This window comes from Schistocerca piceifrons, chromosome X, assembly GCF_021461385.2.
Source record: "Schistocerca piceifrons isolate TAMUIC-IGC-003096 chromosome X, iqSchPice1.1, whole genome shotgun sequence".
Lineage (NCBI taxonomy): Eukaryota > Metazoa > Arthropoda > Insecta > Orthoptera > Acrididae > Schistocerca > Schistocerca piceifrons.
In genome coordinates this window covers 984,191,093-984,263,181 of record NC_060149.1, presented here as the reverse complement: position 1 = coordinate 984,263,181, position 72,089 = coordinate 984,191,093, and positions in this window count along the sequence as shown.

The following is a 72,089-nucleotide window of genomic DNA, read 5'->3' as shown; positions in this document are numbered from 1 at the left end:
CGTACATGAAGACCGACACTTCCTACTGACTATGATTTGAACCATTCCTGTGACACTAGTTATAGATTCCGATGCGTCACTTCAGGTTAACTGCATCCCTCTGACCTTCTTATTGACGATGAAACACAGAAATTGCATCGGAATTAAATGCAAAAGGCACAATGCCGACTTAAGTACAAAAAGACTGACCCATCTTACTGTCTATGTTCTGAACCATTCCTGTGACGCTAGCTATAGATTCCGATGCTTCACTTGAGTTTTACTGTATCCCTTGGACCTTTTTATTGACGATGAAACACAGAAATTGCATCGGAATTAAATGCAAAAGCACAATGCCGACTTAAGTACAAGAAGACTGACTCATCTTACTGTCTATGTTCTGAACCATTCGTGTGACACTAGTTATAGATTCCGACGCTTCACTCCAGGTTTACTGTATCCCTTGGACCTTCTTATTGACGATGAAGCACAGAAATTGCATCGGAATTAAATACAAAAGGCACCATGCCGACTTAAGTACATGAAGACCGACTCTTCCTACTGACTATGTTTTGAACCATTCCTGTGACACTAGTTATAAATTCCGATGCTTCACTTGAGGTTTACTGTATCCCTTGGACCTTCTTATTGACGATGAAACACAGAAATTGCATCGGAATTAAATACAAAAGGCACAATGCCGACTTAAGTACAAGAAGACTGACTCATCTTACTGTCTATGTTCTGAACCATTCCTGTGACACTAGTTATAGATTCCGATGCTTCACTTCAGGTTTACTGTATACCTTGGACCTTCTTATTGACGATGAAATACAGTAATCGCATCGGAATTAACACAATAGGAACACTGCCGACTTAAGTACAAAAAGACTGACTCCTCTTACTGACTATGTTATGAACCATTCCTGTGACACTAGTTATAGATTTCGATGCTTCACTTCAGCTTTACTGTGCCCCTCTGACCTACTTTTTGAAGATGAAACACAGAAACTGCATCGGAATTTAATAGAAAAGGCACAATGCCGACTTAAGTACAAGAAGACTGACTCTTCCTACTGTCTATGTTTTGAACCATTCCTGTGACACTAGTTATAAATTACGATGCCTCACTTCAGGTTAACTGTACCCCTTGGACGTTCTTATTGACGATGACACACAGAAATTGCATCGGAATTAAATACAAAAGGCACAATGCCGATTTAAGTACATGAAGACTAACTCGTCCTACTGACTATGTTTGAACCGCTCCTGTGACACTAGTTATAGATTCCGATGCTTCACTTGAGGTTTACTGTATCCCTTGGACCTTCTTATGGACAATGAAACACAGAAATTGCACTGGAATTAATACCAAGGGCACAATGCCGATTTAAGTACTAGGAAGACTGACTCTTCTTACTGTCTATGTTTTAACCATTCCTGTGACACTAGTTATAGATTCCGACGCTTCACTCCAGGTTTACTGTTTCCCTTGGACCTTCTTATTGACGATGAAACACAGAAATTGCATCGGAATTAAATACAAAAGGCACAATGCCGACTTAAGTACATGAAGACCGACACTTCCTACTGACTATGATTTGAACCATTCCTGTGAAACTAGTTATAGATTCCGATGCTTCACTTGAGGTTTACTGTATCCCTTGGACCTTCTTATTGACGATGAAACACAGAAATTGCATCGGGATTAAATGCAAAAGGCACAATGCCGACATAAGTACAAGAAGACTGACTCATCTTACTGTCTATGTTCTGAACCATTCCTGTGACACTATTTATAGATTCCGACGCTTCACTCCAGGTTTACTGTATCCCTTGGACCTTCTTATTGACGATGAAGCACAGAGATTGCATCGGAATTAAATACAAAAGGCACAATGCCGACTTAGGTACATGAAGACCGACTCATCCTACTGACTGTGTTTTGTACCATTCCTGTGACACTAGTTATAGATTCCGATGCTTCACTTGAGGTTTACTGTATCCCTTGGACCTTCTTATTGACGATGAAACACAGAAATTGCATCGAAATTTAATACAAAATGCACAATGCCGACTTAAGTACAAGAAGACTGACTCTTCCTACTGTCTATGTTTTGAACCATTCCTGTGACACTAGTTATAGATTCCGATGCTTCACTTGAGGTTTACTGTATCGCTTGGACCTTCTTATAGACGATGAAACACAGAAATTGCCTCGGAATAAAATAAAAAAGGCACAATGACGACTTAGGTACAAGAAGGCTGACTCGTTTTACTGACTATGTTTTGAACCATTCCTGTGAGACTAGTTATAGATTGCGATGCTTCACTTCGGGTTTACTGTATCCCTCTGACCTTCTTATTGACGATGAAGCTCAGAAATTGCATCGGAATTAAATACAAAAGGCACAATGCCGACATAAGTACATGAAGACCGACTCTTCCTACTGACTATGTTTTGAACCATTCCTGTGACACTAGTTATAGATTCCGATGCTTCACTTGAGGTTTACTCTATCCCTTGGACCTTCTTATTGACGATGAAACACAGAAATTGCATCGGGATTAAATACAAGAGGCACAATGCCGACTTAAGTTCAAGAAGACTGACTCATCTTACTGTCTATGTTCTGAACCATACTTGTGACACTAGTTATAGATTCCGATGCTTCAGTTCAGGTTTACTGTATCCCTTGGGCCGTCTTATTGACGATGAAATACAGAAATCGCATAGGAATTAACACAATAGGAACACTGCCGACTTAAGTACAAGAAGACTGACTCCTCTTACTGACTATGTTTTGAACCATTCCTGTGACAGTAGTTATAGATTCCGATGCTTCACTTCAGGTTTACTGTATCCCTTGGACCTCCTTATTGACGATGAAATACAGAAATCACATCGGAATTAACACAATAGGCACACTGCCGACTTAAGTACAAAAAGACTGACTCCTCTTACTGACTATGTTTTGAACCATTCCTGTGACACTAGTTATAGATTCCGATGCTTCACTTCAGCTTTACTGTACCCCTCTGACCTACTTTTTGACGATGAAACACAGACATTGCATCGGAATTAAATAGAAAAGGCACAATGCCGACTTAAGTACAAGAAGACTGACCCTTCCTACTGTCTATGTTTTGAACCATTTCTGTGACACTAGTTATAGATTCCGATGCTTCACTTCAGGTTTACTGTATCCCTTGGACTGTCTTATTGACGATGAAACACAGAAATTGCCTCGGAATTAAATACAATAGGCACAATGCCGACTTAAGTACAAGAAGACTGACTCCTTTTACTGACTATGCTTTGAACCATTCCTGTGACACTAGTTATAGATTCCGATGCTTCACTTCAGCTTTACTGTACCCCTCTGACCTACTTTTTGACGATGAAACACAGAAATTGCATCGGAATTAAATGGAAAAGGCACAATGCCGACTTAAGTACAAGAAGACTGACTCTTCCTACTCTCTATGATTTGAACCATTCCTGTGACACTAGTTATAGATTCCGATGCGTCACTTCAGGTTTACTGTATCACTCTGACCTTCTTATTGACGATGAAACACAGAAATTGCATCGGAATTCAATACAAGAGGCACAATGCCGACTTTAGTACAAGAAGACTGACTCTTCTTACTGACTATGATTTGAACCATTCCTGTGAGACTAGTTATAGATTGCGATGCTTCCCTTCAGGTTTACTGTATCCCTCTGACCTTCTTATTGACGATGAAACACAGAAATTACATCGGAATTAAATACAAAAGGCACAATGCCGACTTAAGTACATGAAGAGCGACACTTCCTACTGACTATGATTTGAACCATTCCTGTGACACTAGTTATAGATTCCGATGCTTCACTTGAGGTTTACTGTATCCCTTGGACCTTCTTATTGACGATGAAACACAGAAATTGCCTCGGAATTAAATACAAAAGGCACAATGCCGACTTAAGTACAAGAAGACTGACTCCTTTTACTGACTATGTTTTGAACCATTCCTGTGAGACTACTTATAGATTGCGATGCTTCACTTCAGGTTAACTATATCCCTCTGACCTTCTTATTGACGACGAAACACAGAAATTGCATCGGAATTAAATACAAAAGGCACAATGCCGACTTACGTACATGAAGACCGACACTTCCTACTGACTATGATTTGAACCATTCCTGTGACACTAGTTATAGATTCCGATGCGTCACTTCAGGTTAACTGCATCCCTCTGACCTTCTTATTGACGATGAAACACAGAAATTGCATCGGAATTAAATGCAAAAGGCACAATGCCGACTTAAGTACAAAAAGACTGACCCATCTTACTGTCTATGTTCTGAACCATTCCTGTGACGCTAGCTATAGATTCCGATGCTTCACTTGAGTTTTACTGTATCCCTTGGACCTTTTTATTGACGATGAAACACAGAAATTGCATCGGAATTAAATGCAAAAGCACAATGCCGACTTAAGTACAAGAAGACTGACTCATCTTACTGTCTATGTTCTGAACCATTCGTGTGACACTAGTTATAGATTCCGACGCTTCACTCCAGGTTTACTGTATCCCTTGGACCTTCTTATTGACGATGAAGCACAGAAATTGCATCGGAATTAAATACAAAAGGCACCATGCCGACTTAAGTACATGAAGACCGACTCTTCCTACTGACTATGTTTTGAACCATTCCTGTGACACTAGTTATAAATTCCGATGCTTCACTTGAGGTTTACTGTATCCCTTGGACCTTCTTATTGACGATGAAACACAGAAATTGCATCGGAATTAAATACAAAAGGCACAATGCCGACTTAAGTACAAGAAGACTGACTCATCTTACTGTCTATGTTCTGAACCATTCCTGTGACACTAGTTATAGATTCCGATGCTTCACTTCAGGTTTACTGTATACCTTGGACCTTCTTATTGACGATGAAATACAGTAATCGCATCGGAATTAACACAATAGGAACACTGCCGACTTAAGTACAAAAAGACTGACTCCTCTTACTGACTATGTTATGAACCATTCCTGTGACACTAGTTATAGATTTCGATGCTTCACTTCGTCTTTACTGTGCCCCTCTGACCTACTTTTTGAAGATGAAACACAGAAACTGCATCGGAATTTAATAGAAAAGGCACAATGCCGACTTAAGTACAAGAAGACTGACTCTTCCTACTGTCTATGTTTTGAACCATTCCTGTGACACTAGTTATAGATTCCGATGCTTCACTTCAGGTTTACTGTATCCCTTGGACCTTCTTATTGACGATGAAACACAGAAATTGCCTCGGAATTAAATACAAAAGGCACAATGCCGACTTAAGTACAAGAAGACTGACTCCTTTTACTGACTATGTTTTGAACCATTCATGTGACATTAGTTATAGATTCGGATGCTTCACTTCAGGTTTACTGTATCCCTCTGAGCTTCTTATTGACGATGAAACACAGTAATTGCATCGGAATTAAATGGGAAAAGCATAATGCCGACTTAAGTACAAGACGACTGACTTTTCTTACTGTCTATGTTTTGAACCATTCCTGTGACACTAGTTATAGATTCCGATGTTTCACTTCAGGTTTACTGTATCCCTTGGACCTTCTTATTGACGATGAAACACAGAAATTGCATTGGAATTAAATACAAAAGGCACAATGCCGACATAAGTGCAAGAAGACTGACCCTTCTTACTGTCTATGCTTTGAACCATTCCTGTGACTCTAGTTATAGATACCGATGCCTCACTTAAGGTTTACTGTATCCCTCTGACCTTCTTATTGACGATGAAACACAGAAATTGCATCGGAATTAAATACAAGAGTCACAATGCCGACTTAAGTACAAGAAGACTGACTCTTCTTACTGTCTATGTTTGAACCATTCCTGTAACACTAGTTATAGATTCCGATGCTTCGCTTCAGGTTCACTGTATCCCTTGGACCTTGTTATTGACGATGAAACACAGAAATTGCTTCGGAATTAAATACAAAAGGCACAATGCTAACTGAAGTACAAGAAGACTGACTCTTCCTACTGTCTAAGTTTTGAACCATTCTTGTGACACTAGTTTTAGATTCCGATGCTTCACTTCAGGTTTACTGTATCCGTTGGACCTTCATATTGACGATGAAACACAGAAATTGCATCGGAATTAAATACAAAAGGCACAATGCCGACTTAAGTACATGAAGACCGGATCTTCCTACTGACTATGTTTGAACCATTCCTGTGACACCAGTTATAGATTCCGATGCTTCACTTGAGGTTTACTGTATCCCTTGGACCTTCTTATTGACGATGAAACACAGAAATTGCATCGGAATTAAATACAAAAGGCACAATGCCGACTTAAGTGCAAGAAGACTGACACTTCTTCATGTCTATACTTTGAACCATTCCTGTGACACTAGTTATAGATTCCGATGCTTCACTCCAGGTTAACTGTATTACTTGGACCTTCTTATTGACGATGAAACACAGAAATTGCATCGGAATTAAATACAAATGGCACAATGCCGACTTAAGGACAAGAAGACTGACTCTTCTTACTGACTATGTTTTGAACCATTCCTGTGACACTAGCTACAGATTCCGATGCTTCACTTAAGGTTTAGTGTATCCCTCTGACCTCCTTTTTGACGATGAAACACAGAAATGCATCGGAATTAAATACAAAAGGCACAATGCCGACTTAAGTACAAGAAGACTGACTCTTCTTACAGTCTATGTTTTGAACCATCCATTGACACTAGTTACAGATTCCGATGCTTCGATCCAGGTTTACTGTATCCCTTGGACCTTCTTATTGACGATTAAACACAGAAATTGCATCGGAACTAAATAGAAATGGCACAAAGAAGACTTAAGTACAAGAAGACTGACTTTTCTTACTGACTATGTTTTGAACCATTCCTGTGGCACTAGTTATAGATTCCGATGCTTCACTTCAGGTTTACTGTATCCCTTGGACCTTCATATTGACGATGAAACACAGAAATTGCTTCGGAATTAAATACAAAAAGCACAATGCCGACTTAAGGACAAGGAGACTGACTGTTCTTACTGACTATGTTTTGAACCATTCCTGTGACACTAGTTATAGATTCCGATGCTACACTTCAGGTTTATTGTATCCCTCTGACGTTCTTATTGACGATGAAACACAGAAATTGCATCGAAATTAAATAGAAAATGCACAATGTCGACTTAAGTACAAGATGACTGCCTCTTCTTACTGTCTATGTTTTGAACCATTCCTGTGACACTAGTTATTGATTCCGATGCTTCCCTCCAGGTTTACTATATACCTTGGACATTCTTATTGACGATGAAACACAGAAATTGCATCGGAATTAAATACAAAGGGCACAATCCGACTTAAGTACAAGAAGACTGGCCCCTCCTACTGTCCATGATTTGCACCATTCCTGTGACACTAGTTTTGGAATCCGATGCTTCACGTCAGGTTTACTGTACCCCTCTGACCTTCTTATTGACGATGAAACACAGCAATTGCATCGGAATTAAATACAAAAGGCACAATGCCGACTTAAGTACAAGAAGACTGACTCTTACTACTGTCTATGTTTTGTACCATTACTGTGACACTGGTTATAGTTTCCGATGCTTCACTCCAGGTTTACTGTATCCCTTGGACCTTCTCATTGACAATGAAACACAGCAATTGCATCGGAATTAAATACAAGAGGCACAATGCCGACTTAAGGACAAGAAGACTGACTCTTCTTACTGACTATGTTTTGAACCATTCCTATGACACTAGTTATAGATTCCGATGCTTCACTTCAGGTTTACTGTATGCCTCTGACCTTGTTATAGCAGGTGAAATACAGAAATTGCATCGGAATTAAATACGAAAGGCACAATGGCAACTTAAGTACAAGAAGACTGACTCTTCTTACTGACTATGTTTGAACCATTCCTGTGACACTAGTTATAGATTCCGATGCTTCACTTCAGGTTTACTGTATCCCTCTGACCTTCTTATTGACGATGAACACAGAAATTGCATCGGAATTAAATAGAAAAATGCACAATGCTGACTTAAGTACAAGAAGACTGACTCTTCTTACTGTCTATGTTTTGATCCATTCCTGTGACACTAGTTGTAGATTCCGATGCTTCTCTTCAGGTATACTGTATCCCTTGGACCTTCTTATTGACGATCAAACAAAGAAATTGAATTGCAATTAAATACAAAAGACACAATGCCCAGTTAAATACAAGAAGACTGACTCTTCCAACAGTCTACGTTTTGAGCCATGCCGGTGACACTAGTTATGTATTCCGATGCTTAACTTCTGGATTACTGTATCCCTCTGACCTTTTTAGAGACGATGAAACACAGATATTGCATCGGAAATATATACAAAAAGCACAATGCCGACTTAAGTACAAGAATTCTGACTCATCTTATTGTCTATGTTTTGAACTGTCCCTGTGACACTAGTTATAGATTCCGATGCTTCACTCCAGGTTTACTGTATCCCTTGGACCTTCTTATTGACGATGAAACACAGAATTTGCATCGGAATTAAATACAAAAGGCACAATGCCGACAAAAGTACAAGAAAACTGACTCTTCTTACTGACTATGTTTGAACTATTTCTGTGACACTAGTTATGGATTCCGATGCTTCACTTCAGGTTTACTGTATCCCTCTGACCTCCATATTGACGATGAAACACAGAAATTGCATCGGAATTAAATACAAAAGGCGCAATGCCGAATTAAGTACAAGAAGACTGACTCTTCTTACTGTCTATTTTTGAACCAGTCCTGTGGCACCACTTATTGACTCCGATGCTTCACTCTAAGTTTACTGTATCCCTTGGACCTTCTTATTGACGATGAAACACAGAAATTGCATCGGAATTAAATACAAAACACAATGTCGACATAAGTAAAAGAAGTCTGTCTCTTCCTTCTGTCTATGATTTGTACCATTCCTGTGACACTAGTTATAGACTCCGATGCTTCAATCGAGGTTTACTATATCCCTTGGACCTTCTTATTGACGATGAAATACAGAAATTGCATCAGAATTAAATAGAAAATGCACAAGGATGACTTAAGTACAAGAAGACTGACTATTCTTACTGACTATGCTTTGAACCATTCCTGTGACACTAGTTATAGTTTCCGATGCTTCACTTCAGGATACCTGCATCCCTCTGACCTTCTTATTGACGATGAAACACAGAAATTGCATCGGAATTAAATACAAGAGGCACAATGCCGTCTTAAGTACAAGAAGACTGACTCTTCTTACTGACAATGATATGAAACATTCCTGTGACACTAGCTATAGATTCCGATGCTTCACTTCAGGTTTACTGTATCCCTCTGAGCATCTTACTGACGATAAAACACAGATATTGTATCGGAATTAAATACAAAAGGCACAATGCCGACATAAGTTCAATAAGACTGACCCTTCTTACTGTCTGTGATTTGAACCATTCCTGTGACACTAGTTATAGATTCCGATGCTGCACTTCAGGTTTACTGTATACCTAGGACCTTCTTAATGACGAAGAAACACAGAAATTGCATCGGAATTAATTACAAAAGGCACAATGCCGACTTAAGTACAAGAAGACTGACTCTTCCTACTGTCTATGTTTTAAACCTTTCCTGTGACACTAGTTATAGATTCCGATGCTTCACTTCCGGTTTACTGTATCCCTTGGACCTCCGTATTGACGATGAAACACAGAAATTGTATCGGAATTATATACAAAAGGCACAATGCCGACTTCATTACATGAAGACTGACTCTTCCTACTGACTATGATTTGAACCATTCCTGTGACACTACTTATAGATTCCGATGCATCACTTGAGGTTTACTGTATCCCTTGGACCTTTATATTGACGATGAAACCCAGAAATTGCATCGGAATTAAACACAAAAGGCACAATGCCTACTTAAGTACAAGAAGACTGACTCTTCTTACTGTCTATGATTTGAACCATTCCTGTGACACTAGTTATAGATTCCGATGCTTCACTCCACGTTTACTGTATCCCCTGGACCTTCTTATTGACGATGAAACACAGAAATTGCATCGGAATAAAATACAAAATGCACAATGCCGACTTAAGTACAAGAAGACTGACTCTTCCTACTGTCTATGGTTTGAACCATTCGTGTGACACTAGTCATAGATTCCGATGCTTCACTTCAGGTTTACTGTATCCCTTGGACCTTCTTATTGACGATGAAACACAGAAATTGCATCGGAATTAAACACAAAAGGCACAATGCAGACTTAGGTACATAAAGACTGACTCTTCATACTGACTATGTTTTGACCCATTCCTGTGACACTACTTATAGATTCCGATGCTTCACTTCAGGTTTACTGTATCCCTCTTACCTTCTTATTGACGATGAAACACAGAAATTGCATCGGAATTAAATACAAAAGACACAATGCCGGCTGAAGTACAAGAAGACTGATTCTATTTACTAACTATGTATTGAGCCATTCCTGTGACACTAGTTATGGATTCGGATGCTTCACTTCAGGTTTACTGTATCCCCCTGACCTTCTTATTGTCGATGAAACACAGAAATTGCATCGGAATTAAATAGAAAAGTCACAATGCCGACTTAAGTACAAGACGACTGACTTTTCATACTGTCTATGTTTTGAACCATTCCTGTGACACTAGTTATTGATTCCGATGCCTCACTTCAGGTTTACTGTATCCCTTGGAACTTCTTATAGCCGGTGAAATACAGGAATTGCATCGGAATTAAATACGAAAGGCACAATGCCAACTTAAGTGCAAGAAGACTGACTCTTCTTACTGACTATGTTTGAACCATTCCTGTGACACTAGTTATAGATTCCGATGCTTCACTTCAGGTTTACTGTATCCCTCTGACCTTCTTATTGACGATGAACACAGAAATTGCATCGGAATTAAATAGAAAAGGCACAATGCTGACTTAAGTACAAGAAGACTGACTCTTCTTACTGTCTATGTTTTGATCCATTCCTGTGACACTAGTTGTAGATTCCGATGCTTCTCTTCAGGTATACTGTATCCCTTGGACCTTCTTATTGACGATGAACCAAAGAAATTGAATCGGAATTACATACAAAAGAGACAATGCCCACTTAAGTACAAGAAGACTGACTCTTCCAACTGTCTACGTTTTGAGCCATGCCGGTGACACTTGTTATAGGTTCCGATGCTTTACTTCAGGTTTACTGTATCCCTCTGACCGTCTTGTTGACGATGAAAAACAGGAATTGCAGCGGAATTAAATAGAAAAGGCACAATGCCGACTTAAGTACTAGAAGACTGACTCTTCCTACTGCCTATGTTTTGAACCATTCCTGTGTCACTAGTCACAGATTCCGATGCTTCATTTCAGATTTACTGTATCCCTTGGACCTTCTTATTGACGATGAAACACCGAAATTGCATCGGAATTCAATGCAAAAGGCACAATGCCGACTTAACTACATGAAGACTGACTCTTCCAACTGACTATGGTTTGAAATACTTCTGTGACACTAGTTATTGATTCCGATGCTTAACTTCTGGATTACTGTATCCCTCTGACCTTTTTCGAGACGATGAAACACAGATATTGCATCGGAAATAAATACAAAAAGCACAATGCCGACTTAAGTACCAGAATACTGACTCATCTTATTGTCTATGTTTTGAACTGTCCCTGTGACACTAGTTATAGATTCCGATGCTTCACTCCAGGTTTACTGTATCCCTTGGACCTTTTTATTGACGATGAAACACAGAAATTGCATCGGAATTAAATACAAAAGGCACAATGCCGACATAAGTACAAGAAAACTGACTCTTCTTACTGACAATGTTTTGAACCATTTCTGTGACACTAGTTATGGATTCCGATGCTTCACTTCAGGTTTACTGTATCCCTCTGACCTCCATATTGACGATGAAACACAGAAATTGCATCGGAATTAAATACAAAAGGCACAATGCCGAATTGAGTACAAAAAGACTGACTCTTCTTACTGTCTATTTTTGAACCAGTCCTGTGACAATACTTATTGACTCCGATGCTTCACTCTAAGTTTACTGTATCCCTTGGACCTTCTTATTGACGATGAAACACAGATATTGCATCGGAATTAAATACAAAACCCAATGTCGACTTAAGTAAAAGAAGTCTGTCTCTTCTTTCTGTCTATGATTTGTACCATTCCTGTGACACTAGTTATAGATTCCGATGCTTCAATTCAGGATAACTGTATCCCTCTGACCTTCTTATTGACGATGAAACACAGAAATATCATCGGAATTAAATACAAAAGGCACAATGCCGACTTAAGAACGAGAAGACTGACTATTCTTACTGACTATGTTTTGTACCATTCCTGTGACACTAGTTATAGATTCAGATGCTTCACTTCAGGATAACTGTATCCCTCTGACCTTCTTATTGACGATGAAACACAGAAATATCATCGGAATTAAATACAAAAGGCACAATGCCGACTTAAGAACGAGAAGACTGACTCTTCTTACTGTCTATGTTTTGAACCATCCCTGTAACACTAGTTATAGATTCCGATGCTTCACTCCAGGTTTACTGTATCCCTTGGTCCTTCTTATTGACGATGAAACACAGAAATTGTATCGGAATTCAATACAAAAGGCACAATGCCGACTTAAGTACATAAGACTGACTCTTCTTACTGACTGTATTTTGAACCATTCCTGTGACACTAGTTATAAATTCCGATGCTTCACTTCAGGATTACTGTATCCCTTGGACCTTCTTATTAACGATGTAACACAGAAATTGCATCGGAATTAAATACTAAAGGCACAATGCAGAATTAAGTACAAGAAGACTGACTCTTCTTACTGTCAATGATTTGAAACATTCCTGTGACACTAGTTAAAGATTACGATGCTTCACTCCAGGTTTACTGTATCCCTTGGACTTTCTTATTGACGATGAAACACAGAAATTGCATCAGAATTAAATACAAAAGGCACAACGCCGACTTAAGGACAAGAAGACTGACTCTTCTTACTGTCTATTTTTTAACCAGTCCTGTGACACCACTTATTGACTCCGATGCTTCACTCTAAGTTTACTGTATCCATTGGACCTTCTTATTGACGATGAAACACAGATATTGCATCGGAATTAAATACAAAACACAATGTCGACTTAAGTAAAAGAAGTCTGTCTCTTCCTTCTGTCTATGATTTGTACCATTCCTGTGACACTAGTTATAGACTCCGATGCTTCAATCGAGGTTTACTGTATCCCTTGGACCTTCTTATTGACGATGAAACACAGAAATTGCATCAGAATTAAATAGAAAATGCACAAGGATGACTTAAGTACAAGAAGACTGACTATTCTTACTGACTATGCTTTGAACCATTCCTGTGACACTAGTTATAGATTCCGATGCTTCACTCCTGGTTTACTGTATCCCTAGGTCCTTCTTATTGACGATGAAACACAGAAATTGCATCGGAATTCAATACAAAAGGCACAATGCCGACTTAAGTACAAGAAGACTGACTCTTCTTACTGACTGTATTTTGAACCATTCCTGTGACACTAGTTATAAATTCCGATGCTTCACTTCAGGTTTACTGTATACCTAGGACCTTCTTAATGACGAAGAAACACAGAAATTGCATCGGAATTCAATACAAAAGGCACAATGCCGACTTAAGTACAAGAAGACTGACTCTTCTTACTGACTGTATTTTGAACCATTCCTGTGACACTAGTTATAAATTCCGATGCTTCACTTCAGGTTTACCGTATACCTAGGACCTTCTTAATGACGAAGAAACACAGAAATTGCATCGGAATTAAATACAAAAGGCACAATGCCGACTTAAGGACAGGAAGACTGACTCTTCTTACTGACAATGATATGAAACATTCCTGTGACACTAGCTATAGATTCCGATGCTTCACTTCAGGTTTACTGTATCCCTCTGAGCATCTTACTGACGATAAAACACAGATATTGTATCGGAATTAAATACAAAAGGCACAATGCCGACATAAGTTCAATAAGACTGACTCTTCTTACTGTCTGTGATTTGAACCATTCCTGTGACACTAGTTATAGATTCCGATGCTACACTTCAGGTTTACTGTATACCTAGGACCTTCTTAATGACGAAGAAACACAGAAATTGCATCGGAATTAAATACAAAAGGCACAATGCCGACTTAAGTACAAGAAGACTGACTCTTCCTACTGTCTATGTTTTAAACCTTTCCTGTGACACTAGTTATAGATTCCGATGCTTCACTCCACGTTTACTGTATCCCCTGGACCTTCTTATTGACGATGAAACACAGAAATTGCATCGGAATAAAATACAAAATGCACAATGCCGACTTAAGTACAAGAAGACTGACTCTTCCTACTGTCTATGGTTTGAACCATTCCTGTGACACTAGTTATAGATTCCGATGCTTCACTTCAGGTTTACTGTATCCCTTGGACCTTCTTATTGACGATGAAACACAGAAATTGCATCGGAATTAAACACAAAAGACACAATGCAGACTTAGGTACATAAAGACTGACTCTTCATACTGACTATGTTTTGACCCATTCCTGTGACACTACTTATAGATTCCGATGCTTCACTTCAGGTTTACTGTATCCCTCTTACCTTCTTATTGACGATGAAACACAGAAATTGCATCGGAATTAAATACAAAAGACACAATGCCGGCTGAAGTACAAGAAGACTGATTCTATTTACTAACTATGTATTGAACCATTCCTGTGACACTAGTTATAGATTCCGATGCTTCACTTCAGGTTTACTGTATCCCTCTGACCTTCTTATTGACGATGAACACAGAAATTGCATCGGAATTAAATAGAAAAGGCACAATGCTGACTTAAGTACAAGAAGACTGACTCTTCTTACTGTCTTTGTTTTGATCCATTCCTGTGACACTAGTTGTAGATTCCGATGCTTCTCTTCAGGTATACTGTATCCTTTGGACCTTCTTATTGACGATGAAACAAAGAAATTGAATCGGAATTAAATACAAAAGAGACAATGCCCACTTAAGTACGAGAAGACTGACTCTTCCAACTGTCTACGTTTTGAGCCATGCCGGTGACACTTGTTATAGATTCCGATGCTTTACTTCAGGTTTACTGTATCCCTCTGACCGTCTTATTGACGATGAAAAACAGGAATTGCAGCGGAATTAAATAAAAAGGCACAATGCCGACTTAAGTACTAGAAGACTGACTCTTCCTACTGCCTATGTTTTGAACCATTCCTGTGTCACTAGTCACAGATTCCGATGCTTCATTTCAGATTTACTGTATCCCTTGGACCTTCTTATTGACGATGAAACACAGAAATTGCATCGGAATTCAATACAAAAGGCACAATGCCGACTTAACTACATGAAGACTGACTCTTCCAACTGACTATGGTTTGAAATAGTTCTGTGACACTAGTTATTGATTCCGATGCTTAACTTCTGGATTACTGTATCCCTCTGACCTTTTTGGAGACGATGAAACACAGATATTGCATCGGAAATAAATACAAAAAGCACAATGCCAACTTAAGTACCAGAATACTGACTCATCTTATTGTCTATGTTTTGAACTGTCCCTGTGACACTAGTTATAGATTCCGATGCTTCACTCCAGGTTTACTGTATCCCTTGGACCTTCTTATTGACGATGAAACACAGAAATTGCATCGGAATTAAATACAAAAGGCACTATGCCGACATAAGTACAAGAAAACTGACTCTTCTTACTGACAATGTTTTGAACCATTTCTGTGACACTAGTTATGGATTCCGATGCTTCACTTCAGGTTTACTGTATCCCTCTGACCTCCATATTGACGATGAAACACAGAAATTGCATCGGAATTAAATACAAAAGGCACAATGCCGAATTGAGTACAAAAAGACTGACTCTTCTTACTGTCTATTTTTGAACCAGTCCAGTGACAATACTTATTGACTCCGATGCTTCACTCTAAGTTTACTGTATCCCTTGGACCTTCTTATTGACGATGAAACACAGATATTGCATCGGAATTAAATACAAAACACAATGTCGACTTAAGTAAAAGAAGTCTGTCTCTTCTTTCTGTCTATGATTTGTACCATTCCTGTGACACTAGTTATAGATTCCGATGCTTCAATTCAGGATAACTGTATCCCTCTGACCTTCTTATTGACGATGAAACACAGAAATATCATCGGAATTAAATACAAAAGGCACAATGCCGACTTAAGAACGAGAAGACTGACTCTTCTTACTGTCTATGTTTTGAACCATCCCTGTAACACTAGTTATAGATTCCGATGCTTCACTCCAGGTTTACTGTATCCCTTGGTCCTTCTTATTGACGATGAAACACAGAAATTGCATCGGAATTCAATACAAAAGGCACAATGCCGACTTAAGTACATAAGACTGACTCTTCTTACTGACTGTATTTTGAACCATTCCTGTGACACTAGTTATAAATTTCGATGCTTCACTTCAGGATTACTGTATCCCTTGGACCTTCTTATTAACGATGTAACACAGAAATTGCATAGGAATTAAATACTAAAGGCACAATGCAGAATTAAGTACAAGAAGACTGACTCTTCTTACTGTCAATGATTTGAAACATTCCTGTGACACTAGTTAAAGATTACGATGCTTCACTCCAGGTTTACTGTATCCCTTGGACTTTCGTATTGACGATGAAACACAGAAATTGCGTCAGAATTAAATACAAAAGGCACAACGCCGACTTAAGGACAAGAAGACTGACTCTTCTTACTGACAATGATTTGAAACATTCCTGTGACACTAGCTGTAGATTCCGATGCTTCACTTCAGGTTTACTGTATCCCTCTGAGCATCTTACTGACGATGAAACACAGATATTGTATCGGAATTAAATACAAAAGGCACAATGCCGACATAAGTACAATAAGACTGACTCTTCTTACTGTCTATGATTTGAACCATTCCTGTGACACTAGTTATAGATTCTGATGCTGCACTTCAGGTTTACTGTATACCTAGGACCTTCATAATGACGAAGAAACACAGAAATTGAATCGGAATTAAATACAAAAGGCACAATGCCGACTTAAGTACAAGAAGACTGACTCTTCCTACTGTCTATGTTTTAAACCTTTCCTCTGACAATAGTTATAGATTACGATGCTTCACTTCCGGTTTACTGTATCCCTTGGACCTTCGTATTGACGATGAAACACAGAAATTGCATCGGAATTATATACAAAAGGCACAATGCCGACTTCATTACATGAAGACCGACTCTTCCTACTGACTATGTTTTGAACCATTCCTGTGACACTAGCTATAGATTCCGATGCTTCACTTCAGGTTTACTGTATCCCTTGGACCTTCTTATTGACGATGAAACACAGAAATTGCATCGGAATTAAACACAAAAGGCACAATGCAGACTTAGGTACATAAAGACTGACTCTTCATACAGACTATGTTTTGACCCATTCCTGTGACACTACTTATAGATTCCGATGCTTCACTTCAGGTTTACTGTATCCCTCTTACCTTCTTATTGACGATGAAACACAGAAATTGCATCGGAATTAAATACAAAATGCACAATGCCGGCTGAAGTACAAGAAGACTGATTCTATTTACTAACTATGTTTTGAACCATTCCTGTGACACTAGTTATAGACTCCGATGCTTCACTCGAGGTTTACAGTATCCCTTGGACCTTCTTATTGACGATGAAACACAGAAATTGCATCAGAATTAAATAGAAAATGCACAATGATGACTTAAGTACAAGAAGACTGACTATTCTTACTGACTATGTTTTGAACCATTCCTGTGACACTAGTTCTTGATTCCGATGCTTCATTTCAGGATAACTGTATCCCTCTGACCTTCTTATTGACGATGAAACACAGAAATATCATCGGATTTAAATACAAAAGGCACAATGCCGACTTAAGAACGAGAAGACTGACTCTTTTTACTGTCTATGTTTTGAACCATCCCTGTGACACTAGTTATAGATTCCGATGCTTCACTCCAGGTTTACTGTATCCCTTGGTCCTTCTTATTGATGATGAAACGCAGAAATTGCATCGGAATTCAATACAAAAGGCACAATGCCAACTTAACTACAAGTAGACTGACTCTTCATACTGACTGTATTTTGAACCATTTCTGTGACACTAGTTATAAATTCCGATGCATCACTTCAGGATTACTGCATCCCTTGGACCTTCTTATTAACGATGTAACACAGAAATTGCATCGGAATTAAATACTACAGGCACAATGCAGAATTAAGTACAAGAAGACTGACTCTTCTTACTGCCAATGCTTTGAAACATCCATGTGACACTAGTTATAGATTACGATGCTTCACTCCAGGTTTACTGTATCCCTTGGACCTTCTTATTGACGATGAAACACAGAAATTGCATCAGAATTAAATACAAAAGGCACAATGCCGACTTAAGGACAAGAAGACTGACTCTTCTTACTGACAATGATTTGAACCATTCCTGTGACACTAGCTATAGATTCCGATGCTTCACTTCAGGTTTACTGTATCCCTCTGAGCATCTTACTGACGATGAAAAGCAGATATTGTATCGGAATTGAATACAAAAGGCACAATGCCGACATAAGTACAATAAGACTGACTCTTCTTACTGTCTATGATTTGACCCTTCCTGTGTCACTAGTTATAGATTCCGATGCTGCCCTTCAGGTTTACTGTATACCTAGGACCTTCTTAATGACGAAGAAACACAGAAATTGCATCGGAATTAAATACAAAAGGCACAATGCCGACTTAAGTACAAGAAGACTGACTCTTCCTACTGTCTATGTTTTAAACCTTTCCTGTGACACTAGTTATAGATTCCAATGCTTCACTTCCGGTTTACTGTATCCCTTGGACCTTCGTATTGACGATGAAACACAGAAATTGCATCGGAATTATATACAAAAGGCACAATGCCGACTTCATTACATGAAGACCGACTCTTCCTACTGATTATGTTTTGAACTATTCCTGTGACACTAGTTATAGATTCCGATGCATCACTTGAGGTTTACTGTATCCCTTGGACCTTCTTATTGACGATGAAACACAGAAATTGCATCGGAATTAAATACAAAAGGCACAATGCCGAATTAAGTACAAGAAGACTGACTCTTCTTACTGTCTATTTTTGAACCAGTCCTGTGACACTACTTATTGACTCCGATGCTTCACTCCAAGTTTTTCTGTATCCCTTGGACCTTCTTAATGACGATGAAACACAGAAATTGCATCGGAATTAAATACAAAACACAATGTTGACTTAAGAAAAAGAAGTCTGTCTCTTCTTACTGTCTATGATTTGTACCATTCCTGTGACACTAGTTATAGACTCCGATGCTTCGCTCGAGGTTTACTGTATCCCTTGGACTTCTTATTGACGATGAAACACAGAAATTGCATCAGAATTAAATAGAAAATGCACAATGATGACTTAAGTATAAGAACACTGACTATTCTTACTGACTATGTTTTGAACCATTCCCGTGACACTAGTTATAGATTCCGATGTTTCACTTCAAGATAACTGTATCCCTCTGACCTTCTTATTCACGATGAAACACAGAAATTGCATCTTAATTAAATACAAAAGGCACAATGCCGACTTAAGGACAAGAAGACTGACTCTTCTTACTGACAATGATTTGAACCATTCCTGTGACACTAGCTATAGATTCCGATGCTTCACTTCAGGTTTACTGTATCCCTCTGAGCTTCTTATTGACGATGAAACACAGATATTGTATCGGAATTAAATACAAAAGGCACAATGCCGACATAAGTACAATATGACTGACACTTCTTACTGTCTATGATTTGAACCATTCGTGTGACACTAGTTACAGATTCCGATACTGCACTTCAGGTTTACTGTATACCTAGGACCTTCTTAATGACGAAGAAACACAGAAATTGCATCGGAATTAAATACAAAAGGCACAATGCCGACTTAAGTACATGAAGACTGACTCTTCCTACTGTCTATGTTTTAACCTTTCCTGTGACACTAGTTAAAGATTCCGATGCTTCACTTCCGGTTTACTGTATCCCTTGGACCTTCATATTGACGATGAAACCCAGAAATTGCATCGGAATGAAACACAAAAGGCACAATGCCGACTTAAGTACAAGAAGACTGACTCTTCTTACTGTCTATGATTTGAACCATTCCTGTGACACTAGTTATAGATTCCGATGCTTCACTCCAGGTTTTCTGTATCCCTTGGACCTTCTTATTGACGATGAAACACAGAAATTGCATTGGAATTAAATACAAAAGGCACAATGCCGACATAAGTGCAAGAAGACTGACCCTTCTTACTGTCTATGTTTGAACCATTCCTGTGACACTAGTTATAGATTCCGATGCTTCACTTCAGGTTCACTGTATCCCTTGGACCTTGTTATTGACGATGAAACACAGACATTGCTTCGGAATTAAATACAAAAGGCACAATGCTAACTGAAGTACAAGAAGACTGACTCTTCCTACTGTCTAAGTTTTGTGACCAATATTGTGACACTAGTTTTAGATTCCGATGCTTCACTTCAGGTTTACTGTATCCGTTGGACCTTCATATTGACGATGAAACACAGAAATTGCATCGGAATTAAATACAAAAGGCACAATGCCGACTTAAGTACATGAAGACTGGATCTTCCTACTGACTATGTTTGAACCATTCCTGTGACACCAGTTATAGATTCCGATGCTTCACTTGAGGTTTACTGTATCCCTTGGACCTTCTTATTGACGATGAAACACAGAAATTGCATCGGAATTAAATACAAAAGGCACAATGCCGACTTAAGTGCAAGAAGACTGACACTTCTTAATGTCTATGCTTTGAACCATTCCTGTGACACTAGTTATAGATTCCGATGCTTCACTCCAGGTTAACTGTATCCCTTGGACCTTCTTATTGACGATGAAACACAGAAATTGCATCGGAATTAAATACAAAAGGCACAATGCCGACTTAAGGACAAGAAGACTGACTCTTCTTACTGACTATGTTTTGAACCATTCCTGTGACACTAGCTACAGATTCCGATGCTTCACTTAAGGTTTAGTGTATCCCTCTGACCTCCTTTTTGACGATGAAACACAGAAATGCATCGGAATTAAATACAAAAGGCACAATGCCGACTTAAGTACAAGAAGACTGACTCTTCTTACAGTCTATGTTTTGAACCATTCCATTGACACTAGTTACAGATTCCGATGCTTCGATCCAGGTTTACTGTATCCCTTGGACCTTCTTAGTGACGATTAAACACAGAAATTGCATCGGAACTAAATAGAAATGGCACAAAGAAGACTTAAGTTCAAGAAGACTGACTTTTCTTACTGACTATGTTTTGAACCATTCCTGTGGCACTAGTTATAGATTCCGATGCTTCACTTCAGGTTTACTGTATCCCTTGGACCTTCTTATTGACGATGAAACACAGAAATTCCATCGGAATTAAATTCAAAAGGCAAAATGCCGACTTAAGTACACGAAGACTGACTCTTCTTACTGTCTATGTTTTTAACCAATCCTGTGACACTAGTTATAGATTACGATGCTACACTCTAGGTTTACTGTATCCCTTGGACCTTCATATTGACGATGAAGCACAGAAATTGCATCGGAATTAAATACAAAAGGCACAATGCCGACTTAAGGACAAGAGGACTGGCTGTTCTTACTGACTATGTTTTGAACCATTCCTGTGACACTAGTTATAGATTCCGATGCTACACTTCAGGTTTATATTATGCCTCTGACCTTCTTATTGACGATGAAACACAGAGATTGCATCGGAATTAAGTAGAAAAGGCACAATGTCGACTTAAGTACAAGAAGACTGACTCTTCTTACTGTCTATGTTTTGAACCATTCCTGTGACACTAGTTACAGATTCCGATGCTTCACTCCAGGCTTACTGTATCCCTTGGACGTTGTTATTGACGATGAACCACAGAAATTCCATCGGAATTAAATACAAGAGGGACAATGTCGACTTAAGTACATGAAGTCTGACTCTTCCTACTGACTATGTTTTGAACCATTCCTGTGACACTAGTTATAGATCCCGATGCTTCACTTCAGGTTTACTGTATCCCTCTGACCTTATTGCCGATGAAACACAGAAATCGCATCGGTATTAAATACAAAAGGCACAATGCTGGCTTAAGGGCAAGAAGACAGACTCTTCTTACCGACTATGTTTTGAACCATTCCTGTGACACTAGTTATAGATTCCGATGCTTCACTTCAGGTATACTGTATCCCTTGGACCTTCTTATTGACGATGAATCACAGATATTGCATCGGATTTAAATACAAATGGCACAATGCCGACTTAAGTACAAGAAGACTGACCCTTCTTACTGTCTATGCTTTGAACCATTCCTGTGACACTAGTTATAGCTTCCGATGCGTCACTTTAGGTTTACTGTATCCCTCTGACCTTCTTGTTGACGATGAAACACAGAAATTGCATCGGAATTAAATACAAAATGCACAATGCCGACTTAAGTACAAGAAGACTGACTCTTCTTACTGACTATGATTTCAACCATTCCTGTGACACTAGTTATAGATTGCGATGCTTCACTTCAGGTTTACTGTATCCCTCTGATCTTGTTGTTGACGGTGAAACACAGAAATTGCATCGGAGATAAATGCTAAAGGCACAATGTCGACTTAAGTACAAGAAGACTGACTCTTCTTACTATGTTTTGAACCATTCCTGGGACACTAATTATAGATTCTGATGCTTCACTTCATGTTTACTGTATCCCTTGGACCTTCTTATTGACGATGAAACACAGAAATTGCATCGGAATTAAATACAAAAGGCACAATGCCGACTTAAGTACAAGAAGACTGACTCATCCTACTGTCTATGCTTTAAACCATTCTTGTGGCACTAGTTATAGATTCAGATGCTTCACTTCAGGTTTACTGTATCCCTCCGACCTTCTTATTGTCGATGAAACACAGAAATTGCATCGGAAGTAATTACAAAAGGCACAATGCCGACTTAAGTACAAGAAGACTGACTCTTCTTACTGTCTATGATTTGAACCATTCCATTGACACTAGTAATAGATTCCGATGCTTTACTCCAGGTTTACTGTATCCCTTGGACCTTCTTATTGACGATGAAACACAGAAATTGCATCGGAATTAAATAAAAATTGCACAAGGAAGACTTAAGTAAAAGAAGACTGTCTCTTCTTACTGACTATGATTTGAACCATTCCTGTGACACTAGTTATGGATTCCGATGCTTCACTTCAGGTTTACTGTATCCCCTGGACCTTCTTATTGACGATGAAACACAGAAATTGCTTCGGAATTAAATACAAAAAGCACAATGCCGACTTAAGGACAAGGAGACTGACTGTTCTTACTGACTATGTTTTGAACCATTCCTGTGACACTAGTTATAGATTCCGATGCTACACTTCAGGTTTATTGTATCCCTCTGAGCTTCTTATTGACGATGAAACACAGAATTTGCATCGAAATTAAATAGAAAATGCACAATGTCGACTTAAGTACAAGATGACTGCCTCTTCTTACTGTCTATGTTTTGAACCATTCCTGTGACACTAGTTATTGATTCCGATGCTTCACTCCAGGTTTACTATATCTTGGACATTCTTATTGACGATGAAACACAGCAATTGCATCGGAATTTAAATACAAGAGGCACAATGCCGACTTAAGGACAAGAAGACTGACTCTTCTTACTGACTATGTTTGAACCATTCCTATGACACTTGTTATAGATTCCGATGCTTTACTTCAGGTTTACTGTATCCCTCTGACCGTCTTATTGACGATGAAAAACAGAAATTGCAACGGAATTAAATAGAAAAGGCACAATGCCGACATAAGTACTAGAAGACTGACTCTTCCTACTGTCTATGTTTGGAACCATTCCTGTGTCACTAGTCACAGATTCCGATGCTTCATTTCAGATTTACTGTATCACTTGGACCTTCTCATTGACGATGAAACACAGAAATTGCATCGGAATTCAATACAAAAGGCACAAAGCCGACTTAACTACATGAAGACTGACTCTTCCAACTGACTATGGTTTGAAAAATTTCTGTGACACTAGTTATGGATTCCGATGCTTAACTTCTGGATTACTGTATCCCTCTGACCTTTTTAGAGACGATGAAACACAGATATTGCATCGGAAATATATACAAAAAGCACAATGCCGACTTAAGTACAAGAATACTGACTCATCTTATTGTCTATGTTTTGAACTGTCCCTGTGACACTAGTTATAGATTCCGATGCTTCACTCCAGGTTTACTGTATCCCTTGGACCTTCTTATTGACGATGAAACACAGAAATTGCATCGGAATTAAATACAAAAGGCACAATGCCGACATAAGTACAAGAAAACTGACTCTTCTTACTGACTATGTTTGAACTATTTCTGTGACACTAGTTATGGATTCCGATGCTTCACTTCAGGTTTACTGTATCCCTCTGACCTCCATATTGACGATGAAACACAGAAATTGCATCGGAATTAAATACAAAAGGCACAATGCCGAATTATGTACAAGAAGACTGACTCTTCTTACTGTCTATTTTTGAACCAGTCCTGTGACACCACTTATTGACTCCGATGCTTCACTCTAAGTTTACTGTATCCCTTGGACCTTCTTATTGACGATGAAACACAGAAATTGCATCGGAATTAAATACAAAACACAATGTCGACTTAAGTAAAAGAAGTCTGTCTCTTCTTTCTGTCTATGATTTGTACCATTCCCGTGACACTAGTTATAGACTCCGATGCTCAATCGAGGTTTACTGTATCCCTTGGACCTTCTTATTGACGATGAAACACAGAAATCGCATCAGAATTAAATAGAAAATGCACAAGGATGACTTAAGTACAAGAAGACTGACTATTCTTACTGACTATGTTTTGAACCATTCCTGTGACACTAGTTATGGATTCCGATGCTTCACTTCAGGATACCTGCTTCCGTCTGACCTTCTTATTGACGATGAAACACAGAAATATCATCGCAATTAAATACAAAAGGCACAATGCCGACTTAAGAACGAGAAGACTGACTCTTCTTACTGTCTATGTTTTGAACCAACCCTGTGACACTAGTTATAGATTCCGATGCTTCACTCCAGGTTTACTGTATCCCTTGGTCCTTCTTATTGACGATGAAACACAGAAATTGCATCGGAATTCAATACAAAAGGCACAATGCCGACTTAAGTACAAGAAGACTGACTCTTCTTACTGACTGTATTTTGAACCATTCCTGTGACACTAGTTATAAATTCCGATGCTTCACTTCAGGATTACTGTATCCCTTGGACCTTCTTATTAACGATGTAACACAGAAATTGCATCGGAATTAAATACTAAAGGCACAATGCAGAATTAAGTACAAGAAGACTGACTCTTCTTACTGTCAATGTTTTGAAACATTCCTGTGACACTAGTTATAGATTACGATGCTTCACTCCAGGTTTACTGTATCCCATGGACCTTCTTATAGACGATGAAACACAGAAATTGCATCGGAATTAAATACAAAAGGCACAATGCCGACATAAGGACAGGAAGACTGACTCTTCTTACTGACAATGATATGAAACATTCCTGTGACACTAGCTATAGATTCCGATGCTTCACTTCAGGTTTACTGTATCCCTCTGAGCATCTTACTGACGTTAAAACACAGATATTGTATCGGAATTGAATACAAAAGGCACAATGCCGACATAAGTTCAATAAGACTGACTCTTCTTACTGTCTGTGATTTGAACCATTCCTGTGACACTAGTTATAGGTCCCCGATGCTGCACTTCAGGTTTACTGTATACCTAGGACCTTCTTAATGACGAAGAAACACAGAAATTGCATCGGAATTAGATACAAAAGGCACAATGCCGACTTAAGTACAAGAAGACTGACTCTTCCTACTGTCTATGTTTTAAACCTTTCCTGTGACACTAGTTATAGATTCCGATGCTTCACTTCCGGTTTACTGTATCCCTTGGACCTCCGTATTGACGATGAAACACAGAAATTGCATCGGAATTATATACAAAAGGCACAATGCCGACTTCATTACATGAAGACCGACTCTTCCTACTGACTATGATTTGAACCATTCCTGTGACACTACTTATAGATTCCGATGCATCACTTGAGGTTTACTGTATCCCTTGGACCTTCATATTGACGATGAAACCCAGAAATTGCATCGGAATTAAACACAAAAGGCACAATGCCGACTTAAGTACAAGAAGACTGACTCTTCTTACTGTCTATGATTTGAACCATTCCTGTGACACTTGTTATAGATTCCGATGCTTCACTCCACGTTTACTGTATCCCTTGGACCTTCTTATTGACGATGAAACACAGAAATTGCATCGGAATAAAATACAAAATGCACAATGCCGACTTAAGTACAAAAAGACTGACTCTTCCTACTGTCTATGGTTTGAACCATTCCTGTGACACTAGTTATAGATTCCGATGCTTCACTTCAGGTTTACTGTATCCCTTGGGCCTTCTTATTGACGATGAAACACAGAAATTGCATCGGAATTAAACACAAAAGGCACAATGCAGACTTAGGTACATAAAGACTGACTCTTCCTACTGACTATGTTTTGACCCATTCCTGTGACACTAGTTATAGATTCCGATGCTTCACTCCACGTTTACTGTATCCCTTGGACCTTCTTATTGACGATGAAACACAGAAATTGCATCGGAATAAAATACAAAAGGCACAATGCCGACTTAAGTACAAGAAGACTGACTCTTCCTACTGTCTATGCTTTGAACCATTCCTGTGACACTAGCTATTGATTCCGATGCTTCACTTCAGGTTTACTGTATCCCTCTGAGCATCTTACTGTCGATGAAACACAGATATTGTATCGGAATTAAATACAAAAGGCACAATGCCGACATAAGTACAATAAGACTGACTCTTCTTACTGTCTATGATTTGAACCATTCCTGTGACACTAGTTATAGATTTCGATGCTTCACTAGACAGAAAGAAGAGACAGACTTCTTTTACTTAAGTCGACATTGTGTTTTGTATTTAATTCCGATGCAATATCGGAATCTACAACTAGTGTCACAGGAATGGTTCAATCATAGTCAGTAAGAGAAGCATCGGAATCTACAACTAGTGTCACAGGAATGGATCAAAACATAGACAGTAAGAAGAGTCAGTCTTCTTGTACTTAAGTCAGCATTGTGCCTTTTCTTACTGTCAATGATTTGAAACATTCCTGTGACACTAGTTAAAGATTACGATGCTTCACTCCAGGTTTACTGTATCCCTAGGACTTTCTTATTGACGATGAAACACAGAAATTGCATCAGAATTAAATACAAAAGGCACAATGCCGACTTAAGGACAAGAAGACTGACTCTTCTTACTGACAATGATTTGAAACATTCCTGTGACACTAGCTATTGATTCCGATGCTTCACTTCAGGTTTACTGTATCCCTCTGAGCATCTTACTGTCGATGAAACACAGATATTGTATCGGAATTAAATACAAAAGGCACAATGCCGACATAAGTACAATAAGACTGACTCTTCTTACTGTCTATGATTTGAACCATTCCTGTGACACTAGTTATAGATTCCGGTGCTGCACTTCAGGTTTACTGTATACCTAGGACCTTCATAATGACGAAAAAACACAGAAATTGAATCGGAATTAAATACAAAAGGCACAATGCCGACTTAAGTACAAGAAGACTGACTCTTCCTACTGTCTATGTTTTAAACCTTGCCTGTGACAATAGTTATAGATTACGATGCTTCACTTCCGGTTTACTGTATCCCTTGGACTTTCGTATTGACGATGAAACACAGAAATTGCATCGGAATAATATACAAAAGGCACAATGCCGACTTCATTACATGAAGACCGACTCTTCCTACTGACTATGTTTTGAACCATTCCTGTGACACTAGCTATAGATTCCGATGCATCACATGAGGTTTACTGTATCCCTTGGACCTTCATATTGACGATGAAACACAGAAATTGCATCGGAATTAAACACAAAAGGCACAATGCCGACTTAAGTACAAGAAGACTGACTCTTCTTACTGTCTATGATTTGAACCATTCCTGTGACACTAGTTATAGATTTCGATGCTTCACTCCACGTTTACTGTATCCCTTGGACCTTCTTATTGACGATGAAACACAGAAATTGCATCGGAATAAAATACAAAAGGCACAATGCCGACTTAAGTACAAGAAGACTGACTCTTCCTACTGTCTATGCTTTGAACCATTCCTGTGACACTAGTTATAGATTCCGATGCTTCACTTCAGGTTTACTGTATCCCTTGGACCTTCTTATTGACGATGAAACACAGAAATTGCATCGGAATTAAACACAAAAGGCACAATGCAGACTTAGGTACATAAAGACAGACTCTTCATACTGACTATGTTTTGACCCATTCCTGTGACACTACTTATAGATTCCGATGCTTCACTTCAGGTTTACTGTATCCCTCTTACCTTCTTATTGACGATGAAACACAGAAATTGCATCGGAATTAAATACAAAATGCACAATGCCGGCTGAAGTACAAGAAGACTGATTCTATTTACTAACTATGTTTGAACCATTCCTGTGACACTAGTTATGGATTCGGATGCTTCACTTCAGGTTTACTGAATCCCCCTGACCTTCTTATTGTCGATGAAACACAGAAATTGTATCGGAATTAAATAGAAAAGTCACAATGCCGACTTAAGTACAAGACGACTGACTTTTCGTACTATCTATGCTTTGAACCATTCCTGTGACACTAGTTATAGATTCCGATGCTTCACTTCAGGTTTACTGTATCCCTTGGACCCTCTTATAGCCGGTGAAATACAGAAATTGCATCGGAATTAAATACGAAAGGCACAATGCCCACTTAAGTACAAGAAGACTGACTCTTCCAACTGCCTACGTTTTGAGCCATGCCGGTGACACTTGTTATAGATTCCGATGCTTTACTTCAGGTTTACTGTATCCCTCTGACCTCCATATTGACGATGAAACACAGAAATTGCATCGGAATTAAATACAAAAGGCACAATGCCGAATTAAGTACAAGAAGACTGACTCTTCTTACTGTCTATTTTTGAACCAGTCCTGTGACACCACTTATTGACTCCGATGCTTCACTCTAAGTTTACTGTATCCCTTGGACCTTCTTATTGACGATGAAACACAGAAATTGCAGCGGAATGAAATACAAAACACAATGTCGACTTAAGTAAAAGAAGTCTGTCTCTTCTTTCTGTCTATGATTTGTACCATTCCTGTGACACTAGTTATAGACTCCGATGCGTCACTCGAGGTTTACAGTATCCCTTGGACCTTCTTATTGACGATGAAACACAGAAATTGCATCAGAATTAAATAGAAAATGCACAATGATGACTTAAGTACAAGAAGACTGACTATTCTTACTGACTATGTTTTGAACCATTCCTGTGACACTAGTTCTTGATTCCGATGCTTCACTTCAGGATAACTGTATCCCTCTGACCTTCTTATTGACGATGAAACACAGAAATATCATCGGAATTAAATACAAAAGGCACAATGCCGACTTAAGAACGAGAAGACTGACTCTTCTTACTGTCTATGTTTTGAACCATCCCTGTGACACTAGTTATAGATTCCGATGCTTCACTCCAGGTTTACTGTATCCCTTGGTCCTTCTTATTGACGATGAAACACAGAATTTGCATCGGAATTCAATACAAAAGGCACAATGCCAACTTAAGTACAAGTAGACTGACTCTTCTTACTGACTGTATTTTGAACCATTTCTGTGACACTAGTTATAAATTCCGATGCTTCACTTCAGGATTACTGCATCCCTTGGACCTTCTTATTAACGATGTAACACAGAAATTGCATCGGAATTAAATACTAAAGGCACAATGCAGAATTAAGTACAAGAAGACTGACTCTTCTTACTGTCAATGTTTTGAAACATTCCTGTGACACTAGTTATAGATTACGATGCTTCACTCCAGGTTTACTGTATCCCTTGGACATTCTTATTGACGATGAAACACAGAAATTGCATCAGAATTAAATACAAAAGGCACAATGCCGACTTAAGGACAAGAAGACTGACTCTTCTTACTGACAATGATTTGAAACATTCCTGTGACACTAGCTATAGATTCCGATGCTTCACTTCAGGTTTACTGTATCCCTCTGAGCATCTTACTGACGATGAAACACAGTTATTGTATCGGAATTGAATACAAAAGGCACAATGCCGACATAAGTACAATAAGACCGACTCTTCTTACTGTCTATGATTTGACCCTTCCTGTGACACTAGTTATAGATTCCGATGCAGCACTTCAGGTTTACTGTATACCTAGGACCTTCTTAATGACGAAGAAACACAGAAATTGCACCGGAATTAAATACAAAAGGCACAATGCCGACTTAAGTACAAGAAGACTGACTCTTCCTACTGTCTATGTTTTAAACCTTTCCTGTGACACTAGTTATAGATTCCTATGCTTCACTTCCGGTTTACTGTATCCCTTGGACCTTCGTATTGACGATGAAACACAGAAATTGCATCGGAATTATATACAAAAGGCACAATGCCGACTTCATTACATGAAGACCGACTCTTCCTACTGACTATGTTTTGAACTATTCCTGTGACACTAGTTATAGATTCCGATGCATCCCTTGAGGTTTACTGTATCCCTTGGACCTTCATATTGACGATGAAACCCAGAAATTGCATCGGAATTCAATACAAAAGGCACAATGCCCACTTAACTACATGAAGACTGACTCTTCTTACTGTCTATGTTTGAAAAATTTCTGTGACACTAGTTATAGATTCCGATGCTTAACTTCTGGATTACTGTATCCCTCTGACCTTCTTAGAGACGATGAAACACAGATATTGCATCGGAAATAAATACAAAAAGCACAATGCCGACTTAAGTACAAGAATACTGACTCATCTTACTGTCTATGATTTGAACCGTCGCTGTGCCACTAGTTATAGATTCCGATGCTTCACTCCAGGTTTACTGTATCCCTTGGACCATCTTATTGACGATGAAACACAGAAATTGCATCGGAATTAAATACAAAAGGCACAATGCCGAATTAAGTACAAGAAGACTGACTCTTCTTACTGTCTATTTTTAAACCAGTCCTGTGACACTACTTATTGACTCCGATGCTTCACTCCAAGTTTTCTGTATCCCTTGGACCTTCTTAATGACGATGAAACACAGAAATTGCATCGGAATTAAATACAATACACAATGTTGACTTAATTAAAAGAAGTGTGTCTCTTCTTACTGTCTATGATTTGTACCATTCCTGTGACACTAGTTATAGACTCCGATGCTTCGCTCGAGGTTTACTGTATCCCTTGGACTTCTTATTGACGATGAAACACAGAAATTGCATCAGAATTAAATAGAAAATGCACAATGATGACTTAAGTATAAGAACACTGACTATTCTTACTGACTATGTTTTGAACCATTCCTGTGACACTAGTTATAGATTCCGATGTTTCACTTCAAGATAACTGTATCCCTCTGACCTTCTTATTAACGATGAAACACAGAAATTGCATCTTAATTAAATACAAAAGGCACAATGCCGACTTAAGGACAAGAAGACTGACTCTTCTTACTGACAATGATTTGAACCAATCCTGTGACACTAGCTATAGATTCCGATGCTTCACTTCAGGTTTACTGTATCCCTCTGAGCATCTTATTGACGAAGAAACACAGATATTGTATCGGAATTAAATACAAAAGGCACAATGCCGACATAAGTACAATAAGACTGACACTTCTTACTGTCTATGATTTGAACCATTCGTGTGACACTAGTTACAGATTCCGATGCTGCACTTCAGGTTTACTGTATACCTAGGACCCTCTTAATGACGAAGAAACACAGAATTTGAATCGGAATTAAATACAAAAGGCACAATGCCGACTTAAGTACAAGAAGACTGACTCTTCCTACTGTCTATGTTTTAAAACTTTCCTGTGACACTAGTTATAGATTCCGATGCTTCACTTCCGGTTTACTGTATCCCTTGGACCTTCGTATTGACGATGAAACACAGAAATTGCATCGGAATTATATACAAAAGGCACTTTGCCGACTTCATTACATGAAGACCGACTCTTCCTACTGACTATGTTTTTGAACCATTCCTGTGACACTAGTTATAGATTCCGATGCATCACTTCAGGTTTACTGTATCCCTTGGACTTTCTTATTGACGATGAAACACAGAAATTGCATCAGAATTAAACACAAAAGGCACAATGCAGACTTAGGTACATAAAGACTGACTCTTCATACTGACTATGTTTTGAACCATTCCTGTGACACTAGTTATAGATTCCGATGCTTCACTTCAGGTTTACTGTATCCCTCTGACCTTCTTATGGACGATGAAACACAGAAATTGCATCGGAATTAAATACAAAAGGCACAATGCCGACTTAAGTACAAGAAGACTGACTCTTCTTACTGACTATGATTTCAACCATTCCTGTGACACTAGTTATAGATTCCGATGCTTCACTTCAGGTTTACTGTATTCCTTGGACCTTCTTATTGACGATGAAAAACAGAAATTGCATCCGAATTAAATACAAGAGGCACAATGCCGACTTAAGTACAAGAAGACTGACTCTTCTTACTGACTATGTTTTGAACCATTCCTGTGACACTAGTTATAGATCCCGATGCTTCACTTCAGGTTTACTGTATCCCTTTGACCTTCTTATTGACGATGAAACACAGAATTTCCATCGGAATTAAATAGAAAATGCACAATGTCGGCTTAAGTACAAGATCACTGCCTCTTCTTACTGGTTATGTTTGAAACAATCCTGTGACGCTAGTTATAGATTCCGATGCTTCACTCCAGGTTTACTGTATACCTTGGACATTCTTATTGACGATGAAACACAGATATTGCATCGGAATTAAATACAAAGGGCACAATGCCGACTTTAGTACAAGAAGACTGGCCCTTCCTACTGTCCATGATTTGAACTATTCCTGTGAAACTAGTTTTCGATTCCGATGCTTCACTTCAGGTTTACTGTACCCCTCTGACCTTCTTATTGACGATGAAACACAGAAATTGCATCGGAATTAAATACAAAAGGCACAATGCCGACTTAAGTACAAGAAGACTGACTCTTCCTACTGTCTATGTTTTGTACCATTACTGTGACACTAGTTATAGATTCCGATGCTTCACTCCAGGTTTACTGTATCCCTTGGACCTTCTCATTGACAATGAAACACAGCAATTGCATCGGAATTAAATACAAGAGGCACAATGCCGACTTAAGGACAAGAAGACTGACTCTTCTTACTGACTATGTTTTGAACCATTCCTGTGACACTAGTTATAGATTCCGATGCTTCACTTCAGGTTTACTGTATCCCTCTGACCTTCTTATAGTCGGTGAAATACAGAAATTGCATCGGAATTAAATAGGAAAGGCACAATGCCAACTTAAGTACAAGAAGACTGACTCTTCCTACTGAGTATGTTTGAACCATTCCTGTGACTCTAGTTATAGATTCCGATGCTTTACTTCAGAATTACTGTATCCCTCTGACTGTCTTATTGACGATGAAAAACAGAAATTGCAGCGGAATTAAATAGAAAAGGCACAATGCCGACTTAAGTACTAGAAGACTGACTCTTCCTACTGTCTGTGTTTTGAACCATTCCTGTGACACTAGTCATAGATTCCGATGCTTCACTTCAGATTTACTGTATCCCTTGGACCTTCTTATTGACGATGAAACACAGAAATTGCATCGGAATACAATACAAAAGGCACGATGCCCACTAAACTACATGAAGACTGACTCTTCTTACTGACTATGTTTGAAAAATTTCTGTGACACTAGTTATAGATTCCGATGCTTAACTTCTGGATTACTGTATCCCTCTGACCTTCTTAGAGACAATGAAACACAGATATTGCATCGGAAATAAATACAAAAAGCACAATGCCGACTTAAGTACAAGTCTACTGACTCATCTAACTGTCTATGATTTGAACCGTCGCTGTGACACTAGTTATAGATTCCGATGCTTCACTCCAGGTTTACTGTATCCCTTGGACCTTCTTATTGACGATGAAACACAGAAATTGCATCGGAATTAAATACAAAAGGCACAATGCCGAATTAAGTTCAAGAAGACTGCCTCTTCTTACAGTCTATTTTTGAACCAGTCCTGTGACACTACTTATTGACTCCGATGCTTCACTCCAAGTTTTCTGTATACCTTAGACCTTCTTATTGACGATGAAACACAGAAATTGCTTCGGAATTAAATACAAAACACAATGTTGACTTAAGTAAACGAAGTCTGTCTCTTCTTACTGTCTATGATTTGTACCATTCCTGTGACACTAGTTATGGACTCCGATGCTTCGCTCGAGGTTTACTGTATCCCTTGGACCTTCTTATTGACGATGAAACACAGAAATTGCATCAGAATTAAATAGAAAATGCACAATGATGACTTAAGTATAAGAACACTGACTATTCTTACTGACTATGTTTTGAACCATTCCTGTGACACTAGTTATAGATTCCGATGCTTCACTTCAAGATAACTGTATTCCTCTGACCTTCTTATTGACGATGAAAGACAGAAATTGCATCGGAATTAAATACAAAAGGCACAATGGCGACTTAAGAACGAGAAGACTGACTCTTCTTACTGTCTATGTTTTGAACCATCCCTGTGACACTAGTTATAGATTCCGATGCTTCACTCCAGGTTTACTGTTTCCCTTGGTCCTTCTTATTGACGATGAAACACAGAAATTGCATCGGAATTCAATACAAAAGGCACAATGCCGACTTAAGTACAAGAAGACTGACTCATCTTACTGACTATATTTTGAACCATTCCTGTGACACTAGTTATAAATTCCGATGCTTCACTTCAGGATTACTGTATCCCTTGCACCAGCTTATTGACGATGTAACACAGAAACTGCATCGGAATTAAATACAAAAGGCACAATGCAGAATTAAGTACAAGAAGACTGACTCTTCTTACTGTCAATGTTATGAACCATTCCTGTGACACTAGTTATAGATTACGATGCTTCACTCCAGGTTTACTGTATCCCTTGGACCTTCTTATTGACGATGAAACACATAAATTGCATCGGAATTAAATATAAAAGGCACAATGCCGACTTAAGGACAAGAAGACTGACTCTTCTTACTGACTATGATTTGAACCATTCCTGTGACACTAGCTACAGATTCCGATGCTTCACTTCAGGTTTACTGTATCCCTCTGAGCATCTCATTATCGATGAAACACAGATATTGTATCGGAATTAAATACAAAAGGCACGATGCCGACTTAAGTACAAGAAGACTGACTCTTCTGACTGACTATGTTTTGAACCACTACGTTGACACTATGTATAGATTCCGATGCTACACTCCAGGTTTACTGTATCCCTTGGACCTTCTTATTGACGATGAAACACAGAAATTGCATCGGAATTAAATTCAAAAGGCACAATGCCGACTCAAGGACAAGAAAACTGACTCTTCTTACTGACTTTGCTTTGAACAATTCCTGTGACACTAGTTATAGATTCCGATGCTTCACTTCAGGTTTATTGTATCCCTCTGACCTTCTTATTGACAATGAAACACAGAAATTGCATCGGAATTAAATAGAAAAGGCACATTGCCGCCTTAAGTACAAGAAGACTGACTCCTCTTACTGACTATGTTTGAACCATTCCTGTGACACTAGTTATAGATTCCGATGCTTCACTTCAGTTTTACTGTATACCTTGGACCTTCTTATTGACGAAGAAACACAGAAATTGCATCGGAATTAAATACAAAAGGCACAATGCCGACTTAAGTACAAGAAGACTGACTCTTTCTACTGTCTATGTTTTAAACCTTTCCTGTGACACTAGTTATAGATTCCGATGCTTCACTTCCAGTATACTGTATCCCTTGGACCTTCGTATTGACGATGAAACACAGAAATTGCATCGGAATTATATACAAAAAGCACAATGCCGACTTCATTACATGAAGACCGACTCTTCCTACTGACTATGTTTTGAACCAATCCTGTGACACTAGTTATAGATTCCGATGCATCACTTGAGGTTTACTGCATCCCTTGGACCTTCATATTGACGATGAAACCCAGAAATTGCATCGGAATTAAACACAAAAAGCACAATGCCGACTTATGTACAAGAAGACTGACTCTTCTTACTGTCTATGTTTTGAACCATTCCTGTGACACTAGGTATAGATTCCGATGCTTCACTCCAGGTTAACTGTATCCCTTGGACCCTCTTATTGACGATGAAACACAGAAATTGCATCGGAATAAAATACAAAAGGCACAATGCCGACTTAAGGACAAGAAGACTGTCTCTTCTTACTGTTATGTTTTGAACCATTCATGTGACACTAGCTATAGATTCCGATGCTTCACTTCAGGTTTACTGTGTCCCTCTGACTTTCTTATTGACGATGAAACACAGATATTGCATCGGAATTAAATACAAAAGGCACAATGCCGACTTAAGTACAAGAAGACTGACTATTCTCACTGTCTATGTTTTGAACCATTCCATTGATACTAGTTATAGATTCCGATGCTTCACTCCTGGTTTACTGTATCCCTTGGACCTTGTTATTGACGATGAAACACAGAAATTGCATCGGAATTAAATAGAAAAGGCACAATGCCGACTTAAGTACAAGAAGACTGACTCTTCTTACTGACTATGTTTTGAACCATTCCTGTGACACTAGTTATAGATTCCGATGCTTCATTTCAGGTTTACTGTATCCCTTGGACCTTCTTATTGACGATGAAACACAGAAATTGCATCGGAATTAAATACAAAAGGTAAAATGCCGATTTAGGTACACGAGGACTGACTCTTCTTACTGTCTATGATTTGAAGCATTCCTGTGACACTAGTTATAGTTTCCGACGCTACACTCCTGGTTTACTGCTTCCCTTGGACCTTCTTATTGACGATGAAACACAGAAATGGCATCGGAATTAAATACAAAAGGCACAATGCCGAATTAACTACAATAAGACTGACTCATCTTACCGTCTATGTTGTGAACCATTCCTGTGACACTAGTAATAGATTCCGATGCTTCACTTCAGGTTTACTGTATCCCTTGGACCTTCTTATTGACGATGAAACACAGAAATTGCTTCGGAATTAAACAGAAAAGGCACAATGCCGTCTTATGTACAAGAAGACTGACTCTTCTTACTGACTATGCTTTGAACCATTCCTGTGACACTAGTTATAGATTCCGATGCTTCACTTCGGGTTTACTGTACCCCTCTGAACTTCTTATTGACGATGAAACACAAAAATAGCATCGAAATTAAATACAAAGGGCACAATGCAGACTTAAGTACAAGAAGACTGAATCTTTTTACTGACTATGTTTTGAACCCTTCCTGTGACACTAGTTATAGATTCCGATGCTTCACTTCAGGTTTACTGTATACCTTGGACCTTCTTATAGACGAAGAAACACAGAAATTGCATCGGAATTAAATACAAAAGGCACAATGCCGACTAAAGTACAAGAAGACTGACTCTTTCTACTGTCTATGTTTTAAACCTTTCCTGTGACACTAGTTGTAGATTCCGATGCTTCACTTCCAGTATACTGTATCCCTTGGACCTTCGTATTGACGATGAAACACAGATATTGCATCGGAATTATATACAAAAGGCACAATGCCGACTTCATTACATGAAGACCGACTCTTCCTACTGACTATGTTTTGAACCATTCCTGTGACACTAGTTATAGATTCCGATGCATCACTTGAGGTTTACTGTATCCCTTGGACCTTCATATTGACGATGTAACCCAGAAATTGCATCGGAATTAAACACAAAAGGCACAATGCCGACTTATGTACAAGAAGACTGACTCTTTTTACTGTCTATGCTTTGAACCATTCCTGTGACACTAGGTATAGATTCCGATGCTTCACTCCAGGTTAACCGTATCCCTTGCACCTTCTTATTGACGATGAAACACAGAAATTGCATCGGAATAAAATACAAAAGGCGCAATGCCGACTTAAGGACAAGAAGACTGTCTCTTGTTACTGTTATGTTTTGAACCATTCATGTGACACTAGCTATAGATTCCGATGCTTCACTTCAGGTTTACTGTATCCCTCTGACTTTCTTATTGACGATGATACACAGACATTGCATCGGAATTAAATACAAAAGGCACAATGCCGACTTAAGTACAAGAAGACTGACTATTCTCACTGTCTATGTTTTGAACCATTCCATTGATACTAGTTATAGATTCCGATGCTTCATTCCTGGTTTACTGTATCCGTTGGACCATGTTATTGACGATGAAACACAGAAATTGCATCGGAATTAAATAGAAAAGGCACAATGCCGACTTAAGTACAAGAAGACTGACTCTTCTTACTGACTATGTTTTGAACCATTCCTGTGACACTAGTTATAGATTCCGATGCTTCATTTCAGGTTTACTGTATCCCTTAGACCTTGTTATTAACGATGAAACACAGAAATTGCATCGGAATTAAATACAAAAGGTAAAATGCCGATTTAGGTACACGAGGACTGACTCTTCTTACTGTCTATGATTTGAAGCATTCCTGTGACACTAGTTATAGTTTCCGATGCTACACTCCTGGTTTACTGCATCCCTTGGACCTTCTTATTGACGATGAAACACAGAAATGGCATCGGAATTAAATACAAAAGGCACAATGCCGACTTAACTACAAGAAGACTGACTCATCTTACCGTCTATGTTTTGAACCATTCCTGTGACACTAGTAATAGATTCCAATGCTTCACTTCAGGTTTACTGTATCCCTTGGACCTTCTTATTGACGATGAAACACAGAAATTGCATCGGAATTAAACACAAAAGGCACAATGCCGTCTTATGTACAAGAAGACTGACTCTTCTTACTGACTATGTTTTGAACCATTCCTGTGACACTAGTTATAGATTCCAATGCTTCACTTCAGGTTTACTGTACCCCTCTGATCTTCTTATTGACGATGAAACACAAAAATTGCATCGAAATTAAATACAAAGGGCACAATGCCGACTTAAGGACAAGAAGACTGACTCTTGTTACTGACTTTGTATTGAACAATTCCTGTGACACTAGCTATAGATTCCGATGCTTCACTTCAGGTGTATTGTATCCCTCTGACCTTCTTATTGACAATGAAACACAGAAATTGCATCGGAATTACATAGAAAAGGCACAATGCCGCCTTAAGTACAAGAAGACTGACTCCCGTTACTGACTATGTTTGAACCGTTCCTGTGACACTAGTTATAGATTCCGATGCTTCACTTCAGGTTTACTGTATACCTTGGACCTTCTTATTGACGAAGAAACACAGAAATTGCATCGGAATTAAATACAAAAGGCACAATGCCGACTTAAGTACAAGAAGACTGACTCTTTCTACTGTCTATGTTTTAAACCTTTCCTGTGACACTAGTTATAGATTCCGATGCTTCACTTCCAGTATACTGTATCCCTTGGACCTTCGTATTGACGATGAAACACAGAAATTGCATCGGAATTATATACAAAAGGCACAATGCCGACTTCATTACATGAAGACCGACTCTTCCTACTGACTATGTTTTGAACCATTCCTGTGACACTAGTTATAGATTCCAATGCATCACTTGAGGTTTACTGTTTCCCTTGGACCTTCATATTGACGATGAAACCCAGATATTGCATCAGAATTAAACACGAAAGGCACAATGCAGGCTTAGGTACATAAAGATTGACTCTTCATACTGACTATGTTTAGAACCATCTCGTGACACTAGTTATAGATTCCGATGCTTCACTTCAGGTTTACTGTATCCCTTGGACCTTCTTATTGACGATGAAAAACAGAAATTGCATCGGAATTAAATACAAAAGGCACAATGCCGACTTAAGTACAAGAAGACTGACTCTTCTTACTGACTATGTTTTGAACCATTCCTGTGACACTAGTTATAGATCCCGATGCTTCACTTCAGGTTTACTGTATCCCTCTGACCTTCGTATTGATGATGAAACACAGAAATTGCATCGGAATTATATCGAAACGCCACAATTCCTACTTAGGTACAAGAAGACTGACTCTTCTTACTGGCTACGTTTTGAACCATTCCTGTGACACAGGTTATAGATTCCGATGCTTGACTTCAGTTTTTCTGTATCCCTTGGACCTTCTTATTGACGATGAAACACAGATATTGCATCGGAATTAAATACAAAAGGCACAATGCCGACTTAAGTACAAGAAGACTGACTCTTCCTACTGTCTATCTTTTGAACCATTCCTGTGACACTAGTTATAGATTCCGATGCTTCACTTGAGGTTTACTGTATCCCACTGACCTTCTTATTGACGATGAAACACAGAAATTGCGTGGGAATTTAATACAAAAGGCACAATGCCGACTTTAGTACATGAAGACCGACTCTTCCTACTGACTATGTTTTAACATTTCCTGTGACACTAGCTATAGATTCCGATGCTTCACTTGAGGTTTACTGTATCCCTTAGACCTTCTTATTGGCGATGAAACACAGAAACTGCATCGGAATAAAATACAAAAGGCACAATGCCGACTTAACTACAAGAAGACTGACTCATCTTACCGTCTATGTTTTGAACCATTCCTGTGACACTAGTTATAGATTCCGATGCTTCACATCAGGTTTACTGTATCCCTTGGACCTTCTTATTGACGATGAAACACAGAAATTGCATCGGAATTAAACACAAAAGGCACAATGCCGTCTTATGTACAAGAAGACTGACTCTTCTTACTGACTATGCTTTGAACCATTCCTGTGACACTAGTTATAGATTCCGATGCTTCACTTCAGGTTTACTGTACCCCTCTGATCTTGTTATTGACGATGAAACCCAAAAATGCTTCGAAATTAAATACAAAGGGCACAATGCCGACTTAAGTACAAGAAGACTGCATCTTTTTACTGACTATGTTTTGAACCATTCCTGTGACACTAGTTATAGATTCGGATGCTTCACTTCGGGTTTACTGTATCCCTCTGACCTTCCAATTGACGATGAAACACAGAAATTGCATCGGAATTAAATAGAAAAGGCACATTGCTGACTTAAGTACAAGTCCTCTGACTTTTCTTACTCTCTATGTTTTGAACCATTCCTGTGACACTAGTTATAGAATCCGATGCTTCACTTCAGGTTTACTGTATCCCTTGGACATTCTTATTGACGATGAAACACAGAAATTGCATCGGAATTAAACACAAAAGGCACAATGCCGACTTAAGTACAAGAAGACTGACTCATCTTATTGTCTATGTTTTGAACCATTCCTGTGACACTAGTTATAGATTCCGATGCTTCACTTCAGGTTTACTTTATCCCTCTGACCTTCTTATTGACGATGAAACACTGAAATTGCATCAGAATTAAATAGAAAATGCACAATGATGACTTAAGTATAAGAACACTGACTATTCTTACTGACTATGTTTTGAACCATTCCTGTGACACTAGTTATAGATTCCGATGCTTCACTTCAAGATAACTGTATTCCTCTGACCTTCTTATTGACGATGAAAGACAGAAATTGCATCGGAATTAAATACAAAAGGCACAATGGCGACTTAAGAACGAGAAGACTGACTCTTCTTACTGTCTATGTTTTGAACCATCCCTGTGACACTAGTTATAGATTCCGATGCTTCACTCCAGGTTTACTGTTTCCCTTGGTCCTTCTTATTGACGATGAAACACAGAAATTGCATCGGAATTCAATACAAAAGGCACAATGCCGACTTAAGTACAAGAAGACTGACTCTTCTTACTGACTATATTTTGAACCATTCCTGTGACACTAGTTATAAATTCTGATGCTTCACTTCAGGATTACTGTATCCCTTGCACCAGCTTATTGACGATGTAACACAGAAACTGCATCGGAATTAAATACAAAAGGCACAATGCAGAATTAAGTACAAGAAGACTGACTCTTCTTACTGTCAATGTTATGAACCATTCCTGTGACACTAGTTATAGATTACGATGCTTCACTCCAGGTTTACTGTATCCCTTGGACCTTCTTATTGACGATGAAACACATAAATTGCATCGGAATTAAATATAAAAGGCACAATGCCGACTTAAGGACAAGAAGACTGACTCTTCTTACTGACTATGATTTGAACCATTCCTGTGACACTAGCTACAGATTCCGATGCTTCACTTCAGGTTTACTGTATCCCTCTGAGCATCTCATTATCGATGAAACACAGATATTGTATCGGAATTAAATACAAAAGGCACGATGCCGACTTAAGTACAAGAAGACTGACTCTTCTGACTGACTATGTTTTGAACCACTACGTTGACACTATGTATAGATTCCGATGCTACACTCCAGGTTTACTGTATCCCTTGGACCTTCTTATTGACGATGAAACACAGAAATTGCATCGGAATTAAATTCAAAAGGCACAATGCCGACTCAAGGACAAGAAAACTGACTCTTCTTACTGACTTTGCTTTGAACAATTCCTGTGACACTAGTTATAGATTCCGATGCTTCACTTCAGGTTTATTGTATCCCTCTGACCTTCTTATTGACAATGAAACACAGAAATTGCATCGGAATTAAATAGAAAAGGCACATTGCCGCCTTAAGTACAAGAAGACTGACTCCTCTTACTGACTATGTTTGAACCATTCCTGTGACACTAGTTATAGATTCCGATGCTTCACTTCAGTTTTACTGTATACCTTGGACCTTCTTATTGACGAAGAAACACAGAAATTGCATCGGAATTAAATACAAAAGGCACAATGCCGACTTAAGTACAAGAAGACTGACTCTTTCTACTGTCTATGTTTTAAACCTTTCCTGTGACACTAGTTATAGATTCCGATGCTTCACTTCCAGTATACTGTATCCCTTGGACCTTCGTATTGACGATGAAACACAGAAATTGCATCGGAATTATATACAAAAAGCACAATGCCGACTTCATTACATGAAGACCGAGTCTTCCTACTGACTATGTTTTGAACCAATCCTGTGACACTAGTTATAGATTCCGATGCATCACTTGAGGTTTACTGCATCCCTTGGACCTTCATATTGACGATGAAACCCAGAAATTGCATCGGAATTAAACACAAAAAGCACAATGCCGACTTATGTACAAGAAGACTGACTCTTCTTACTGTCTATGTTTTGAACCATTCCTGTGACACTAGGTATAGATTCCGATGCTTCACTCCAGGTTAACTGTATCCCTTGGACCCTCTTATTGACGATGAAACACAGAAATTGCATCGGAATAAAATACAAAAGGCACAATGCCGACTTAAGGACAAGAAGACTGTCTCTTCTTACTGTTATGTTTTGAACCATTCATGTGACACTAGCTATAGATTCCGATGCTTCACTTCAGGTTTACTGTGTCCCTCTGACTTTCTTATTGACGATGAAACACAGATATTGCATCGGAATTAAATACAAAAGGCACAATGCCGACTTAAGTACAAGAAGACTGACTATTCTCACTGTCTATGTTTTGAACCATTCCATTGATACTAGTTATAGATTCCGATGCTTCACTCCTGGTTTACTGTATCCCTTGGACCTTGTTATTGACGATGAAACACAGAAATTGCATCGGAATTAAATAGAAAAGGCACAATGCCGACTTAAGTACAAGAAGACTGACTCTTCTTACTGACTATGTTTTGAACCATTCCTGTGACACTAGTTATAGATTCCGATGCTTCATTTCAGGTTTACTGTATCCCTTGGACCTTCTTATTGACGATGAAACACAGAAATTGCATCGGAATTAAATACAAAAGGTAAAATGCCGATTTAGGTACACGAGGACTGACTCTTCTTACTGTCTATGATTTGAAGCATTCCTGTGACACTAGTTATAGTTTCCGACGCTACACTCCTGGTTTACTGCTTCCCTTGGACCTTCTTATTGACGATGAAACACAGAAATGGCATCGGAATTAAATACAAAAGGCACAATGCCGAATTAACTACAAGAAGACTGACTCATCTTACCGTCTATGTTTTGAACCATTCCTGTGACACTAGTAATAGATTCCGATGCTTCACTTCAGGTTTACTGTATCCCTTGGACCTTCTTATTGACGATGAAACACAGAAATTGCTTCGGAATTAAACAGAAAAGGCACAATGCCGTCTTATGTACAAGAAGACTGACTCTTCTTACTGACTATGCTTTGAACCATTCCTGTGACACTAGTTATAGATTCCGATGCTTCACTTCGGGGTTACTGTACCCCTCTGAACTTCTTATTGACGATGAAACACAAAAATAGCATCGAAATTAAATACAAAGGGCACAATGCAGACTTAAGTACAAGAAGACTGAATCTTTTTACTGACTATGTTTTGAACCCTTCCTGTGACACTAGTTATAGATTCCGATGCTTCACTTCAGGTTTACTGTATACCTTGGACCTTCTTATAGACGAAGAAACACAGAAATTGCATCGGAATTAAATACAAAAGGCACAATGCCGACTAAAGTACAAGAAGACTGACTCTTTCTACTGTCTATGTTTTAAACCTTTCCTGTGACACTAGTTGTAGATTCCGATGCTTCACTTCCAGTATACTGTATCCCTTGGACCTTCGTATTGACGATGAAACACAGATATTGCATCGGAATTATATACAAAAGGCACAATGCCGACTTCATTACATGAAGACCGACTCTTCCTACTGACTATGTTTTGAACCATTCCTGTGACACTAGTTATAGATTCCGATGCATCACTTGAGGTTTACTGTATCCCTTGGACCTTCATATTGACGATGTAACCCAGAAATTGCATCGGAATTAAACACAAAAGGCACAATGCCGACTTATGTACAAGAAGACTGACTCTTTTTACTGTCTATGCTTTGAACCATTCCTGTGACACTAGGTATAGATTCCGATGCTTCACTCCAGGTTAACCGTATCCCTTGCACCTTCTTATTGACGATGAAACACAGAAATTGCATCGGAATAAAATACAAAAGGCGCAATGCCGACTTAAGGACAAGAAGACTGTCTCTTGTTACTGTTATGTTTTGAACCATTCATGTGACACTAGCTATAGATTCCGATGCTTCACTTCAGGTTTACTGTATCCCTCTGACTTTCTTATTGACGATGATAAACAGACATTGCATCGGAATTAAATACAAAAGGCACAATGCCGACTTAAGTACAAGAAGACTGACTATTCTCACTGTCTATGTTTTGAACCATTCCATTGATACTAGTTATAGATTCCGATGCTTCATTCCTGGTTTACTGTATCCGTTGGACCATGTTATTGACGATGAAACACAGAAATTGCATCGGAATTAAATAGAAAAGGCACAATGCCGACTTAAGTACAAGAAGACTGACTCTTCTTACTGACTATGTTTTGAACCATTCCTGTGACACTAGTTATAGATTCCGATGCTTCATTTCAGGTTTACTGTATCCCTTAGACCTTGTTATTAACGATGAAACACAGAAATTGCATCGGAATTAAATACAAAAGGTAAAATGCCGATTTAGGTACACGAGGACTGACTCTTCTTACTGTCTATGATTTGAAGCATTCCTGTGACACTAGTTATAGTTTCCGATGCTACACTCCTGGTTTACTGCATCCCTTGGACCTTCTTATTGACGATGAAACACAGAAATGGCATCGGAATTAAATACAAAAGGCACAATGCCGACTTAACTACAAGAAGACTGACTCATCTTACCGTCTATGTTTTGAACCATTCCTGTGACACTAGTAATAGATTCCAATGCTTCACTTCAGGTTTACTGTATCCCTTGGACCTTCTTATTGACGATGAAACACAGAAATTGCATCGGAATTAAACACAAAAGGCACAATGCCGTCTTATGTACAAGAAGACTGACTCTTCTTACTGACTATGTTTTGAACCATTCCTGTGACACTAGTTATAGATTCCAATGCTTCACTTCAGGTTTACTGTACCCCTCTGATCTTCTTATTGACGATGAAACACAAAAATTGCATCGAAATTAAATACAAACGGCACAATGCCGACTTAAGGACAAGAAGACTGACTCTTGTTACTGACTTTGTATTGAACAATTCCTGTGACACTAGCTATAGATTCCGATGCTTCACTTCAGGTGTATTGTATCCCTCTGACCTTCTTATTGACAATGAAACACAGAAATTGCATCGGAATTACATAGAAAAGGCACAATGCCGCCTTAAGTACAAGAAGACTGACTCCCGTTACTGACTATGTTTGAACCGTTCCTGTGACACTAGTTATAGATTCCGATGCTTCACTTCAGGTTTACTGTATACCTTGGACCTTCTTATTGACGAAGAAACACAGAAATTGCATCGGAATTAAATACAAAAGGCACAATGCCGACTTAAGTACAAGAAGACTGACTCTTTCTACTGTCTATGTTTTAAACCTTTCCTGTGACACTAGTTATAGATTCCGATGCTTCACTTCCAGTATACTGTATCCTTTGGACCTTCGTATTGACGATGAAACACAGAAATTGCATCGGAATTATATACAAAAGGCACAATGCCGACTTCATTACATGAAGACCGACTCTTCCTACTGACTATGTTTTGAACCATTCCTGTGACACTAGTTATAGATTCCAATGCATCACTTGAGGTTTACTGTTTCCCTTGGACCTTCATATTGACGATGAAACCCAGATATTGCATCAGAATTAAACACGAAAGGCACAATGCAGGCTTAGGTACATAAAGATTGACTCTTCATACTGACTATGTTTAGAACCATCTCGTGACACTAGTTATAGATTCCGATGCTTCACTTCAGGTTTACTGTATCCCTTGGACCTTCTTATTGACGATGAAAAACAGAAATTGCATCGGAATTAAATACAAAAGGCACAATGCCGACTTAAGTACAAGAAGACTGACTCTTCTTACTGACTATGTTTTGAACCATTCCTGTGACACTAGTTATAGATCCCGATGCTTCACTTCAGGTTTACTGTATCCCTCTGACCTTCGTATTGATGATGAAACACAGAAATTGCATCGGAATTATATCGAAACGCCACAATTCCTACTTAGGTACAAGAAGACTGACTCTTCTTACTGGCTACGTTTTGAACCATTCCTGTGACACAGGTTATAGATTCCGATGCTTGACTTCAGTTTTTCTGTATCCCTTGGACCTTCTTATTGACGATGAAACACAGAAATTGCATCGGAATTAAATACAAAAGGCACAATGCCGACTTAAGTACAAGAAGACTGACTCTTCCTACTGTCTATCTTTTGAACCATTCCTGTGACACTAGTTATAGATTCCGATGCTTCACTTGAGGTTTACTGTATCCCACTGACCTTCTTATTGACGATGAAACACAGAAATTGCGTGGGAATTTAATACAAAAGGCACAATGCCGACTTTAGTACATGAAGACCGACTCTTCCTACTGACTATGCTTTGAACATTTCCTGTGACACTAGCTATAGATTCCGATGCTTCACTTGAGGTTTACTGTATCCCTTAGACCTTCTTATTGGCGATGAAACACAGAAACTGCATCGGAATAAAATACAAAAGGCACAATGCCGACTTAACTACAAGAAGACTGACTCATCTTACCGTCTATGTTTTGAACCATTCCTGTGACACTAGTTATAGATTCCGATGCTTCACATCAGGTTTACTGTATCCCTTGGACCTTCTTATTGACGATGAAACACAGAAATTGCATCGGAATTAAACACAAAAGGCACAATGCCGTCTTATGTACAAGAAGACTGACTCTTCTTACTGACTATGCTTTGAACCATTCCTGTGACACTAGTTATAGATTCCGATGCTTCACTTCAGGTTTACTGTACCCCTCTGATCTTGTTATTGACGATGAAACCCAAAAATGCTTCGAAATTAAATACAAAGGGCACAATGCCGACTTAAGTACAAGAAGACTGCATCTTTTTACTGTCTATGTTTTGAACCATTCCTGTGACACTAGTTATAGATTCGGATGCTTCACTTCGGGTTTACTGTATCCCTCTGACCTTCCAATTGACGATGAAACACAGAAATTGCATCGGAATTAAATAGAAAAGGCACATTGCTGACTTAAGTACAAGTCCTCTGACTTTTCTTACTCTCTATGTTTTGAACCATTCCTGTGACACTAGTTATAGAATCCGATGCTTCACTTCAGGTTTACTGTATCCCTTGGACATTCTTATTGACGATGAAACACAGAAATTGCATCGGAATTAAACACAAAAGGCACAATGCCGAATTAAGTACAAGAAGACTGACTCATCTTATTGTCTATGTTTTGAACCATTCCTGTGACACTAGTTATAGATTCCGATGCTTCACTTCAGGTTTACTTTATCCCTCTGACCTTCTTATTGACGATGAAACACTGAAATTGCATCAGCATTAAATAGAAAAGGCACAATGCCAACTTAAGTACAAGACGACTGACTTTTCTTACTGTCTATGTTTTGAACCATTCCTGTGACACTAGTTATAGATTCTGATGCTTCACTTCAGGTTTACTGTATCCCTAGGACCTTCTTATTGACGATGAAACACAGAAATTGCATCGGAATTAAATAGAAAAGGCACAATGCCGACTTAAGTACAAGACGACTGACTTTTCGTACTGTCTGTGTTTTAAACCATTCCTGTGACACTAGTTATAGATTCCGTTGCTTCACTTCAGGTTTACTGTATCCCTTGGACCTTCTTATTGACGATGAAAAACAGAAATTGCATCGGAATTAAATACAAAAGGCACAATGCCGACTTAAGTACAAGAAGACTGACTCTTCTTACTGACTATGTTTTGAACCATTCCTGTGACACTAGTTATAGATACCGATGCTTCACTTCAGGTTTACTGTATCCCTTGGACCTTCTTATTGACGATGAAACGCTGAAATTGCATCGGAATTAAATAGAAAAGGCACAATGCTGACTTAAGTACAAGACGACTGACTTTTCTTACTGTCTATGTTTTGAACCATTCCTGTGACACTAGTTATTGAATCCGATGCTTCACTTCAGGTTTACTGTATCCCTTGGACATTCTTATTGACGATGAAACACAGAAATTGCATCGGAATTAAATGCAAAAGGCACAATGCCGACTTAAGTACAAGAAACTGACTCTTCTTACTGACGATGTTTTGAACCATTCCTGTGACACTAGTTATAGAACCCGATGCTACACTTCAGGTTGACTGTATCCTTCTGACCTTCTTATTGACGATGAAACACAGAAATTGCATAGGAATTAAATAGAAACGCCACAATGCCTACCTAAGTACAAGGAGACTGACTCTTCTTACTGGCTATGTTTTGAACCATTCCTGTGACACTAGTTATAGATTCCGATGCTTAACTTCAGGTTTACTGTATCCCTCTGACCTTCTTATTGACGATGAAACACAGAAATTGCTTCGGAATTAAATACGAAAGGCACAATGCCGACTTAAGTAGAAGAAGACTGACTATTCTTACTGAGTATGTTTTGAACCATTCCTGTGACACTAGTTATAGAATCCGATGCTTCACTTCAGTTTTACTGTATCCCTCTGACCTTCTTATTGACGATGAAACACAGAAATTGCATCGGAATCAAATACAAAAGGCACAATGCCGACTTAAGTACAAGAAGACTGACTCTTATTACTGTCTATGTTTGAACCATTCCTGTGACACTAGTTATAGATTCCGATGCTTCACTTCAGGTTTACTGTATTCCTTGGACCTTCTTATTGACGATGAAACAAAGAAATTCCATCGGAATTAAATACAAAAGGCACAAAGCCGACATAAGTACAAGAAGACTGACTCTTCCTAATGTCTATGGTTTGAACCATTCCTGTGACACTAGTTATAGATTCCGATGCTTCACTTCAGGTTTACTGGTTCCCTTGGACCTTCTTATTGACGATGAAACACAGAAATTGCATCGGAATTAAATACAAAAAGCACAATGCCGACTTAAGGACATGAAGATCGACTCTTCCTACTGACTATGTTTTGAACCATTCCTGTGACACTAGTTATAGATTCCGATGCTTCACTTCAGGTTTACTGTATCAATCTGACCATCTTATTGACGATGAAACACAGAAATTGCATCGGAATTAAATAGAAACGCCACAATGGCTACTTAAGTACAAGAAGACTGACTCATCTTACTGGCTATGCTTTGAACCATTCCTGTGCCACTAGTTATAAATTCCGATGCTTGACTTCAGTTTTACTGTATCCCTTGGACCTTCTTATTGACGATGAACCACAGAAATTGCATCGGAATTAAATACAAAGGGCAAAATGCTTACTTAAGTACACGAAAACTGACTCTTCTAAGTGTCAGTGTTTTGAACCATTCCTGTGACACTAGTTATAGATTCCGATGCTTCACTCCAGGTTTACTGTATCCCTTGGACCTTCTTATTGACGATGAAACACAGAAATTGCATCGGAATTAAATAAAAAAGGCACAATGCCGACTTAGGGACAAGAAGACTGACTGTTCTTACTGACTATGTTTTGAACCATTCCTGTGACACTAGTTATAGATCCCGAAGCTTCACTTCAGGTTTATTGTATCCCTTGGGCCTTCTTATAGACGATGACTCACAGAAATTAAATCAGAATTAAACACAAAAGGCACAATGCCCACCAAAGTATAACAAGACTGACTCTTCTTACTGTCCATATTTTGAACCATTCCAGTGACACTAGTTGTAGATTCCGATGCTTCACTTCAGGTTTACTGTATCTCTTGGACCTTCTTACTGACGATGAAACACAGAAATTGCATCGGAATTAAACACAAAAGGCACAATGCCGACTTAAGTACAAGAAGACTGACGCATCTTATTGTCTATGATTTGAACCATTCCTGTGACACTAGTTATAGATTCCGATGCTTCACTTCAGGTTTACTGTATCCCTCTGACCTTCTTATTGACGATGAAACACAGAAATTGCGTGGGAATTTAATACAAAAGGCACAATGCCGACTTTAGTACATGAAGACCGACTCTTCCTACTGACTATGCTTTGAACATTTCCTGTGACACTAGTTATAGATTCCGATGCTTCACTTGAGGTTTACTGTATCCCTTAGACCTTCTTATTGGCGATGAAACACAGAAACTGAATCGGAATAAAATACAAAAGGCACAATGCCGACTTAACTACAAGAAGACTGACTCATCTTACCGTCTATGTTTTGAACCATTCCTGTGACACTAGTTATAGATTCCGATGCTTCACATCAGGTTTACTGTATCCCTTGGACCTTCTTATTGACGATGAAACACAGAAATTGCATCGGAATTAAACACAAAAGGCACAATGCCGTCTTATGTACAAGAAGACTGACTCTTCTTACTGACTATGCTTTGAACCATTCCTGTGACACTAGTTATAGATTCCGATGCTTCTCTTCAGGTTTACTGTACCCCTCTGATCTTGTTATTGACGATGAAACACAAAAATTGCTTCGAAATTAAATACAAAGGGCACAATGCCGACTTAAGTACAAGAAGACTGCATCTTTTTACTGACTATGTTTGAACCATTCCTGTGACACTAGTTATAGATTGGGATGCTTCACTTCAGGTTTACTGTATCCCTCTGACCTTCCAATTGACGATGAAACACAGGAATTGCATCGGAATTAAATAGAAAAGGCACATTGCTGACTTAAGTACAAGTCCGCTGACTTTTCTTACTCTCTATGTTTTGAACCATTCCTGTGACACTAGTTATAGAATCCGATGCTTCACTTCAGGTTTACTGTATCCCTTGGACATTGTTATTGACGATGAAACACAGAAATTGCATCGGAATTAAACACAAAAGGCACAATGCCGACTTAAGTACAAGAAGACTGACTCATCTTATTGTCTATGTTTTGAACCATTCCTGTGACACTAGTTATAGATTCCGATGCTTCACTTCAGGTTTACTTTATCCCTCTGACCTTCTTATTGACGATGAAACACTGAAATTGCATCAGCATTAAATAGAAAAGGCACAATGCCAACTTAAGTACAAGACGACTGACTTTTCTTACTGTCTATGTTTTGAACCATTCCTGTGACACTAGTTATAGATTCTGATGCTTCACTTCAGGTTTACTGTATCCCTAGGACCTTCTTATTGACGATAAAACACAGAAATTGCATCGGAATTAAATAGAAAAGGCACAATGCCGACTTAAGTACAAGACGACTGACTTTTCGTACTGTCTGTGTTTTGAACCATTCCTGTGACAGTAGTTATAGATTCCGTTGCTTCACTTCAGGTTTACTGTATCCCTTGGACCTTCTTATTGACAATGAAATACAGAAATTGCATCGGAATTAAATACAAAAGGCACAATGCCGACTTAAGTACAAGAAGACTGACTCTTCTTACTGACTATGTTTTGAACCATTCCTGTGACACTAGTTATAGATACCGATGCTTCACATCAGGTTTACTGTATCCCTTGGACCTTCTTATTGACGATGAAACACAGAAATTGCATCGGAATTAAATAGAAAAGGCACAATGGTGACTTAAGTACAAGACGACTGACTTTTCTTACTGTCTATGCTTTGACCCATTCCTGTGACACTAGTTATAGAATCCGATGCTTCACTTCAGGTTTACTGTATCCCTTGGACATTCTTATTGACGATGAAACACAGAAATTGCATCGGAATTAAATGCAAAAGGCACAATGCCGACTTAAGTACAAGAAACTGACTCTTCTTACTGACGATGTTTTGAACCATTCCTGTGACACTAGTTATAGAACCCGATGCTACACTTCAGGTTGACTGTATCCTTCTGACCTTCTTATTGACGATGAAACACAGAAAATGCATAGGAATTAAATAGAAACGCCACAATGCCTACCTAAGTACAAGGAGACTGACTCTTCTTACTGGCTATGTTTTGAACCATTCCTGTGACACTAGTTATAGATTCCGATGCTTAACTTCAGGTTTACTGTATCCCTCTGACCTTCTTATTGACGATGAAACACAGAAATTGCTTCGGAATTAAATACGAAAGGCACAATGCCGACTTAAGTAGAAGAAGACTGACTATTCTTACTGAGTATGTTTTGAACCATTCCTGTGACACTAGTTATAGAATCCGATGCTTCACTTCAGTTTTACTGTATCCCTCTGACCTTCTTATTGACGATGAAACACAGAAATTGCATCGGAATTAAATACAAAAGGCACAATGCCGACTTAAGTACAAGAAGACTGACTCTTCCTAATGTCTATGGTTTGAACCATTCCTGTGACACTAGTTATAGATTCCGATGCTTCACTTCAGGTTTACTGGTTCCCTTGGACCTTATTATTGACGATGAAACACAGAAATTGCATCGGAATTAAATACAAAGGGCAATTTGCTTACTTAAGTACACGAAAACTGACTCTTCTAAGTGTCTATGTTTTGAACCATTCCTGTGACACTAGTTATAGATTCCGATGCTTCACTTCAGGTTTACTGTATCAATCTGACCATCTTATTGACGATGAAACACAGAAATTGCATCGGAATTAAATAGAAACGCCACAATGGCTACTTAAGTACAAGAAGACTGACTCATCTTACTGGCTATGCTTTGAACCATTCCTGTGCCACTAGTTATAAATTCCTATGCTTGACTTCAGTTTTACTGTATCCCTTGGACCTTCTTATTGACGATGAACCACAGAAATTGCATCGGAATTAAATACAAAGGGCAATTTGCTTACTTAAGTACACGAAAACTGACTCTTCTAAGTGTCTATGTTTTGAACCATTCCTGTGACACTAGTTATAGATTCCGATGCTTCACTCCAGGTTTACTGTATCCCTTGGACCTTCTTATTGACGATGAAACACAGAAATTGCATCGGAATTAAATAAAAAAGGCACAATGCCGACTTAGGGACAAGAAGACTGACTGTTCTTACTGACTATGTTTTGAACCATTCCTGTGACACTAGTTATAGATTCCGATGCTTCACTTCAGGTTTATTGTATCCCTCTGACCTTCTTATTGACGATGAAAATCAGAAATTGCATCGGAAATAAATACAAAAGGCACAATGCCGACTTAAGGACAAGAAGACTGACTCTTCTTACTGACTATGATTTGAACCATTCTTGTGACACTAGTTATAGATTCCGATGCTTCACTTCAGGTTTACTGTTTCCCTGGACCTTCGTATTGACGATGAAACTCAGAAATTCCCTCGGAATTAAATACAAAAGGCAAAATGCCAACTTAAGAACAAGGAGACTGACTCTTCTACTGTCTTTGTTTTGAACCATTTCTGTGACACTAGTTGCAGAGTCCGATGCTTCACTTCAGGTTTACTGTATCCCTTGGGCCTTCTTATTGACGATGAATCACAGAAATTGAATCAGAATTAAACACAAAAGGCACAATGCCCACCAAAGTATAACAAGACTGACTCTTCTTACTGTCCATATTTTGAACCATTCCAGTGACACTAGTTGTAGATTCCGATGCTTCACTTCAGGTTTACTGTATCCCTTGGACCTTCTTACTGACGATGAAACACAGAAATTGCATCGGAATTAAACACAAAAGGCACAATGCCGACTTAAGTACAAGAAGACTGACTCATCTTATTGTCTATGATTTGAACCATTCCTGTGACACTAGTTATAGATTCCGATGCTTCACTTCAGGTTTACTGTATCCCTCTGACCTTCTTATTGACGATGAAACACAGAAATTGCGTGGGAATTTAATACAAAAGGCACAATGCCGACTTTAGTACATGATGACCGACTCTTCCTACTGACTATGCTTTGAACATTTCCTGTGACACTAGTTATAGATTCCGATGCTCCACTTGAGGTTTACTGTATCCCTTAGACCTTCTTATTGGCGATGAAACACAGAAACTGCATCGGAATAAAATGCAAAAGGCACAATGCCGACATAACTACAAGAAGACTGACTCATCTTACCGTCTATGTTTTGAACCATTCCTGTGACACTAGTTATAGATTCCGATGCTTCACTTCAGGTTTACTGTATCCCTTGGACCTTCTTATTGACGATGAAACACAGAAATTGCATCGGAATTAAACACAAAAGGCACAATGCCGTCTTATGTACAAGAAGACTGACTCTTCTTACTGACTATGCTTTGAACCATTCCTGTGACACTAGTTATAGATTCCGATGCTTCACTTCAGGTTTACTGTACCCCTCTGATCTTGTTATTGACGATGAAACACAAAAATTGCTTCGAAATGAAATACAAAGGGCACAATGCCGACTTAAGTACAAGAAGACTGCATCTTTTTACTGACTATGTTTTGAACCATTCCTGTGACACTAGTTATAGATTCGGATGCTTCACTTCAGGTTTACTGTATCCCTCTGACCTTCCAATTGACGATCAAACACAGAAATTGCATCGGAATTAAATAGAAAAGGCACAATGCTGACTTAAGTACAAGACGACTGACTTTTCTTACTCTCTATGTTTTGAACCATTCCTGTGACACTAGTTATAGAATCCGATGCTTCACTTCAGGTTTACTGTATCCCTTGGACATTCTTTTTGACGATGAAACACAGAAATTGCATCGGAATTAAACACAAAAGGCACAATGCCGACTTAAGTACAAGGAGACTGACTCATCTTATTGTCTATGTTTTGAACCATTCCTGTGACACTAGTTATAGATTCCGATGCTTCACTTCAGGTTTACTGTATCCCTTGGACCTTCTTATTGACGATGGAACACAGAAATTGCATCGGAATTAAATAGAAAAGGCATAATGCTGACTTAAGTACAAGACGACTGACTTTTCTTACTGTCTATGTTTTGAACCATTCCTGTGACACTAGTTATAGAATCCGATGCTTCACTTCAGGTTTACTGTATCCCTTGGACATTCTTATTGACGATGAAACACAGAAATTGCATCGGAATTAAATGCAAAAGGCACAATGCCGACTTAAGTACAAGAAACTGACTCTACTTACTGACGATGTTTTGAACCATTCCTGTGACACTAGTTATAGAACCCGATGCTACACTTCAGGTTGACTATATCCTTCTGACCTTCTTATTGACGATGAAACACAGAAATTGCATAGGAATTAAATAGAAACGCCACAATGCCTACCTAAGTACAAGGAGACTGACTCTTCTTACTGGCTATGTTTTGAACCATTCCTGTGACACTAGTTATAGATGCCGATGCTTAACTTCAGGTTTACTGTATCCCTCTGACCTTCTTATTGACGATGAAACACAGAAATTGCTTCGGAATTAAATACAAAAAGCACAATGCCGACTTAAGGACATGAAGATCGACTCTTCCTACTGACTATGTTTTGAACCATTCCTGTGACACTAGTTATAGATTCCGATGCTTCACTTCAGCTTTACTGTATCAATCTGACCATCTTATTGACGATGAAACACAGAAATTGCATCGAAATTAAATAGAAACGCCACAATGGCTACTTAAGTACAAGAAGACTGACTCATCTTACTGGCTATGCTTTGAACCATTCCTGTGCCACTAGTTATAAATTCCGATGCTTGACTTCAGTGTTACTGTATCCCTTGGACCTTCTTATTGACGATGAATCACAGAAATTGCATCGGAATTAAATACAAAGGGCAAAATGCTTACTTAAGTACACGAAAACTGACTCTTCTAAGTGTCTATGTTTTGAACCATTCCTGTGACACTAGTTATAGATTCCGATGCTTCACTCCAGGTTTACTGTATCCCTTGGACCTTCTTATTGACGATGAAACACAGAAATTGCATCGGAATTAAATAAAAAAGGCACAATGCCGACTTAGGGACAAGAAGACTGACTGTTCTTACTGACTATGTTTTGAACCATTCCTGTGACACTAGTTATAGATTCCGATGCTTCACTTCAAGTTTATTGTATCCCTCTGACCTTCTTATTGACGATGAAAATCAGAAATTGCATCGGAAATAAATACAAAAGGCACAATGCCGACTTAAGGACAAGAAGACTGACTCTTCTTACTGACTATGATTTGAACCATTCTTGTGACACTAGTTATAGATTCCGATGCTTCACTTCAGGTTTACTGTTTCCCTGGACCTTCTTATTGACGATGAAACTCAGAAATTCCATCGGAATTAAATACAAAAGGCAAAATGCCGACTTAAGTACAAGGAGACTGACTCTTCTACTGTCTTTGTTTTGAACCATTTCTGTGACACTAGTTGCAGAGTCCGATGCTTCACTTCAGGTTTACTGTATCCCTTGGGCCTTCTTATAGACGATGAATCACAGAAATTGAATCAGAATTAAACACAAAAGGCACAATGCCCACCAAAGTATAACAAGACTGACTCTTCTTACTGTCCATATTTTGAACCATTCCAGTGACGCTAGTTGTAGATTCCGATGCTTCACTTCAGGTTTACTGTATCCCTTGGACCTTCTTACTGACGATGAAACACAGAAATTGCATCGGAATTAAACACAAAAGGCACAATGCCGACTTAAGTACAAGAAGACTGACTCATCTTATTGTCTATGATTTGAACCATTCCTGTGACACTAGTTATAGATTCCGATGCTTCACTTCAGGTTTACTGTATCCCTCTGACCTTCTTATTGACGATGAAACACTGAAATTGCATCAGAATTAAATAGAAAAGGCACAATTCCAACTTAAGTACAAGACGACTGACTTTTCCGACTGTCTATGTTTTGAACCATTCCTGTGACACTAGTTATAGATTCTGATACTTCACTTCAGGTTTACTGTATCCCTAGGACCTTCTTATTGACGATGAAACACAGAAATTGCATCGGAATTAAACACAAAATGCACAATGCAGACTTAGGTACATAAAGACTGACTCTTCATACTGACTATGTTTTGAACCATTCCTCTGACACTTGTTATAGATCCCATGCTTCACTTCAGGTTTACTGTATCCCACTGACCTTCTTATTGACGATGAAACACAGAAATTGCGTGGGAATTTAATACAAAAGGCACAATGCCGACTTTAGTACATGAAGACCGACTCTTCCTACTGACTATGCTTTGAACATTTCCTGTGACACTAGTTATAGATTCCGATGCTCCACTTGAGGTTTACTGTGTCCCTTAGACCTTCTTATTGGCGATGAAACACAGAAACTGCATCGGAATAAAATACAAAAGGCACAATGGCGACATAACTACAAGAAGACTGACTCATCTTATCGTCTATGTTTTGAACCATTCCTGTGACACTAGTTATAGATTCCGATGCTTCACTTCAGGTTTACTGTATCCCTTGGACCTTCTTATTGACGATGAAACACAGAAATAGCATCGGAATTAAACACAAAAGGCACAATGCCGTCTTATGTACAAGAAGACTGACTCTTCTTACTGACTATGCTTTGAACCATTCCTGTGACACTAGTTATAGATTCCGATGCTTCACTTCAGGTTTACTGTACCCCTCTGATCTTGTTATTGACGATGAAACACAAAAATTGCTTCGAAATTAAATACAAAGGGCACAATGCCGACTTAAGTACAAGAAGACTGCATCTTTTTAGTGACTATGTTTTGAACCATTGCTGTGACACTAGTTATAGATTCGGATGCTTCACTTCAGGTTTACTGTATCCCTCTGACCTTCCAATTGACGATGAAACACAGAAATTGCATCGGAATTAAATAGAAAAGGCACAATGCTGACTTAAGTACAAGACGACTGACTTTTCTTACTCTCTATGTTTTGAACCATTCCTGTGACACTAGTTATAGAATCCGATGCTTCACTTCAGGTTTACTGTATCCCTTGGACATTCTTATTGACGATGAAACACAGAAATTGCATCGGAATTAAACACAAAAGGCACAATGCCGACTTAAGTACAGGAAGACTGACTCATCTTATTGTCTATGTTTTGACATATTCCTGTGACACTAGTTATAGATTCCGATGCTTCACTTCAGGTTTACTTTATCCCTCTGACCTTCTTATTGACGATGAAACACTGAAATTGCATCAGCATTAAATAGAAAAGGCACAATGCCAACTTAAGTACAAGACGACTGACTTTTCTTACTGTCTATGTTTTGAACCATTCCTGTGACACTAGTTATAGATTCTGATGCTTCACTTCAGGTTTACTGTATCCCTAGGACCTTCTTATTGACGATGAAACACAGAAATTGCATCGGAATTAAACACAAAAGGCACAATGCAGACTTAGGTACATAAAGACTGACTCTTCATACTGACTATGTTTTGAACCATTCCTGTGACACTTGTTATAGATCCCATGCTTCACTTCAGGTTTACTGTTTCCCTCTGACCTTCTTATTGACGATGAAACACAGAAATTGCATCGGAATTAAATACAAAAGGCACAATGCCGACTGAAGTACAAGAAGACTGACTCTATTTACTGACTATGATTTGAACCATTCCTGTGACACTAGTTATGGATTCGGATGCTTCACTTCAGGTATACTGTATCCCCCTGACCTTCTTATTGACGATGAAACACAGAAATTGCATCGGAATTAAATAGAAAAGGCACAATGCCGACTTAAGTACAAGACGACTGACTTTTCGTACTGTCTATGTTTTGAACCATTCCTGTGACACTAGTTATAGATTCCGTTGCTTCACTTCAGGTATACTGTATCCCTTGGACCTTCTTATTGACGATGAAAAACAGAAATTGCATCGGAATTAAATACAAAAGGCACAATGCCGACTTAAGTACAAGTAGACTGACTCTTCTTACTGATTATGTTTTGAACCATTCCTGTGACACTAGTTATAGATACCGATGCTTCACTTCAGGTTTACTGTATCCCTTGGACCTTCTTATTGACGATGAAACACAGAAATTGCATCGGAATTAAATAGAAAAGTCACAATGCTGACTTAAGTAGAAGACGACTGACTTTTCTTACTGTCTATGTTTTGAACCATTCCTGTGACACTAGTTATAGAATCCGATGCTTCACTTCAGGTTTACTGTATCCCTTGGGCATTCTTATTGACGATGAAACACAGAAATTGCATCGGAATTAAATGCAAAAGGCACAATGCCGACTTAAGTACAAGAAACTGACTCTTCTTACTGACGATGTTTTGAACCATTCCTGTGACACTAGTTATAGAACCCGATGCTACACTTCAGGTTGACTGTATCCTTCTGACCTTCTTATTGACGATGAAACACAGAAATTGCATCGGAATTAAATAGAAAAGGCACAATGCTGACTTAAGTAGAAGACGACTGACTTTTCTTACTGTCTATGTTTTGAACCATTCCTGTGACACTAGTTATAGATTCCGATGCTTAACTTCAGGTTTACTGTATCCCTCTGACCTTCTTATTGACGATGAAACACAGAAATTGCTTCGGAATTAAATACGAAAGGCGCAATGCCGACTTAAGTAGAAGAAGACTGACTATTCTTACTGAGTATGTTTTGAACCATTCCTGTGACACTAGTTATAGATTCCGATGGTTCACCTCAGGTTTACTGTATCCCCTGGACCTTCTTATTGACGATGAAGCACAGAAATTGCATCGGAATTAAATACAAAAGGCACAATGCCGAATTAAGTACAAGAAGACTGACTCTTCTTACTGTCTATGTTTTGAACTATTCCATTGACACTAGTTATAGATTCCGATGCTTCGCTCTAGTTTCACTGTATCCCTTGTACCTTCTTATTGACGATGAAACACAGAAATTGCATCGGAATTAAATAGAAAAGGCATAATGCCGACTTAAGTACAAGAAGACTGACTCCTCTTACTGTCTATGTTTGAACCATTCCTGTGACACTAGTTATAGATTCCGATGCTTCACTCCAGGTTTACTGTATCCCTTGGACCTTCGTATTGACGATGAAAGACAGAAAATTCATCGGAATTAAATACAAAAGGCACAATGAGACTTAAGGACAAGAAGACTGACTCTTCTTACTGACTATGTTTTGAACCATTCCTGTGACACTAGTTATAGATCCCGATGCTTCACTTCAGATTTACTGTATCAATCTGACCATCTTATTGACGATGAAACACAGAAATTGCATCGGAATTAAATAGAAACGCCACAATGGCTACTTAAGTACAAGAAGACTGACTCATCTTACTGGCTATGCTTTGAACCGTTCCTGTGCCACTAGTTATAAATTCCGATGCTTGACTTCAGTTTTACTGTATCCCTTGGTCCTTCTTATTGACGATGAATCACAGAAATTGCATCGGAATTAAATACAAAGGGCAAAATGCTTACTTAAGTACACGAAAACTGACTCTTCTAAGTGTCTATGTTTTGAACCATTCCTGTGACACTAGTTATAGATTCCGATGCTTCACTCCAGGTTTACTGTATCCCTTGGACCTTCTTATTGACGATGAATCACAGAAATTGCATCGGAATTAAATACAAAGGGCAAAATGCTTACTTAAGTACACGAAAACTGACTCTTCTAAGTGTCTATGTTTTGAAACATTCCTGTGACACTAGTTATAGATTCCGATGCTTCACTCCAGGTTTACTGTATCCCTTGGACCTTCTTATTGACGATGAAACACAGAAATTGCATCGGAATTAAACACAAAATGCACAATGCCGTCTTATGTACAAGAAGACTGACTCTTCTTACTGACTATGCTTTGAACCATTCCTGTGACACTAGTTATAGATTCCGATGCTTCACTTCAGGTTTACTGTACCCCTCTGATCTTGTTATTGACGATGAAACACAAAAATTGCTTCGAGATTAAATACAAAGGGCACAATGCCGACTTAAGTACAAGAAGACTGCATCTTTTTACTGACTATGTTTTGAACCATTCCTGTGACACTAGTTATAGATTCGGATGCTTCACTTCAGGTTTACTGTATCCCTCTGACCTTCCAATTGACGATGAAACACAGAAATTGCATCGGAATTAAATAGAAAAGGCACAATGCTGACTTAAGTACAAGACGACTGACTTTTCTTACTCTCTATGCTTTGAACCATTCCTGTGCCACTAGTTATAGAATCCGATGCTTCACTTCAGGTTTACTGTATCCCTTGGACATTCTTATTGACGATGAAACACAGAAATTGCATCGGAATTAAACACAAAAGGCACAATGCCGACTTAAGTACAAGAAGACTGACTCATCTTATTGTCTATGTTTTGAACCATTCCTGTGACACTAGTTATAGATTCCAATGCTTCACTTCAGGTTTACTTTATCCCTCCGACCTTCTTATTGACGATGAAACACTGAAATTGCATCAGCATTAAATAGAAAAGGCACAATGCCAACTTAAGTACAAGACGACTGACTTTTCTTACTGTCTGTGTTTTGAACCATTCCTGTGACACTAGTTATAGATTCTGATGCTTCACTTCAGGTTTACTGTATCCCTAGGACCTTCGTATTGACGATGAAACACAGAAATTGCATCGGAATTAAATAGAAAAGGCACAATGCCGACTTAAGTACAAGACGACTGACTTTTCGTACTGTCTGTGTTTTGAACCATTCCTGTGACACTAGTAATAGATTCCGTTGCTTCACTTCAGGTTTACTGTATCCCTTGGACCTTCTTATTGACGATGAAAAACAGAAATTGCATCGGAATTAAATACAAAAGGCACAATGCCGACTTAAGTACAAGAAGACTGACTCTTCTTACTGACTATGTTTTGAACCATTCCTGTGACACTAGTTATAGATACCGATGCTTCACTTCAGGTTTACTGTATCCCTTGGACCTTCTTATTGACGATGAAACACAGAAATTGCATCGGAATTAAATAGAAAAGGCACAATGCTGACTTAAGTACAAGACGACTGACGTTTCTTACTGTCTATGTTTTGAACCATTCCTGTGACACTAGTTATAGAATCCGATGCTTCACTTCAGGTTTACTGTATCCCTTGGACATTCTTATTGACGATGAAACACAGAAATTGCATCGGAATTAAATGCAAAAGGCACAATGCCGACTTAAGTACAAGAAACTGACTCTTCTCACTGACGATGTTTTGAACCATTCCTGTGACACTAGTTATAGAACCCGATGCTACACTTCAGGTTGACTGTATCCTTCTGACCTTCTGATTGACGATGAAACACAGAAATTGCATAGGAATTAAATAGAAACGCCACAATGCCTACCTAAGTACAAGGAGACTGACTCTTCTTACTGGCTATGTTTTGAACCATTCCTGTGACACTAGTTATAGATTCCGATGCTTAACTTCAGGTTTACTGTATCCCTCTGACCTTCTTATTGACGATGAAACACAGAAATTGCTTCGGAATTAAATACGAAAGGCACAATGCCGACTTAAGTAGAAGAAGACTGACTATTCTTACTGAGTATGTTTTGAACCATTCCTGTGACACTAGTTATAGAATCCGATGCTTCACTTCAGTTTTACTGTATCCCTCTGACCTTCTTATTGACGATGAAACACAGAAATTGCATCGGAATCAAATACAAAAGGCACAATGCCGACTTAAGTACAAGAAGACTGACTCTTATTACTGTCTATGTTTGAACCATTCCTGTGACACTAGTTATAGATTCCGATGCTTCACTTCAGGTTTACTGTATTCCTTGGACCTTCTTATTGACGATGAAACAAAGAAATTGCATCGGAATTAAATACAAAAGGCACAATGCCGACTTAAGTACAAGAAGACTGACTCTTCCTAATATCTATGGTTTGAACCATTCCTGTGACACTAGTTATAGATTCCGATGCTTCACTTCAGGTTTACTGGATCCCTTGGACCTTCTTAATGACGATGAAACACAGAAATTGCATCGGAATTAAATACAAAAAGCACGATGCCGACTTAAGGACATGAAGATCGACTCTTCCTACTGACTATGTTTTGAACCATTCCTGTGACACTAGTTATAGATTCCGATGCTTCACTTCAGGTTTACTGTATCAATCTGACCATCTTATTGACGATGAAACACAGAAATTGCATCGGAATTAAATAGAGACGCCACAATGGCTACTTAAGTACAAGAAGACTGACTCATCTTACTGGCTATGCTTTGAACCATTCCTGTGCCACTAGTTATAAATTCCGATGCTTGACTTCAGTTTTACTGTATCCCTTGGACCTTCTTATTGACGATGAATCACAGAAATTGCATCGGAATTAAATACAAAGGGCAAAATGCTTACTTAAGTACACGAAAACTGACTCTTCTAAGTGTCTATGTTTTGAAAAATTCCTGTGACACTAGTTATAGATTCCGATGCTTCACTCCAGGTTTACTGTATCCCTTGGACCTTCTTATTGACGATGAAACACAAAAATTGCATCGGAATTAAATAAAAAATGCACAATGCCGACTTAGGGACAAGAAGACTGACTGTTCTTACTGACTATGTTTTGAACCATTCCTGTGACACTAGTTATAGATTCCGATGCTTCACTTCAGGTTTATTGTATCCCTCTGACCTTCTTATTGACGATGAAAATCAGAAATTGCATCGGAAATAAATACAAAAGGCACAATGCCGACTTAAGGACAAGAAGACTGACTCTTCTTACTGACTATGATTTGAACCATTCTTGTGACACTAGTTATAGATTCCGATGCTTCACTTCAGGTTTACTGTTTCCCTGGACCTTCTTATTGACGATGAAACTCAGAAATTCCATCGGAATTAAATACAAAAGGCAAAATGCCGACTTAAGTACAAGGAGACTGACTCTTCTACTGTCTTTGTTTTGAACCATTTCTGTGACACTAGTTGCAGAGTCCGATGCTTCACTTCAGGTTTACTGTATCCCTTGGGCCTTCTTATAGACGATGAATCACAGAAATTGAATCAGAATTAGACACAAAAGGCACAATGCCCACCAAAGTATAACAAGACAGACTCTTCTTACTGTCCATATTTTGAACCATTCCAGTGACACTAGTTGTAGATTCCGATGCTTCACTTCAGGTTTACTGTATCCCTTGGACCTTCTTACTGACGATGAAACACAGAAATCGCATCGGAATTAAACACAAAAGGCACAATGCCGACTTAAGTACAAGAAGACTGACTCATCTTATTGTCTATGATTTGAACCATTCCTGTGACACTAGTTATAGATTCCGATGCTTCACTTCAGGTTTACTGTATCCCTCTGACCTTCTTATTGACGATGAAACACTGAAATTGCATCAGAATTGAATAGAAAAGGCACAATGCCAACTTAAGTACAAGACGACTGACTTTTCTGACTGTCTATGTTTTGAACCATTCCTGTGACACTAGTTATAGATTCTGATACTTCACTTCAGGTTTACTGTATCCCTAGGACCTTCTAATTGACGATGAAACACAGAAATTGCATCGGAATTAAACACAAAATGCACAATGCAGACTTAGGTACATAAAGACTGACTCTTCATACTGACTATGTTTTGAACCATTCCTCTGACACTTGTTATAGATCCCATGCTTCACTTCAGGTTTACTGTATCCCACTGACCTTCTTATTGACGATGAAACACAGAAATTGCGTGGGAATTTAATACAAAAGGCACAATGCCGACTTTAGTACATGAAGACCGACTCTTCCTACTGACTATCCTTTGAACATTTCCTGTGACACTAGTTATAGATTCCGATGCTCCACTTGAGGTTTACTGTATCCTTTAGACCTTTTTATTGGCGATGAAACACAGAAACTGCATCGGAATAAAATACAAAAGGCACAATGCCGACATAACTACAAGAAGACTGACTCATCTTACCGTCTATGTTTTGAACCATTCCTGTGACAATAGGTATAGATTCCGATGCTTCACTTCAGGTTTACTGTATCCCTTGGACCTTCTTATTGACGATGAAACACAGAAATTGCATCGGAATTAAACACAAAAGGCACAATGCCGTCTTATGTACAAGAAGACTGACTCTTCTTACTGACTATGCTTTGAACCATTCCTGTGACACTAGTTATAGATTCCGATGCTTCACTTCAGGTTTACTGTACCCCTCAGATCTTGTTATTGACGATGAAACACAAAAATTGCTTCGAAATTAAATACAAAGGGCACAATGACGACTTAAGTACAAGAAGACTGCATCTTTTTACTGACTATGTTTTGAACCATTCCTGTGACACTAGTTATAGATTCGGATGCTTCACTTCAGGTTTACTGTATCCCTCTGACCTTCCAATTGACGATGAAACACAGAAATTGCATCGGAATTAAATAGAAAAGGCACAATGCTGACTTAAGTACAAGACGACTGACTTTTCTTACTCTCTATGTTTTGAACCATTCCTGTGACACTAGTTATAGAATCCGATGCTTCACTTCAGGTTTACTGTATCCCTTGGACATTCTTATTGACGATGAAACACAGAAATTGCATCGGAATTAAACACAAAAGGCACAATGCCGACTTAAGTACAAGAAGACTGACTCATCTTATTGTCTATGTTTTGAACCATTCCTGTGACACTAGTTATAGATTCCGATGCTTCACTTCATGTTTACTGTATCCCTAGGACCTTCTTATTGACGATGAAACACAGAAATTGCATCGGAATTAAATAGAAAAGGCACAATGCTGACTTAAGTACAAGAAACTGACTCTTCTTACTGACGATGTTTTGAACCATTCCTGTGACACTAGTTATAGAACCCGATGCTACACTTCAGGTTGACTGTATCCTTCTGACCTTCTTATTGACGATGAAACACAGATATTGCATAGGAATTAAATAGAAACGCCACAATGCCTACCTAAGTACCAGGAGACTGACTCTTCTTACTGGCTATGTTTTGAACCATTCCTGTGACACTAGTTATAGATTCCTATGCTTCACTTCAGGTTTACTGTATCCCTTGGACCTTCTTATTGACGATGAAACACAGAAATTGCATCGGAATTAAACACAAAAGGCACAATGCAGACTTAGGTACATAAAGACTGACTCTTCATACTGACTATGTTTTGAACCATTCCTGTGACACTTGTTATAGATCCCATGCTTCACTTCAGGTTTACTGTTTCCCTCTGACCTTCTTATTGACGATGAAACACAGAAATTGCATCGGAATTAAATACAAAAGGCACAATGCCGACTGAAGTACAAGAAGACTGACTCTATTTACTGACTATGATTTGAACCATTCCTGTGACACTAGTTATGGATTCGGATGCTTCACTTCAGGTTTACTGTATCCCTCTGACCTTACTATTGACGATGAAACACAGAAATTGCATCGGAATTAAATAGAAACGCCACAATTCCTACTTAGGTACAAGAAGACTGACTCTTCCTACTGGCTACGTTTTGAACCATTCCCGTGACACTAGTTATAGATTCCGATGCTTGACTTCAGTTTTTCTGTATCCCTTGGACCTTCTTATTGACGATGAAACACAGAAATTGCATCGGAATTAAATACAAAAGGCACAATGCCGACTTAAGTACAAGAAGACTGACTCTTCCTACTGTCAATGGTTTGAACCATTCCTGTGACACTAGTTATGGCTTCCGATGCTTCACTTGAGGTTTACTGTATCCCTTGGACCTTCTTATTGACGATGAAACACAGATATTGCGTCGGAATTTAATACAACAGGCACAATGCCGACTTAAGTACATGAAGACCGACTCTCCCTACTCACTATGCTTTGAACCTTTCCTGTGACACTAGTTATAGATTCCGATGCTTCTCTTCAGGTTTACTGTATCCCTTAGACCTTCTTATTGACGATGAAACACAGAAATTGCATCGGAATTAAATACAAAAGGCACAATGCCGACTTAAGTACAAGAAGACTGACTCATCTTACCGTCTATGTTTTGAACCATTCCTGTGAAAGTAGTTGTAGATTCCGATGCTTCACTTCAGGTTTACTGTATCCCTTGGACCTTCTAGTTGACGATGAAACACAGAAATTGCATCGGAATTAAACACAAATGGCACAATGCCGACTTATGTACAAGAAGACTGACTCTTCTTACTGACTATGCTTTGAACCATTCCGGTGACACTAGTTATAGATTCCGATGCTTCACTTCAGGTTTACTGTATCCCTTGGTCCTTCTTATTTACGATCAAAGACAGAAATTGCATCGGAATTATATTCAAAAGGCACAATGCCGACTTAAGTACATGAAGACCGACACTTCCTACTGACTATGTTTTGAACCATTCCTGTGACACTAGTTATAGATTCCGATGCTTAACTTCAGGTTTACTGTATCCCTCTGACCTTCTTATTGACGATGAAACACAGAAATTGCTTCGGAATTAAATACGAAAGGCACAATGCCGACTTAAGTAGAAGAAGACTGACTATTCTTACTGAGTATGTTTTGAACCATTCCTGTGACACTAGTTATAGATTCCGATGGTTCACCTCAGGTTTACTGTATCCCTCTGACCTTCTTATTGACGATGAAACACAGAAATTGCTTCGGAATTAAATACGAAAGGCACAATGCCGACTTAAGTACAAGAAACTGACTCTTCTTACTGACGATGTTTTGAACCATTCCGGTGACACTAGTTATAGGACCCGATGCTACACTTCAGGTTAACTGTATCCTTCTGACCTTCTTATTGACGATGAAACACAGAAATTGCATAGGAATTAAATAGAAACGCCACAATGCCTACCTAAGTACAAGGAGACTGAGTCTTCTTACTGGCTATGTTTTGAACCATTCCTGTGACACTAGTTATAGATTCCGATGCTTAACTTCAGGTTTACTGTATCCCTCTGACCTTCTTATTGACGATGAAACACAGAAATTGCTTCGGAATTAAATACGAAAGGCACAATGCCGACTTAAGTAGAAGAAGACTGACTATTCCTACTGAGTATGTTTTGAACCATTCCTGTGACACTAGTTATAGATTCCGATGGTTCACCTCAGGTTTACTGCATCCCCTGGACCTTCTTATTGACGATGAAACACAGAAATTGCATCGGAATTAAATACAAAAGGCACAATGCCGAATTAAGTACAAGAAGATAGACTCTTCTTACTGTCTATGTTTTGAACTATTCCATTGACACTAGTTATAGATTCCGATGCTTCACTCCAGTTTCACTGTATCCCTTGTACTTTCTTATTGACGATGAAACACAGAAATTGCATCGGAATTAAATAGAAAAGGCATAATGCCGACTTAAGTACAAGAAGCCTGACTCCTCTTACTGTCTATGTTTTGAACCATTCCTGTGACACTAGTTATAGATTCCGATGCTTCACTCCAGGTTTACTGTATCCCTTGGACCTTCTTATTGACGATGAAAGACAGAAAATTCATCGGAATTAAATACAAAAGGCACAATGAGACTTAAGGACAAGGAGACTGACTCTTCTTACTGACTATGCTTTGAACCATTCCTGTGACACTAGTTATAGATCCCGATGCTTCACTTCAGGTTTACTGTATCAATCTGACCATCTTATTGACGATGAAACACAGAAATTGCATCGGAATTAAATAGAAACGCCACAATGGCTACTTAAGTACAAGAAGACTGACTCATCTTACTGGCTATGCTTTGAACCATTCCTGTGCCACTAGTTATAAATTCCGATGCTTGACTTCAGTTTTACTGTATCCCTTGGACCTTCTTATTGACGATGAATCACAGAAATTGCATCGGAATTAAATACAAAGGGCAAAATGCTTACTTAAGTACACGAAAACTGACTCTTCTAAGTGTCTATGTTTTGAACCATTCCTGTGACAGTAGTTATAGATTCCGATGCTTCACTCCAGGTTTACTGTATCCCTTGGACCTTCTTATTGACGATGAAACACAGAAATTGCATCGGAATTAAATAAAAAAGGCACAATGCCGACTTAGGGACAAGAAGACTACTCTTCTTACTGACTATGTTTTGAACCATTCCTGTGACACTAGTTATAGATTCCGATGCTTCACTTCAGGTTTTTTGTATCCCTCTGACCTTCTTATTGACGATGAAAAACAGAAATTGCATCGGAAATAAATACAAAAGGCACAATGCCGACTTGAGGACAAGAAGACTGACTCTTCTTACCGACTATGATTTGAACCATTCTTGTGACACTAGTTATAGATTCCGATGCTTCACTTCAGGTTTACTGTTTCCCTGGACCTTCTTATTGACGATGAAACTCAGAAATTCCATCGGAATTAAATACAAAAGGCAAAATGCCGACTTAAGTACAAGGAGACTGACTCTTCTACTGTCTTTGTTTTGAACCATTTCTGTGACCCTAGTTGCAGAGTCCGATGCTTCACTTCAGGTTTACTGTATCCCTTGGGCCTTCTTATAGACGATGAATCACAGAAATTGAATCAGAATTAAACACAAAAGGCACAATGCCCACTAAAGTATTACAAGACTGACTCTTCTTACTGTCCATATTTTGAACCATTCCAGTGACACTAGTTGTAGATTCCGATGCTTCACTTCAGGTTTACTGTATCCCTTGGCCCTTCTTACTGACGATGAAACACAGAAATTGCATCGGAATTAAACACAAAAGGCACAATGCCGACTTAAGTACAAGAAGACTGACTCATCTTATTGTCTATGATTTGAACCATTCCTGTGACACTAGTTATAGATTCCGATGCTTCACTTCAGGTTTACTGTATCCCTCTGGCCTTCTTATTGACGATGAAACACTGAAATTGCATCAGAATTAAATAGAAAAGGCACAATGCCAACTTAAGTACAAGACGACTGACTTTTCTTACTGTCTATGTTTTGAACCATTCCTGTGACACTAGTTATAGATTCTGATACTTCACTTCAGGTTTACTGTATCCCTAGGACCTTCTTATTGACGATGAAACACAGAAATTGCATCGGAATTAAACACAAAATGCACAATGCAGACTTAGGAACATAAAGACTGACTCTTCATACTGACTATGTTTTGAACCATTCCTCTGACACTTGTTATAGATCCCATGCTTCACTTCAGGTTTACTGTTTCCCTCTGACCTTCTTATTGACGATGAAACACAGAAATTGCATCGGAATTTAATACAACAGGCACAATGCCGACTTAAGTACATGAAGACCGACTCTCCCTACTCACTATGCTTTGAACCTTTCCTGTGACACTAGTTATAGATTCCGATGCTTCTCTTCAGGTTTACTGTATCCCTTAGACCTTCTTATTGACGATGAAACACAGAAATTGCATCGGAATTAAATACAAAAGGCACAATGCCGACTTAAGTACAAGAAGACTGACTCATCTTACCGTCTATGTTTTGAACCATTCCTGTGAAACTAGTTATAGATTCCGATGCTTCACTTCAGGTTTACTGTATCCCTTGGACCTTCTTATTGACGATGAAACACAGAAATTGCATCGGAATTAAACACAAATGGCACAATGCGGACTTATGTACAAGAAGACTGACTCTTCTTACTGACTATGCTTTGAACCATTCCGGTGACACTAGTTATAGATTCCGATGCTTCACTTCAGGTTTACTGTCTCCCTTGGTCCTTCTTATTTACGATCAAAGACAGAAATTGCATCGGAATTATATACAAAAGGCACAATGCCGACTTAAGTACATGAAGACCGACACT